The sequence below is a fragment of the Salvia splendens genome, chromosome 11, assembly GCF_004379255.2.
Source record: "Salvia splendens isolate huo1 chromosome 11, SspV2, whole genome shotgun sequence".
NCBI classification, from domain to species: Eukaryota; Viridiplantae; Streptophyta; class Magnoliopsida; order Lamiales; family Lamiaceae; genus Salvia; species Salvia splendens.
In genome coordinates, this window is record NC_056042.1 from 23,808,093 (window position 1) to 23,880,181 (window position 72,089).

Consider the following 72,089-nt stretch of genomic DNA (forward strand, 5'->3'; position numbering starts at 1 on the left):
AAAAATACTCTTTTCCTGGGGGGAAGGTTGCGATTCCTGACGACCTTTATAGGGCGGACTCGCCGCCGGAAGGTTACGCCACCGTCTACGAAGCCAGCTTAGAATGCGGGCTTCGTTTCCCCCTCCCCTTGCCTTTGTAGAGTTGCTAGATTTTTTTCAACTCCCTTTAGGTCAGGTGACTCCGAACTCTTGGAGGCACTTATCGGCTTTTGCTGCCGAACTGCGTAGGCTAGATAAGGATCTGTCTCTGAGGGCAATCCTTAATTTTTTCCAGTTTAAAAGGAAGGGATCTTGGTTTTACTTGGTCCCTTTACAGCCTTTTAGGGCCTTTTGTAAAACCAAATGGCCGAAATGGCAAAATCGCTTCTTTTTTTATAATAGGACTGCGGCTCCTAGTTTTCCCTGGAGAGGGCCGAAGTCCGTTATCGTCATCCTCGGCCTGAACCGTTGGACGAGCTCGATGGCGAGCTCAACAAGATTCCATAGTTAGGAAACAATACACGGAGTCTGAGCTCGTCAAGGGCGACGTCGTGTTCGACATCTCGTCTTCGGACGAAGAGGCCGAGGGTGAGGATTTCTCTTTATCTTTATGCTCTACTGCTTTAACGAAGAAAACTAACCTTGCTTTCTTGCTTTTTGGCAGTGTACATGCTGAACAAGGCTACCCGAAAATCTTCGGAGTCCAAGGAGCCGGAGAGAGAGAAGGCTACCAGCTCGGCGCCTGATGCCGAGAAGAATCCGAAGAGGCAAAAGACTTCTTCGGGTCCAAAGAAGCCGGAGTCGACTTCGGCAAGTAGGAAGGGGAAGACCCAGAAACCCCCGAGAGCGCCAGAGAAAGACATGGTCTTGGCGCCTCCTTCGGAGCATATCTGTGAGCCATTTTTATGGCCCACGGACTTTGCCGAGGTGAATTGTCTTCTTGATTCTTTGGCTTTGCTTCTGTCCTGTATTTTTGTGCCCTCTGTTGACTTTTTCTTTATCCATTTTCAGAGGAACGAATGCTCTCAAGCTCGTCGCCGTCGAACTCTCCAAAGCGTCCAACGACTATGCTGAGATGCAGAGGAAATTGGCGGCTGCTTGTCACCGGGCCGAGCAGGCCGAGGCAAACTTTGAGAAAGCCAGAGCTGCTAGGATTTCGGCCCAGGATGAAGCTCAGTTTGCCAAAAACCAGCTCGTCATCCAGCGAGAGCAGACGAAACGGAGTGATGCTGCCGCCGTGGTTGCCCAAGGGGAGGCTCTCCGTGTTTACACGGAGAAACTCTTTTGAGCAGCCAGTTCTCGGCCTTTGTCGGTAGTCTGGTAAGGCTAATTGCCGATAAGGGCGAGCAGGGGCCGACGTCGTGCTGCCTCTGTACAGCCGAGAGATAGCAGCTCGGCTTCAGAATCTGCCGCTCCTTGAGGAGCTCGCTTCATCCTCGGTCCTGCTTTCTGCAGACCGAGTCCGGAGTTGTCGAGCTGATCGGGACGAGAACCTGGAGGCTATCTTTGCCTCCGTGGGACCCGTTTCACCCGCTTCGACTTACAACGGAGAGGGTGAGGCCGAGCCGCTGGAGCTGGAGGCCGGTGATAAGCAGGCCGATCAGGAGGCGCAGCAGATCGGCTACGGTGGCGCCGAACAGGCTGGGGAGAGCAAGGAGGCAGAGGCTGAAGCTGAAGCAGATAAGGAGAAGGAAGCTGAACCTCACCGAGAAGGCGGAGACGAAGCTAGCGAAGTATGATTTCGTCTCCCTTCTCTTAGTTTAGTTTCTTCCTTTATGTAAAATGGCCTTGAAGCCCTCCTTGTATAGAAAAAATTTTTTCTTATGAATGAAAAAATTCTTCTTTTCTGCGTGTCTTCGTTTAGCCTTTCGTACTCTCTTACTCCTGTTGTGGTTTACTACCTGCTCGGTAAGCTGAAATGCCGAACTGACGTAGCTGCTTTGTACTCAAGGAGATGGAGATACTTCACTGGAAACGGCTGTACTCTTCGGCTTTAGACGAAGCTGAGAAAAGAGCTATAGCCGATCAGACGAAGAATGACGAGCTTCTGGCTCGTTTAGTGAAGCTGGAGGCCGATAATAAGGACTTAGAGTCCGATAAGAATGATCTGGAGGCCGAGCTGAACACGACCATTGCTGAGAGGACTGCGTACGAGGATTACATCCGTGTGCGCGGGGGAATGACCATATCAGATGTTCAGAGTCGAGTTGACGAACTGTGGGAGGAATATAATGTACTCCGGAGGAACAATGCGCTGGAGAGCTCGGCTTGCCAACAAGTCGTGACATCATTGCGGCGCTGGGCTTCTCGGTACAACATTGTTCTTGCCCGGCGTCCCTCAATGAGAGATTCCTCCGGCATTTCCCGCCAACAGATGCTAGTACTCCAGCTCAAACCTCTGATTCACTTGCTCAAAACCCTACTCCAAGTCAGCAACGAACTCAGGGACAACCGGAGACGTCAAGTCAAGGACGGGCTGAAGTTCGCAGAAGAGCTGTGGTTATGAGTGAGCAAGATCGGCAAATGCTTCGTGAAGAGACTCTTCGCCGCCGAGGTGCTAGGGCTTCCCGGGCTCAGAGAAGAGGTGGCAGGTCGATTAGAGCATCTCGTCGACCTGCTTATTCTGCGGCTGCCTGGAACGCCCGAACTCAGCTTCACGAGGATTTTGTGAATAGATGGCTCAACTTTAGCAACCCTGGACAGTAGAATAGTCCTTTGTAATAGCGTAACGCCATCTCGTAGGGTAGCGGAGTTGTGTGCCGAACAAGATTTGAAAAATGAAATTTTGTTTCGCTTCTAACACTGTATTTACAGCTTAGCGAAAAAATTTCATCGTACTTGTCCTCGGTCTTATGAAGTAAACTTCTTTGACCGGACTTGGTCCTTGGTCTGATGAAATAAACATCTTTGACCGGACTCGTCTTTGGTCTGATGAAATAAACATCTTTGACCGGACTCGTCTTGGGTCTGATGAAATAAACATCTTTGACCGGACTCGTCTTTGGTCTGATGAAATAAACATCTTTGACCGGACTCGTCTTTGGTCTGATGAAATAAACATCTTTGACCGGACTCGTCTTGGGTCTGATGAAATAAACATCTTTGACCGGACTCGTCTTTGGTCTGATGAAATAAACATCTTTGACCGGACTCGTCTTTGGTCTGATGAAATAAACATCTTTGACCGGACTCGTCTTTGGTCTGATGACATAGACATCTTTGACCGGACTCGTCTTTGGTCTGATGAAATAAACATCTTTGACCGGACTCGTCTTTGGTCTGATGACATAAACATCTTTGACCGGACTTGGTTTGTGTTCTAATTTGGCGATTTTTGTCGCCGGGATCGAACTTTCCCTGTTAACCGAAGTGGTCTTATGCAGTAAACCTCTTTGACTAGACATGGTCGTCCTCGGTCTTATGAGGTAAACTTCTTTGACCGAACTTGGTCGTCCTAATTCGGCGAGGTTTATCGCGTGGATCGGACTTTCCCTTGTCCTAATTCAGGCAAGTTTTATCGCGAGAATCGGACTTTCGTTGCAGTTCGTTTCAGACGAAGTGCTTGATTTTTAAGCCGAATTGTGGTCTTGTATCCTCTTTAGAAGCTTGGACTTCACAATCGTTGGCTTATTGCAGCTCGTTTCAGACGAACTGCTTGTTTAAGCTGAATTGTGGTCTTGTATCCTCTGTAGAAGCTTTGACTCACAATCGTTGGCTTGTTGCAGCTCGTTTCAGACGAACTGCTTGTTTAAGCTGAATTGTGGTCTTGTATCCTCTTTAGAAGCTTTGACTCACAATCGTTGGCTTATATATGTTCTAAGAAGGGGATCAGCCTTCGAAGAACAAGATACCTCAGTAACATTTGTAAGAGACGACACGCACCGAAACAGACAAAACACACAGACAAACGCACAGAGACAAATAAAGACCAAGCAAACCAAAGAAAGCACATTGACCGGACTGTCTCTTACAAATGGAACTTTTTGAGGTTGGAAACGTACCATGTTCGGGTACTTGTGCTCTTGACACGTGAGTCAATTTGTAAGACCCTTTGCCGAGGACTTCTGACACCCGATATGGACCTTCCCATGTGGGTTCGAGTTTGCCCAGCTTTTCTGCTCGGCTTACTTCGTTGTTTCTCAAGACGAGATCTCCCACTTGAAATTGCAGCTTCTTCACCCTTTGGTTGTAATACCGGGCTACTTGCTCCTTGTACTTGGCTGCTTTTATGCAGGCCAATTCTCTTCTTTCTTCGGCAAGATCTAGTTCGGCTCTCAGTCCGTCACCATTCATTTCTGAGGAGAAATTGAGTTCGGGGACTGGGTATGCCAATCTAAACCGGAATCACGGCTTCAGTGCCGTACACCATTGAGTTCGGCTCCGGTGTGACTTCGGTCATTTCGCCTGCCTCTGACTCCGGCTGCTGTGATTGCTATGCTTGATGGTGCCGAACTGATTGCTCGGCACTTTTAAGCGCAATCTGCGAACACACTTGCTCTTTTTCGATCACCTCGGATGACCGCTATCCCTCCTTTGGTGGGGAAGGTGTTCGGCGAGGAAGCCTCTGATCGCTATGATCGGGCTTCTTTTCGTCTCTCTAGATGAGCTGTCTAAAGACCGTTTTCGACGGTCTGCCTCATCGGCACGAGAAAACTTGTCCGCAATGTCCCACATCTCTTGAGCTGTTTGCGGACTGCATTCCACGAGCTTTCTGTAGAGAGCTCCGGGCAGGATTCCATTTTGGAATGCCGAAATGACAAGTAGATCATTGAGATTATCTACTTGTAGGCATTCCTTATGGAATCTCGTCAGGAAGTCGCTGATCTTTTCGTCGCGACCTTGACGTATAGAAAGCAGCTGAGCCGAAGTAATCCGGGCTTCCGCTTTCTGAAAGAACCTCCTGTGGAAAGCATCCATTAGATCTCGGTAGGATCTAATGCTGCCTTGGGGGAGGCTATCGAACCACCTTCTTGCGTTCCCGATAAGCAGTTCGGGAAACAGCTTGCACATGTGGACCTCGTTGAGACCCTGGTTCGCCATGTTATATTGATAGCGTCCCAAGAAATCATGAGGATCCACGAGTCCGTCATAGGTTATCGACGGAGTTCGGTAGTTCTGTGGTAGGGAAGTTCGGGTAATATCGTCCGAGAACGGAGTCCTCAATGCTCCGTACATGGCGAACCCGACATTTCTTCGGTATGGAGGAGATGGAGTTCTCCTGTGATTCCGGTACCGAGGATTCTTTCTTCTGGAAGACATGACACTACTGCGGTAGTGACTGTCTCGTATGGAGGGAGAGGAGAATCCGCCGTTTTCGCCTCCGGCTGCTTTGGCTTCTCTGCAGGAAGGTTAAGAATTCCTCCTGCTTTTCAGCCAGAAACAGCTTGACAGCCTCGTTCAAATCGGGCTGCTGGGAAGACTCGGTGTGACGGCTTTTGGAGCGGCTTGTTCCTCCGCCATGAGAACTGGTGGTGGATTTATCCCTAGGCTGTTTTCCAGACCTATGGGGTGGATTGGCTTCCTCCTGGTTCTCACGGGCAGGAATACGGGTACTCTGCGATCTGGTATGCATTTTTTGGGTTGAAAAAATGGTCAAAAATTCGCTTTATCACAAATTTGGTTCTCTGCTTCCCACAGACGGCGCCAGTGATGATTCCGCGAATTGTTGATGTTAGTAAATGCAGGAAAATACAGATCACGACACAGAGAATTTTACGTGGTTCGATTTACTGAGGTAAATCTACGTCCACGGGGAGAAATGGGGGCAGGTTTGTATTGCTTGATCTGGAATTACAGCTTACAACACAGACTTGCTATATGGTATTTTTCTCTAGAGAGCTTCTAACCCCTTTCTATCAGATCTAAGTTCTATTTATACATTGAACTAAGATCGTGGCTTACATCATCACTCTAGGTCGTGGAGGTCGTGTAGGTCATGGCCTAAGATCGTGGCCTGAGTTGACGCCACGTGGTAGTGGGTATGTTGGAAGTCGTGGAAATCCTGCATGGGTCCACTAACTCCTTGTTCGGTCGAAAACTGAGACCGAACTGCTTTGGTTGCCGATCTGAGAGTAGAGCTTGATGCCGACCTAAGAGCAGAGCTTGATTGGTTGGCTTTTGCCGAGCTGTAGGCTGAGGCCGAACTCTTACTGAGACCGAACTGCTTTGGTTGCCGATCTGAGAGCTTGGTGCCGACTTGAGAGCAGAGCTTGATTGGTTGGCTTTTACCGAGCTGTAGGCTGAGGCCGAACTCTTTGGTAATGCCGAACTCATACTCTTCCTTGGGCTTTGGGCTGATGGGCCGTCACTGCTGTTGGGCTTGTTTAGTCCGTACCCCATCAAGCAGCGGCAACGGCCCGCAATCAATCGACCTCAACGACGAGCAAACCGAAGAGCCCTCTGCTACACACTCTAGGCGTCCACGCCCTCCGGGACAACAGGCCTCTATCCGAAGCGCTAGAGTGGCTGGAAGTTCCTCCCGCCTATCGTCGACCGCGTCTGGATCCCGCATCCCGCAGCCCGCCCCTATATCGCAGCCCATGGCCCCTGGTCCCCACGAGGTCTTGAGGGAGAACCTAGATGTGCAGTTGATGCAACAACTGCATGATAACTGCCTCCACTATGAGACCGCAACCGACTCGGTCATCAAGGGTATATACTAGAAACTCATAGGTCGGATCCAGCGCCGTCTAGGCTTGTCGGATGAGGATTTGGCAGGGGCGGCCGGCGGAAGCGGGGGAGACGGCGGAGAAGAGGAGGAATCCGACTCCGCCACCGAGTAGACGGTGGCGGTGTTTTTATTTGTATTGTTTTTAAATGTTCGTTGTAAAATTTTTCCGGTTCCATAATACGACGAATATTCGGTCCCAATTACATCATTTTCTAATTATTTACATTATTATAATTTTATTATAATTGATTTAAAATAAACGAAAATAAAATTAAATGAAAAGTGGATACAGAATTTTGGGGCTATTGGAAGTGTCCACCTTATAGCTGCAGACAATTTTTTTTGTGGGCGCGGACAAATAAACTAGGGCTGTGGACAAAAAAGGGGGCGGGGCTATTGAGGCTGTCCGCCTATAGTGGATACTCTAACAAAATAAAAAAAATTACTCCTTTCGTCCCGCCTTCCTTCCTTCCTCTTCTACTCAAATTTTAAATATATTAGGAATAGAAGAACTCTAATGTGTTAGTGTGCCCAGAATCATGGGGTGTGAGCCCTGCCACCCCATCGGCCCGCGTCCCAAATTTTTACATAATCTCACCGCTGCAGCCCGCACCCCTAACAACACTGAACCCTATGGATTTCTGGTAGTGGAGCTTTAGAAGTGTGGAAGTGAGATAAATTCATCCATTGACCATTATACTAAGATTGCAATCAGTCACATATTTTAATTAATAGTCTGCTACAAGGGTTATGTTGTCATCCTTTCCTGAGAAATCTTATGATAATTTGAGTCTCAAAGTTCTTATTCTTGTCTATCAAATTTTGTATCAACCATTGTCCCATTTAAGGAATTACTACTTCTTCCGTCCCCTAATAGATGTCATACTTTCCTTTTTAGTTTATCCTATAAAAGATATGTTACATATGTTGAGTTTGACTAATTGCTTTGTAGTTGGGACACTTGCAATCCTAGAGGTCATATGTATTCTATATCAGTTAGTTGTTAGGAGCAAACTAAAGATTCTCCATGATTGAAAATTATATTTATTCTGAGCTTTGTCCTCACTTCGTTGCTGTAACTTTCTAACTGCTTTTCCTTTCATGTTTCATCTAACTTCAGAATTTTCATACTATAGAAATGTTCCCTCGCTAAGATCGTAATAGTTGGTTCGAGCACTAAGTGATCTGAGGATTCGAGCAGTGCTGGCAAATAACACGAGAGCAGGGCTTGAATTCACCACAGCAGGATATGAGCAAATAACTGCTAACTGGTGGTCTCAGTTCAGTTAATGGTTTCAATAACCTTCAATGTAATTGGAAAGAGTGAGTTCCGTTGGTTTCAACCAACTACTACATAATTCTAGCAATGTGGATTAACGGCTTTTTGTGCAGCGTACAAGAGTGAATTCCATTGGTTGGGGACTGGATGTTCGTATAGCGAGAAAAGAAGAGAAATGGTTTGGGAAGGAAATGGGAAAGCATAGGTTTTATGATTGAAAATTTACTCTTAACTGCAACAAGCTTTGGTTGTCTGTGTGGACTAACAGTTTTCCGGGAAAAACAGCAGGCATGGCGTGGCATGGCCAACACATTTTGAGGCATATGCGGTTGTCGGTTCTTCCATTGGGCTCTCCACACCCTACTGCACTGCTGCTTCAACTTTCCCCAATATGTGAGTGTATAGATTGGATTGCCTTCAAACCAAGTTTTGATTGTCATCTTTCAACGTTTTCCTCAACAGATTCCAGTGAACACCTATTAAACTGCAACTCTATAATTGTTTTTTATATTGTTGGCATAATAAGTGAGATATGAGAGATAGGAAAAAGGTATAATCAAATTTCTCTCAAATAGTAGGCCATAACAAGTCAAAGAAAACCTTTTCCACATCTCAAGATGTAATTTTTTTTTCTCACTAAAGAAATCAAATCAAACATAAAAGCAGATCCCAAAGGCAGCCGTCATGAACTTAAAGATTCAGCTCCCATCGGTGGTTTTGCTGAATTTTCGCCCAGATAAGTTTTCAGACTCGTATAACATATGGTTGATCAGTCCTCTCGCCGCACTGTTGTACAACAAACAACGTAAGCAAGCCTCGATAGAGGATGGCGAGAGCAGCATACACTTGGAGATATTATTCGAGCAAGTAGACATAGTGATAAATGAATGATAATAATTTTGAATGATCCAAAAATAAAGAGAGAATGGGACTCGCTCATCCTTCATCTTTAGAATCTTATCCGGATCTGTCTCATGCATGTTTTTCTTGAACTGCTCTCTCACCATAGTAATTAGAAGTTCAGTGTTGAATTTCTGCATTCCAATAGTTAGAGGAAAATGATTCGTCAGCATTTTTTGTTCATGAAAGAAACGCTATGCTGAAGAAATACAATCTCAACTTGAAAATAGTAGCATCTGTCAGCTTCAAATCAACTATAATGCATTATATAATTTGCTTGAGTTCAGTTTGTAACTGCGATACAGATACCTCTCATTTCTAATATACAATATTTCTATCTACTTCAATCATTTTTTAAAAAATAAATGTGGCAATCAGCTAAACCTGTCCTCTATAAATTACATGGATGCTTTGTTGTTTGTTATGAGCATGTTGTAGATCCTCAATTTTAGAACGCTCATAGCTAAACAAAGCCCTTACAGAAAACAGTAAAAAATTTGTTCCTAATTACCTGCTAAAGAAAGGCATATCTGTTCACTCAGGGAAAATCGAGATTCGAGAGGTTGTGGTGCTATGGTACACTAACCTAATCCAACCTGATTAACAAACATACCACCCAACCCCCAATTCGAAGTCAGACAAGGCAAATGTTCATTAATCTATATCTTAGTCAGACTTTAGCCTTATGTATGAATATAAATTCATAGCTTAATAAAAAGAATTGTATGTGGCAGGAAGTTGATCATCAACTATCAGCTCTGAGCTACAATCCCAAAACTCTCACAATTATAAAACAACATGAATAGTATTTAGAGACCAAAACAAATTCAGCTCATCAAACAATCATGCATATTCTTCAATGGTCATACAAGTATAATTCCATTCTACAAAATACCTTTTGCCCGATATACTTTGCTCGCCTTAGGCATTCGCGATAAAGCTGCATATCAAAATTACAAAATAAGTTACTGTAAAATCACACTAATTATCTGCTTACCATAGCTTCATTTATACAACAAAATAGAACTGGAATTGCTGATTTTAGGTTTCTAATTCATAATTTAAAAAAAAAACACTTTGTTTCAGCATGAAAGTTCATACAAATTACGGCTGAACAATTAAGAGAGAAAAATTCAGAAAAAGAACTGCTCTGACCCTGATGGCATTGTTGGCAAGCTCAGGAGGTAATGCTGTTTGCAGAGACGGCATTTTTTCTGCAAAACGTTTAAATCACAAAACAATTAACAAAAAAAGTCGCTAAACAAACCGGATCGAGAAATGAGTTAACAGACCATAAAAATTAGTCAGTGAATAACGCGACTTTTAAAATCGGGGATGAATTGGAGAATCGAATTACCTTTACGCTGGAGGCAATAGAGAGGGGAGGTCGACAATGGTGGGGAATATGGTGAATTTGGACGGCGGCGAATCAAGGTGGGGGTGGCGTCTCCGTCGGGATGCAATTATATATCTATACATCCATTTCTTTAATTTCTTTTTACTTAATAATCATTTAAATCATTAATTTTTACACCAATATCGTTAATATTGTTGAATTAATTAATTTTAGCTCAATTTCATAGGAATAATTATTAAATTATGAAATTTCAATTTTTCTTAATTTATGCACAAAATGTCAGTTTTTTATGATATTCAAAATACATGTTTCACTAACCGTTTTTTTCTTCTTATTATATTGAAATAATGTTATTTTTAATATCATGAAAAGACATCAATTTATTCTTGAATGAGATAAATAAGAAAAATAATAACTTTGTAATTTAATATTTTAATTTAAAAGTCATTGAACAAACTATAATAAGGACTTAAATTTAGTATGCATATTATGATTATTGATTTTTCTTGTGTAATTATTGATTTCCATTTTTAAAAAAAATATATTTACTTTCTCCTCTTAATCTTTTTTTTATTCATTTTTTTATTTTCTCTACTTAATTCAATAAATAACATATTTTAAATATCATGCCAAAAATATCAATCGCTTGTACCGAAACGGAGGAAATACTGAATATATAGAACAACTTAATAAATACACCCTTCGTCCCTGAAAAATTGACATATTTTATTTTAATCTTTTGAAAAAATAATAATAAACACTTAAAGTTAAGAGAAAGAAAAGTAGGAGAGAATAATATGTAGACAAGATACTTTTCTACATTATTCTCTCTCCACTTTAACTATTTATTACTATTATTTTTTTAAAACGAATGAATAAAATAGAATAGGTCAGTCCTAGTTATATTATTAGTGTAAACACAAGAAAACAATAGAATTTCTATAATCTGTTTAGTGTGAAACTGAATTTATGTGTGTTGCATGATTTGCATCATAAAATGACACTATTGAAAATGGAAGATGAAGACTATATTGTTGCAAATAAATATTTTTCTCAAACGACCGCTTTAGGCCATTTTTCTCTCTGTTTTCTCCATTCAATCAGTTTATAGCTTTTTAAAGGCTATGGATGACAACAGACATGAAATTACTTAATTAATATTCATACTTAAGCGCATAATTGAAGTTTCTATTAGATCTGTTCCGTGGTCTGCACCCGCATTCAATTCTAGGTCATATTTCCATCTGGGATTTTGCTCTTTTGAGTGTCTTCTTTCTTGATCGGTCGGTATTTTAATTTTGTGATATCAGGTTTCTTGAAAGAAAAAGGTGAGATTTTGACAAGAATATGGAATCATCCTCTGGGGCAGCGCCCGAATTTGATTATCTGTTCAAGCTGTTGATGATTGGAGATTCCGGGGTTGGAAAAAGTAGTCTTTTGCTGAGTTTCACATCTGATGCTTTCGAGGAGCTCTCTCCAACAATCGGTACCTCAATCACAATCTCAAAATATGCATGTGGTTTTTTTTATCATATTATTCTATTCCTGCATTATAGTATTGAGTTTAGTTATCCTTTTTGTCTAGGATCTTGATTGATACAATTTAGGAACTGTTGTGCTATTGTTATTGACATAGCTAATGCATGGATTTCTTTTGATGATATGAAGCCAATTGGCAGTTTTTTGGGGTTGGATGATCTGTGATACTCCCTCCATCCCATAGAAATAGGCTAATTGGGGATGACATGAGTTTTAATGCATAATTGGTAAAGTAAGAGAGGAGGAGAAAAAGTAGTTGAAATAATATAGTGGATAATGGGATCCATAAATGATAAAGTAAAAGCAAAGGAGAAAAAGTTGCCATAAATGGATATGGACTATTTGTATGGTACGGACGAAAAAAAGAATTCGGCCTACTTCTATGGGACGGAGGGAGTGTATTTGAGTGAGGATAGCAGAAACAGAGTTGGTCCTTGTGATACTGTGGTTATATGTTTGGAAGCAGAAACAGAACTTCTAGTAGATTAGAGGTTTATGTTTGTTCCCTTCCCCGGATTGAGGCTATTCACCTAACCAATCCCTAGTCTTTTAAGTTGAGTTATCTGGTTTCACACTAATTCCGTACCCGTTGTTTTGTTTGCTTTGTAGTACAAATGAGGTTGTGGTCTGTATCTTCTATGTGACATTCAACTGTCAATATATTCCAACAAGCCTCCCCAAGAAAGTTGGTTTGTGGTCAGTGGAGCTGAACTTGATTTTGTTATATTGCTTGCTGGTTATTGTTGTTAATGGATGCGGTTTTGTTGTACTCAATACTCAACAAGTTCTCTTACAGTCATTCTACTTTTGTACGATAAAACTGAAACCCTCGAGTAAGTACCTACTTGTTTGGCTGTGATGTAACGAGAAACCTAGAAAAAGCATGTAGTCCGAGAATGGTCTGGGTCTTAATCTTGAGAGTCGTGTGTAATGCTCACTATTTTGTTGCTTCCAGTTTTCTTGTTGTTGACACTTGAGACTGTCATTCGATCATGTTTGCGGTCTCAAGGATATGCCACCTCTGGCATTATAACGCTCCATTTCTATCTACAGGAGTGGATTTTAAGGTAAAACACGTAACGCTTGGAGGAAAGAAATTGAAGCTTGCATGACCTGCAGTTTGCTAAGTAAAGACTAATATTATTGTCATGTAGGGAAGATATTAGTTAATTTCCTGAAACAACCTAAATAAATAATGAAAGTTAATTCAAATTTGTGTTTATCGTTATACCTTAAATTACCTTTACATGTTTATGGTTTGCCCTAATCAAATTTTGCTTAAATTCTTTATCAAGCAATTAGATCATAGATGGGGCTTTTGAAGTTGAAAATATATGAAAGTTGAAGAACAAAATTCACTCAATTAAACGTATGTTAAACTAAGCCCATTGTGCTGAAATAGAACAAAATATTGCTTCTATATGAAACCATTACGTCGTACATAATACCAAGTGAAACTGAGATTCTATCTCAATTACCATATTGCACAAATGCTCAAAAACACACACACACGCACGCTAAATCACAATTTTGAAGCCCTTGCACCTCCTAGCTTTGGAAAAGTCATTCTATTTGCATGTGTTATCTGTTTTGTATAGATCTATATTACTTCATAGTACTTATTAATTTACATGGCTTGCCAATCTAATGCCTCATTTTGCTACTGGGCAGGAAAGATTTGGGACTTTGACTAGTTCCTACTATCGAGGTGCTCAGGAGTCATCATGGGTAAGTTCAAATATTTTTGGGTGTATTTTCTTGTTGCTCTTGCACTTTAGTTCTTGAGTGATTTTCTGGAACTGTTGAATGTTATTTCTAGTCTCTTTACTCCTTGACCCACGACATAAGTACCATGTAAACACTGATTTTTAAATCTACATTTAATGGTTTCTTTTGCTTTCATTTAGACCATCCACAATAGCGCCCAGCCGACCGCCCAGCCGAGCGCCGGCGCTGGGCGGTCTATTGCAGTCGCCCAGCGGACGAATGGAGAGAAAAACCGCGCAGCGCTGGGCGGTTTCGTGGCGCTGGGCGATCCGCTCGGCGCTATTGCAGCGCCCGGATCGCCCAGCGCACCGCCTAGCGCGAAATTTAAATTTTTTTTTTCCGAAACACTATATATACGCGCTTTGCTCGTCATTTCATTCGCACCACTTGTTTTAACGAGTACTCTCTCTATCTTAATTTCTGTACAAGATCAACAACGGGAAATGGATCTCAACAACGAGCCTAGTTCCGGGAGTAGCGGGTCACAAACTCCGTCGATCCCCGTGGGAAGTGCATGGGGTCAGATGCCCGGGTACTACAACATGTACCCGTGGCAGTTTATGTTTTCCGGGATGCCAACGGGGGGAGTCCGCCGGGGGGGTTTCCGGCGATACCGGGGTGGGCACCAACGGGATGGGCACCCGGGATGCAGATGATGCCCGGGGGGTACCGCCGACATAGGGGACTCCGGGGGTCGTACCGGCTACACAGTGGACTTCTGGGGGGGTCCCCGGCGACGACGGGGGATGTCTATCGCCCCAGTTTTGATTTTTCGACTGGTTCTTCGCACACATCGACCCAAACGCCTTTGGGGTTTGATAGTTTCTCCTTAGATGACTTGGTGTTTGATACTATCGGAGCTCCGGAAACTCTCTTTCAAGGGGGGGGGCAGAGCGGGGGCGTGGCGCCCCAAATAAGAAGGGCAAGAAGAAGGTCGGCGAGTCGTCGCAGCCGGGTGAGGAGGAGGTACGGAGGAGGTGGACGGGCGAGGAGAACGTCGTGCTCTGCAAGGCGTGGGTGAGTGTTTGCGACGATCCTCTCGTTTCGAACGAGCAGAGGATCGTCAACATGTGGGGCAAGATAGCAGCAGCCTACAAGAGATTTTGCCCGGAGGGGATGCCACGCAACGGGGAGGATTGCCGGAAGGCCTGGAACCGAATCAGGGCTGCGGTCTCCCGATTTTCGGGTTTGTACACCAACGCACTCCGCATGATGAGCAGTGGCCAAACGGAGGAGGACTGCAGGAGAATAGCGGAGAAAGCCTTCCCACTGAAGGGGGTATACAAGGACTTCACCTACTGGAACTGCTATCTTGTGCTGAACGAGTCCGAGAAGTTCCGAGTAGGTGTCGACTCTGGCTGGCCGAAGAAGCAACGACTGAACTACACCGGCGATTTCAGCGGCAGCAGCGGTGGTTCCCACGACCTCCCCGAGACGACGCAGGAGTTCCCCACGCCGGGTTCGGTCGGTGGCCGACCTCGCCTGATTGGGCGCAAGCGCGCTCAGCGGGAGGCGAGGGGGAACGCCGGGGCTTCCCAGGTGGTCCAGTCGGCATCCCCCCTTGGCCAATCCACCGAGGATCTCAAATTCTTCGCTCGCGCCCAAACGCGCGCTCAGTTGATCAAGATGATGGCCGAATGGCGGGTGGCGACGGATCCCGTGGAGAAGAGCGTGCTTCAAACCTTGCTCATGAGCCTGCAGGACGAGTTGGAGGCGGCACTGAGGGAGACCGGCGGCGGCGGCGGCGGTGGTGGTGGCGGCGATGGTGGCGACAGCGACGGAGGCGGCGACGACGGAGACGAGGAGTGAATTGGCACTCCTTTTTATTATTGTATTTTTTTTAAATTAATGTATTTTTTTAAATTATTGTACTTTTTTAAATTTTAATAGTATTATTAAATTTTTCCCGTATATGTCTCGTAAATTAAATTTCGTATATTGTGTGATTGTTAATTATTTCATTTTGTATATATTTGTTAATAGTGAGGTGGATATTATGTGGCTAGGCTATGGATGGGCTATTTGCTTGTTTTGATGATGTGATAGGAGGATTTTTAGTGCTGATGATGTGGCAGTGGCTAGGCTATGGCTGGGCTATTGCTGGGCTATTCCTATTGTGGATGGCCTTAGCATAATAATTTTGTCTTTACTAGTTTCTTGCCCCAAAAAACATTTGTTCTGTGATACAGTATATGACGCGACACGACAAGACACCTTTACGAATCTTTCTGATATATGGGCTAAAGAAATTGATCTCCACTCCACAAATCAAGATTGCATCAAGATGCTAGTTGGCAACAAAGTAGATAAGGTATTCTCCTTGTTAGCCCTAGCTGATTAATTAATAGGAGTCCTATCTTCCGAAAATTGGTTAAATTATAGTATGCTGTAATGTCATTGGAAATTTCCATTACAAGCTTGCTAACGTTCACATCTTTTGCAGGAGAGTGAAAGGGTTGTCAGCAAAAAATTTCCATTGGAACTGTGCAAGGGAATATGGCTGGCTTCATTGAATATAGTGCCAAAACTCGTGTCAATGTGGAACAGTGTTTTGAGGAACTCGTCTTGAAGGTCAGTAGGTTTGCATATCTACGAGTGAATTTCTTTTTTCAAACATATAAGGACGTTAGAATGTCTAGAATAGTTGTGTAGCAAGCTCTTAGCACTATATAGTGTGCTAAAATCGTATTCTGTGGTTAATCGACAGATCTTGGATACGCCAAGTCTTTTGGCGGAGGGCTTAGCTGGTAATAAAAAGAACATTTTCAAGCAGAAGCCTCCCGAGTCTACAGATGCATCGAGCAGTTGCTGCTGAATCTTTTACCCTATGCGTTTTCAGTTTCTTGTTGATGTTTGATCCAAGACGCATCTGCAACTCATATCTTTTGCATAATTTCTTGTGTTGCTCAAGTTATCTAACATTGCATATTTGTTTGATCTCAGTGTCTCTTTAAATTCACCCATGGATTGGTGATTGCAAAAGAAAAAAGTAGTGTATAATGTAGTCTTCGAGTTAGTTTGGTATATTAAATAATGTGTGCGTGTATCGTTTTCTTGTGAACTCGACATCTATCCCAAGGCCGATTTCGCTTGGTCATCGTGAATATGTCAAAGGAATAAGCGAAAAGGAGGTCGTTGAGGACCTTAATCCTAAGCTCACGGAGGAGTATGTGAGGGTCGAGATTTGTTGCCTAGTGCGCGAAGGGCTGATAACATCACACAAGAGCGCTCGAATCCAAGGGATGGGGATGATGGAGGGAGGCCACAATTGGGCGAGGGAGAATAGGAGAAGGTAGTAGGAGAGGAAGATGATGAAGCTGAGGAGATCGCGGGGGATGGCAGATTCTTCGAGCAAGACCTCAAGATGAGACATACATAGAGGGCTTTGACGCAGGACACCACTAGGGTGCCGTGGAGAGAGAAGTCAGAGGTTGAATGCACGAAGATGACAAGTCGAGCAACATGAAACATAAAGATGAATATACTGTTGTTTGAAGGTAAGAATATCTGGGATGTTTTATCTTGGGTAGGAAAGAAGGGTCGAGCATATATTTGAGTATCACAATTACCCTTAAGCCGAGAAGGTTAAGCTTGTGGCAACTGAACTTCGATATAAGTTTGTTAACACCAAATGTTTGATTAAGTTATTGTTTCTTAACTTCTTCATTGTAGTAGAGTAGAAAGATCACAGCCCACCATTCCTTTGTACCTCTATCTTCGTCGCATATCATGTGCCAGATAATTTTATTAATAATTCCTCTGTTTCAAACTATATGTGTCACAATTTCCTTTTTTTTTTATTTTATAACATAAAAGATGAGAGGGCACATTTTAATTTTTCAGAAAAAGTTTAACTTCATATTAATATACTTCAAATATTTCTTAAACTCTGGTGTTATTAATTATTATCGAAGTGTGTTAAGGGTGTTTCCCGCACCGGCGGCGAGTTTCGCTCGGCGGTGGAGATAAATTTCCGGCTACCAATAGGCTCGGCGGACGGTGGCAGAGTTTCTGTGCGCGGGAGTCGCTCCCGTCGGGCGGATAACTCGGCGGCTGATAGAATACTCCGGCGTCCAATTAGGATCGGCGGAGGGAATCTAAAGTTAGGATTGAAAAACACACGTTATCTTTGATGGAGAAAATATTTCCTTAATTGATTGAATAAATGGTAACAATCTCTCATATTTATAATACTCTAATACTACTACCCTAACTTATTGAACAAGAAACAAATATCTAAACAAATATGGAAAAGATACGGTAAATCAAAATATAACTAAATAATTGGGAGATAGGATCGTGAAAGCGCCCCCGATACCTCGTGTTAGGATGTCGCGGAGGAGTTGGTTCATCTACGAGCGGGAGCGGCGATGGGTCTCGCTATGGCTGTCCTACACTTCGATGCTCTCCTCGGTCGGGAGCTGGCTCAGGTCGTGGCGGAGCATATGACCTTCCGATACGACGATCCGTGGCATCCCACTTGTTCTCCAACTTATCAAACGCAGCCAGGATATGATCCAGCTTGGCATGAATCTCTTTGTCGAGTGCGGTCTCTGCTGTTCTAGGAAACGTCCAGCAGCTGTACCTGTCCGGTTGGTCGAGCGGCTGCTGTGGGTGGTCGAATTGCGAGGGCTCTCCTCCCTCGGCCTTCCAGGCTGCTGGAACCCGTTTGGGGGCGGCTGAAAGCTGTTAAACCCGTGTGGCAGCGGTTGTGTATGCTTGTGAACGAAATGGCGATGGTGATTGTGTGTCATGATGACGGATCGAGGCGTGGCTGTGGTGGATGATGATCGTCTGACTTCAATGCGGCACGCGGGAATCCTTCCCGTCGGGCGTTGCAGAAGTAGAGTTGTCCGGCGGACAGGCGGGACTCGACAACCAAAGCAGTTGCTGTGCGCGGAATGGTTTCCGTCGGGCAACGGTGTAGCTTCGGTTCGAGATGGTGGGAGGGTGAGATCACGATGAAAGCACCAATCGTTAAGGGTGTTTCCCTTAACAAGCACCGGCGGCGAGTTTCGCTCGGCGGTGGAGATAAATTTCCGGCGACCAATAGGCTCGGCGGACGGTGGCAGAGTTTCTGCGCTCGGGAGTCGCTCCCGTCGGGCAGATAACTCGGCGGCTGATAGAATACTCCGGCGTCCAATTAGGATCGCCGGAGGGAATCCAAAGTTAGGATTGAAAAACACACGTTATCTTTGGTGGAGAAAATATTTCTTTAATTGATTGAATAAAATGATAACAATCTCTCATATTTATAATACTCTAATACTACTACCCTAACTTATTGAACAACAAACAAATATCTAAACAAATATAGAAAAGATACGGTAAATCAAAATATAACTAAATAATTGAGAGATAGGCTCGTATCAAAGTGTAACATCAACTTTGAAACGGAAAGAAGTATTATTTTCAATATAAATGTTGATTAGTGTGCATTTGGATATACATGGTATATTGGACCTACTAAAATACTAGTACCACCATCTTAGTGGATAATAACTACTCTTTTTTGTCCTATAATAGTATGTATTTTTAGTTGGACGTAAATTTTAACACTAATAAGTAAATTTTAACACTAATAAGAGAGAGATAAAAATAAAAAAGGTAATTAAAATATTATTAATAAAGAATGAGTCTCACTTCATTAGAGTAAAAAGAGTTTCAAATATTAAAAATTGCATATTCTTTTGGGGTGGATGAAGTATCTAATATGGATGGTTGGATCTATATAGTGGACCACCAAGCTTAACACATAGTCAACTTTCTTCATGTCAACTAAGATTAAAATATATAAATGTCAACTCACTTTATTAAAATGTCGACTAATATTAATTGCGACATTATGTTTAAATTATCTATCATTTATTGACATTGAATCTAAAAACCCAACTTTTAAATGATAGTCACTATGTTTATGAAAACATATCTCATTTTTTTATTTCTTGATGTCCGTGATTTGTAGTCTCATATATATATATTTTTTCTTTTAGATAAATGGACTCCACCTTATAAAAAAGACAAAAAGAGTAATAAGTTACTACCTCCATCCTCTAAATGGACAAACTTTGGGGGATACACAGAAATGTAAAAATGGGACAAACTTTCAGGGACGGGAGGTAGTAGTTTTTAAAGATAAAGATGAATATAATAAAAATCCACCCTCCACCGCTGCCCACACCGCTAGATTGAACATACATCAAATTTGACAAATTTGCAATGATATTTGTTCGAATTTCAATTTCTTACAATCAAAAGTCGACAAGAAATCAAGTGAACAAGAGAGAAAATAGATGAACAGAAATTGCAATTTTCATAAAAAATTCAAAACAGAAGATAAGTAGCAAAAAAGCATAACAAGGCAATAAATAGAGAGTTAGATGAGAAGCATCTAGCCTCCACCACATATCTCATCAACAATGAGGAGATCCATTTGGTATGCGGCCATCATCGCCTAATTGGTGGTTTTACCGGAGTGGAGGAGGATTATATCCACCATTCGCCGTCAAACCTCCTCTCATTTCGATTGATGCAGACGCCCACTCTCTCATATATCCTGCTATATCCATCTTTTTCACCTATCCTATTCAATTCCAAGTTCTATACTTGAACAAAACTTGCTCTTAGTTAGGCGATAGCATGTAAATTGTTGAACTCTGCATAAATACACTTCATTTTCTGATCAATAGTAGCCATCTAAATATTTTCCTAATTTTGGATGATCTCATGGCTATTATTCAAAGAAAGTTATGTACATGATCAAGCAGTTTAAAAAGATTCAACCAAGTCCTTCCCTATCATACAAACAAGGTGAATTCAGTGAGCTAAGCGAGGCAGTGCAGTCGAGCCGCGGTGTGCCTGGACAGCACAAGCGCAGTGCACCGATGTTAAGCTGAGACAGCCGCTGATGATCAGAGAATGGCGACCGGAGCACGTGTGGAGAGCAGGAAATGAGTCGCACAGCGCCTGCACTGCTGGAGGCGTTAAGGCGGTGCACTGGCTGATATTCAGATTCGTTAGGCCTTCCTCCTCCTCGTACCTGTTCCTCACAGACGCCCACCCTTCCTTCTTCCCCTTCACCCGACTCTGTGCCAGCGAGTACATGGCTCGATCCGTGATGTTCTGGCAGTAGTACAGACCAAGGGACCTCAGGTGAAGGCAGCTGTTGGCCAGAGCTACTACGCTGTCGTCTGATATATCGTTGAACCAATACATATTAAGCCAACAATAACGACATGGGATGTATTCATATCAAAACCATATCTTTTGTCAAAACATCAAACCATGTACATTTTATGTACCATAATGTACTATCTCATATATTGTAAAATATATGAATTATGTACATTAGGATTGTATTAAGATGACAACCCTTCTTAAAGTGACAACGTACCACTAATCTCGTACTGCCACGTGGCACGTTTTCCAACAATATTAGATATACTATATAGGGATATATAAAATGTACATTACTAGCGTGTATAATGTACATTATTGACGCTTTCCATGTAAGATTGGTTTTGACATTAACACGCCTCATAACGACATTTCGTACAAATGAAATCAACACTAGATTTATCTCAGGATAAGCCTAGTGTTGGCACAAGGCAAGAGCACGAGTAAGAGAAGAGAATACCAGTTATGAGAACACAGCCGCACAAGTCGATAGCTCTGAGTTCGGGGCAGCCATAGGCTAAGCTCATTATGCCTTCATCACCAACGCGGTCGCACCAACCAAGGTTCAAATATTGTAATTCGTTGCAGTTGCATCCAATGGACTACACAAAAACAGCGAAACGAAATTGAAAAAAACCTCCAGTTATCGAGACACGAGCAAACACACCACAGTACCTTTAGAGCCCTATCAGAGGCAGTCCTAACACATCCACAAAGATTTAGGAATTTCAATTTTCTGCAACAGCCAGTTAGGTATCCGAGGGCAGAGTCACTGAAGGCCGAGCAGCCACTTATATTGAGCTTCTCGAGATCGGGACAGCCACGAGCTATGGCATACAAAGACCGGTCTGTAAGAAGGAAGCTCTTGCTGAGGTCCAACTCTTGCAGCTCGTGGCAATGGCTCGTGATTTCCTCAACAGCGTCGTCTTGGAGCTGAGGTGCATCTTGTCGTAGAATCAGAGATCGCAGTTTTGTGAATTTGGGAGCCAGCGATAGGACCAGACTGTTCATGTTTCTCTTGCACCTGAGGAAACATAAACCGCCATTTCAACGAAAAGTTAATACGCTCTCCTGCAACGAAACGGGAGAACGCTCTACAATGCAATACACAAGTTTATACAGAATCACACATGTGATATATGCAATAGGAGAATGGAAAGGAATGATCGAATCACCCGATTTTAGCGTGGCCTAATTCAGTTCATTCTGCAAAACAGAGTCCTCTGTTTCTTGAAACAGAGTGCAAACAGTTCATCTCACTTTGTTTATTCCTAATTTTTTGCAGATTATGAAATTGAACATTTAATTGATGGTCAAAGACATACATAAAGTATAGAGAAATGTGAAATTGAGTTAACATCTAAGTTTAATTTAGAGGATGAAACAGAATAGTAATTTGATGAAAATGTGGATACCAAGATAAAGAGAGACGAGTGATGCCCCAAGAAAGGGAGTCTCTCCAGCCGCGGCAGACGGCAGAAGCTACCACCGCCGTCCGATCATCTAGCAGAGACAGAATCCTCAGCAGAAGCTCCACCGGAATATCATTCCACTCGATAATCTCCATATTAATTCTGCTCTTCCGATTCACCACGCACTACTACTACTAGTATAGTACTACTCTCTTTATATAGAATCCAAAAGATGATAAAGTTGCTTCCTTTCTAATTCTGTCAACCACAAAATCAAAGGATGTAAGAAATTTAATTTAAGGAAGAAAAGGCATTGAAACTGTTTCAGTTCTTCGGTTACCGGTAATTACTGTCCCTCCGTCCTGACACATTTTCATGTTTAATTTGTCCAAATAAAATGAAACATTTCTATTTTTATAAATTTTCTTTCACCAGTTAATACATTCAACTACTTTTTCTTCTCATTCTTAATTAAATATTCTTTTTCTCTCTATTTAGTACTTACTATCATCATTTCTCTCTCTAATAATTAATAAATTCCACATTAACTAAAAAATGTGATATATTAGGCGAGACGGAAGGAAAATAGTAAAGGTCAGATCTTTTAGGCCATCCACAACGCTGTTCCTATACCGTTCCTTAAACTACTATTTGAGGGCCCCACTGTACTTTTTTACTCCATTCCTTAACTAAGGAACGGAACCTGCAATCCTCCATTCCTTAACCGTTCCTTAACCATTCCTTAAATTACTATTCATTCAATTTCATTTTTTTATTTCCAACTAAATTCAATTAAAAAAACACACTTTATTAAAAAACAAACACACTTTATTAAAAAACACACAACATTAAAAAAAATTACAACTTAAACTTAAAAAAATAAAAAGCACACAATTAAAATCCTAAAAAAATAAAAAGCACACAATTAAAATCCTAAAAAAATAAAAGTACACAATTTTAATAATTTCATCCGCCAAAATTTGCCCAAATGTGCTCAATTAGATCCTGTTGGAGTTGGGTGTGGGCACTAGAGTCGCGTGTCCTTGCACGAATAGATAACCGTTCTTATATAGACGGATGAGCTTCACTTCGAGGCGGACTACTTGCGGTTGAGCTTCCGGGGGATTCGTCGTCGAACCAATTTCCCGCCTCGGGTCCTTCGTCTTGGATAATCATGTTGTGCAAGATTATGCACGTATACATGATGTCGACCATGTTTTCCATGAACCACGTACGAGTCGGGGCTTTGATGATGTTGAAGCGCGCTTGGAGAACCCCGAACGCCCTCTCCACATCCTTGCGAGCAGCCTCCTGCTTCTGCGCAAAAAAAGCCTGCTTTGGGTTCGTAGACCCACTGCACGTCTTCACGAAGGTAGGCCACTTCGGGTAGATGCCATCGGCGAGATAGTACCCCATTTTATAAAGCCGGTTGTTGGCGACGAAGTTGATGGCCGGCGCTTTACCATCCAAAACTTCGGTCAAGAGGTCGGACTGGTGGAGCACGTTTACGTCGTTGTTCGACCCGGGGACCCCGAAGTTCGCGTGCCAGATCCAAAGGCGGTAGTCGGCAACGGCCTCAAGTATAACGGTTGGGTGGGTGCCTTTGTGGCCGCTCGTGTAGGACCCCTTCCACACCACCGGGGCAATTCTTCCATTGCCAGTGCATGCAATCGACGCTGCCGAGCATCCCGGGGAATCCGTGCACTGTTTCGTGAAGGTCGAGCAGGAACTGACAATCGGTCGTGCTTGGCCTCCGGATAAATTCGTCGGTGAAGGCTGCCCGGACGCCTTTGCAGAATTTGAGCAAGCACATTCGCCCAGTGCTGTCTCCGATGTGGAGGTATTCGTCGAACATGTCGGCCGTTTGTCCAGTCGCAAGCTGGCGGATTGCTGCAGTACATTTCTGCAGCGTCGTGTGGCTGGGACGGCCGACCGCGTCGTACCCTTCCTGGAAGAACTCTTCCCGGGCTGCCAAAGTATTCGCGATGTGGAGAAATAAAGGTTTCCCCATGCGGAAACGGCGACGGATGTACGTATCTCCCCAAACCGGGTTATCGCAGAAGTAGTCGCGTATTAACCTTGCAGCGGCTTCTTCCCGGTTACGATGGATGTACGTACGGGAGCGTCGTTGGGGCGGCGCGGCTTCTTCGGCCTCCCGTCGTCGATCTTCTTCAAGTGATTGTTTCAATATTTGACGCATTTGTTCAAAAGGATCCATTAGTTTGATTAAATTTGGGAGAAGGAAAGCAGAGTTGATTTGAGATGAAAATTGGGGTGGAAATACAGAGGAATAGATGTGTGTTTGTGATTGAAATGAGTATGAAATAGGAGTATTTATAGAGTAAATAAATAAATAAAAAAAAAAAAAATACAAAACGGATATAAAAAAACGGTCACATTACCGTTGCAATTTTTTTTATTATTAAATTCAAATTTTTTTTAAAAAAATTGAATTATTGCGTCACCGGGACGAAGCCCACTCGCGGGGCAGCGAGTGGGCTTCACGCGTCGAATGGGAGGCCGCCACGTCGCCTCGGGGCGTGGCGGAACGTTTCGTTCCGCGTTCCTCCGGAACGGAACGCGGCACGGTATAGGAACGGCATGGGCACGGAATGGTGACGGAACGCCTGCAACGCGTGCCGCCGCGGAACTGTTCCGCCGGAACGGCACAGCGTTGCGGGTGCCCTTATTGTTTTTCATTTTGGAAAATGTATATGAAACACAAACAATTTGTCGTTGAGTGTGGGAGACTTGTACCTTGCAATTTCAAGATGAGTCAAGGGATATTGAGGCGTTGATTGTTGTACTGTATACAGTCGTTTTCAATGTGAGGAGAAGTCCACGTGTTGCATGAACAGCAGAGGTGTGTTAATGCAAGCCATGTATTTTGTCATATTTCCTATATTTTGATTGGGCCGAATTTATTTTGTTGTTAGTATGTAGTGTAGTAGGTGTAGCCCCTCCCCTCCCCTCTCACTCTCATTGTATTTCTCCTAACCTCCTTTAGTTTGTATGAAACTTCACGGATCAAACCACTCCAATAGTTTATCTACTAGGATAATAATGCACACTCAAATTCTATATTAGCAGTGGTATTATATTTTCTGCTTTAGAGGTCTTAATTTTAACCATACAGAAATGATCACACATAGATCTTGATTAAGACCATGAAAAAAAATATTAAAGAACGTGCAAGCAATCGAAAGACTTCGATAATTCTAGCCTACACTAATGAAGGATTGTATTTATATATTGCTTGCATCTCTCTAGTTCTCCAGTATGGGATGATTTGAAATTACCCCCAATAGAACTAGATTATTAATTTAGGACGATATGAGAAGAGAATAATTTTTATTAACGGTACCAAAAATATTAGAAAATAATTTTTGTAACGGCACCAAAAATTTTGATGTGCTAATTTTAGCATACAATTAACTGCCAATAGACATAAGCACTAGTAACCATGTCCATACAGATTATAATCAGATGTGAAGTACTACAATTCAATTATAATCAGATGCACTATTCAACTTACTACATTATGTAACACATCGGAATACTTGGACCAAGTCATAGACGTTCTAATTATTTTTAGCACACATAGTATAAGCTTGTTTCACATTTTGTTGATAAATATCCTATCAAATTTATTAAAAGGAAATGTTCCACTACCACATAACCAATCATGAATCTTTGTAATCATATTTGGGACAAAGAAAGTAAATTTTATTATAAACTATAAATAATATATTAAAATAACATAACTTACACTATTTATTATACTTGACCTTAATTTCTTATATTAGTCTCCATTGTAATATTGTTGAATTTGTTTACAATTGAGATGAATTTCTCCATCGGTCCAAAATCAACCATCAATCAGTTTTCTTATAATTTAATGGTGAAAAGAATATGCATCTTAGTAGTGGCAAACACCTTGTAATCAGCTATATGCAAGTTGATGCATAAAAACAAATTTGCCAGCCCTATCTTATCATATAGCTATGTTTAGAAATACTTTATTTTGAGAAAGGTGATATATTTAGATTGACTAATAATGGAATGGAAATAATTATTCCAACTACTTTTGGCTTTATGTCACGGTTTCGTGTTTGCACCGAGAATTGCAACATTTGGATTTAACGTTGTCAAGATCAAATGTTTGTGTGGTTGGCTTATTATTTTCATTTTTCCGCAAAACTTTTAAAGACAAATTATACAATGCAAAATAGAAAACTAAAATTATTTTTATAGGATAAATAGAGTTATCATCTTGGTGAAGGGATATTAGACTAGTAGGATATCCGATTTTACTTTAGGTCGGGTAGTGTAATTTTAAACTCAATAGACGTCAATTCCATCCGAAACTTATAGATTGACCGAAATATCTCAATAATTTAATAGAGTAAGGATTAAAAATTTATAGCTAAAAATAAATCAAAACCTAAATTGTTAGAGTTTGTATACTAGAACCACCTTCCGAGTGATTGAATACTGAAAAAACTCTTATTTTATTTTCCGAGTAATAAAACATATTATTTTTGTCATAGTTTTGTTATGTTTTACCTTTAATGAATGTTTATTGCATATTTACATGTATTAAAAACTTAACAAAGTCTAAGTCTTTGTTTTAGTAGACCGGTTGTGGGCGTCGTCCACTTTAAGGTAACACGATCAGTTCTGAACAAAAGAAAAAGAAGAATTTCACAACCCAGATAGGACTAGACTACCTATCGAGAAAGGTTACAATGTCAGTCCGCATATTTCTAAGCCTTACTGAAATAAGATGACATTGGTGTGGTACAGCACTGAACAGATCTAATAGCGAGATGTGTCTTTATGCTATCTACTGAAAGACGAAGTCTTGATAAATGTTTATTTTTTAATCAATGTACATTAGCATTGAGCATACGATATTGATTATGCATTACTTTGACTTATCAAATGGTGCGGGTTTTTCATAACCCAATAATCCTGATATATTGGGTAGTGGTGATTAATATCCAGCGGTGCTAGGATTGCTATTATATTGAATCGTGCGCGAGGAGAGTCTCGTTTGATAATGTCCTCAAGAGGAGCTCGAAACAAGGTTTTATTATTCGGAACCTAGCTAGTTGTAATTTGATTATACTATGAATAATGAATAAGCATTTCTTGCAAAGTCCACTCTTGGAATTAATAAGATGTTAATTAATTAATTCCATAGCAGACACTAATTAATTAATGGACATTTCTATCTTAAGCGCGGGAAATGAACAACAAACAACGGTAATTTCAGATTTGGATGGGCAGTGCAATCTTATTTCTGTAGTGGCTGCTAATAATATTTCAATATAAGCTTATATTAAATTGTGGGTTCAATTTAATTAGTAAAAAGCTAATTGAGGGAGGTTAGATCCAAAACCTTCCATAGATCCCTGACCGAACCCAATATGTAACTTGATATAAATAGGAGAATAAAATAGACAAAAAAATACTTTATTTTTCCTCAAATTTTCGTCCCTCTCCTATCTCACATAGGGAACGAAATTTTCTCCCTTCTCCTACTCCGTGAGGGATTTCTGTTTCTTTATTTAAGTCCTAGTATCATGCCGAGATCAGCTCACATTGATATCAGCATACAGTTTGGGAACCAGTCAGAATATCCGTGGTCTAGTACTCGACATCTTCACGAGGAGAAGTAGCCAGCAATCTTCGATTCTTTGGAGAATCATCAAGGTATAATTCCTACTCCGTAGAAAAGCATGTTTTAGGTTTCAATTAATCTTAAAACATGTTTTAATTCAAGTTAAGAGCATGATACATGCGATAATTGCGCGAATAGAATTTGTCTAAATAATCCGCTAAATAGATCGAAATTATTATGTGATTTGTTTTCATGCGCTTCCGCTGCCAACCCCTTCACAAATAACCTTAAACCGAATTGTCCAGAACTCGATAAAATTGAACCGAAATCACCCAAATCCCATAAAATTCGACCAAAATAAGTTACTTCTTTTGGAATTTACTCTTTTTAGTTTTCAAATTTCATTACTCTTTTCAAATTTGAAAAAGATAGTAGAGTACTTTTTTAGTAAACATAAGTTTTTGATTCATTATTTTAAAGTTATATTCATTGTTTTATTTTATTTATTTTACTTTTATATTTATCATAAAAAATATAGGTTAAAATTGAAAATTTGATAATTCAATGAAAAATATATTTTCATCTTCATATGAGTTACATATTAGTTGAGTTGAAATATTACTCATTGTATGTGTATTTATTCATATAAATATAAAACTAATATTTGAAAGTTGAAATAACACTCCATTCGTAGGAACCATATATGCATGTATCTATTGCTCTGATATATTAACTCAAAACCTAAAAGTTTAAGATTATGGTTAATAATTTATATCTCAAAAATTTAATAACTCATAATGAATATCCCGAGAACCAAATAAGTTGACCAGATTGACCGTTATGAATTGATGTGGAAAAAACAAGTTAATTATAAATTTACGAATTGAGTGTCGCTATTTATACATTTATAGTAGTAATATGTTTTCAAAGTGCAGTACTGATAAGTAGCAACTTAAGTTGTTTTTTTCCTTGCCTATTTGATTTTTTTCAATGTTTTAGTTAATATATTCCCACTGTTCTATAAAAATAAGGACATTTGAGAGGATACAAAAGTTAATGCATAATTGATAAAGTTAGAGAGAAGGGGTGAATGGTAGTTAAAATAATGTTAGTGGATAATAAGACTCACATTATTAGTATTTAATTGTGAGTCTTAGTTATATAAGTGGTAAATAAATTAATGAATATGGATAATAAATTGGTGAAAATTTTCATAAATAGAAATTGCTGGGACAAACAGAAATGTACAATATCCTTATTTTTATGGACGGGTAGAGTATTATTTTGTAATAAAAATTTTATTTATTCGAAATGTGGCTTAGTTTTGGTCTATAACTATTAAAAAAATTTATTTTCTGATAAATTTTCAATATTTTATTTAATACTATTATTTTGTAATAAGAATTTTATTTATTCGAAAATGGCTTAGTTTTTGGTTTATATATAAATTCTAAAGTTATTGTTTTGTGGATAAACTTTCATAATATTGAAGATGACCCCTTCCTTGGGCGACACAGGATTTTATGCAGCTTTATTTTATGTGTTAAGTGGAGATAGTAAAGTAGAAGAGAGGAAATAAAGTAGAGATAAAGTTGTTTCTATTTTGAGTAATTGGTCATCGTGCGTAGGACAAACTAAAAAGGAAAGTGAGTCATCTTCAATGTGACGGAAGGAGTAACTAATTTTAAAGCCACAACGTACTTCCAACCTCATGCTGCCACGTGGCACGTACCATGCAACATCGTAAATATTACTATGCAATACACATTTGTGGAAGCTGTAGATGGAATTCCACATATTGCATGGTAATTATAGGTGGATTGCATTATTGATTGTTGAGTTTTACATTATAGACATAGGTTGTTTAATTTGCATTATACATATAGACGGGTAATATTTATATATATTTTACATTGTAGACCGTTTATGTTTATAATGCATAACTTAACAATTTATAATGCAATCTGCCTATAAGTATAATGCAATGTGCCTAAAACTGTAATGCAATCTGCGGAAATACATTACAGTTTCTACAAATGTAAATTGCATGGTAGTATTTATAATATTGCATATGTTATATGCCACGTGACAACACGAAATTGAAAGTATACTGTGATTCTAATCAAAGTTGCACCCTAGTACTCCCTTTTTTTTATACTCCGTATATCAAAAGCGTTTATGAATCCATATGATGGCAAGAACGTAGAGTAAAATTTTATAAAATCTTTTCTTAGAAAAAAATATCAATATTAATTATATGCAAGAACGTAGGATTGCAATGTCGGGTTTAGGGATGTATTCAGATTCATAAGCTAAATAGTGTTCAAAATCAAAACACTTGTAGTCCATTGGATCTTGTGATCTAACAATTAGATTAATGTCATGTGTCATCTAATAATATACTCCCTACGTCCCAATAAATATGAAACATTTGGTTTTCGGCACGAGATTTTATGCAGTGTTATTTTTTTGAGTTAATGAAAAGAGAGTAAAGTAAGAGAGAGAGAGAGAGAAAAGTAGAGAGGGAGTTGTTTTCATTTTAGGAAACGTTTCATTTTTAGTAGGACAACCCAAAAAGGAAAACGTTTCATTTTTAATGGGACATAGGGAGTAGATTATTAGTGTAATAATGCAACTTAGCTAATAATGTACTCCTTATGTCCCATTTAAGATGACCCCTTTCATTTTTCACACGTATTTTGAAAAAATCACAATAAATAGTTAAAGTAGAGGAAAAGTAAGATGAGAGAAAGAATAATGTAGAAGATAGTCTCTTCCATATTATTCTCAATCTTAATTTACTTTCTCACCACTTTAACTATTTATTATGAATTTTACAAAACACGTGTGAAAAACGAAAGGGGACATCTTAACTGGGACGGAGGGAGTACTATTTTAGTAAAATAATGCAGCATTTTAGTCTAATAATGTAGCTCGGCTAATAATGTAGCATCTTGGGCTAATAATGTAGTTTATTCCAACCATCCAATCCAAGGATCTAAGGGCAGAGATTTGCTTTGATTTTTGACAGAATTTCACTTATTGGTCATAGTGCGCACCGTTGGGTTTATTCATAAAGATTTTTCGACTTTAAATTAAATCAAGTTGTAACAAAAGTGGCATGTTCATAAAAATATAATCATCCAATAGCATAAAAGTGACCAAACACCAATATCCATATCCCTACGCCTCGTCCAAATGCTTTTGAATGTTACATCAATTCTTGTCCACATTCATTCTTCACTTCAACAATCAATACTTATATTACTATTAAGGATTTGAATCACTATAACCATGAGAATAAATGAACAACCATTAATTTTTTTTTAATATGTTGCACTTAAATATTTAAATGTTTAATTAGTCCGAAATAAAACATATAATTTTTATCTTTCAGCCACTATAATGACAAATTGACAACTGAACTATATCCCAAACTCATACAACTCATTTTTCTTAAGGGATGCTTAATTAGAGTGAGAAGAAAAAGTATTTTTCAAATACACAAATTCATATTGTATCACTCATAAATTTATAAATGTTTTTTTCTTGAGTTAGAGAAGAGGAATGAGGACTCGACAAAGTTTATTGATGATGCATGGCCGACCGCCACTTCACTCCTGATAATAAAAAAATTAAATCAATTGGCATTTCTCTCATATAGACCGAGATGGCCTTGGAGGCCACCTCAATCTGCTGGTCTCTCCCGGTCTCATTCCATTTTGAGATTGGGCCAAATTCTCATTGATTGATATATATATGGTCATGTTAGGTTGGAAATTTTTTAGCTTAATTGAGAATTGAGATGCATTTTCAGCCACTCGTCTATAACATTTTTGAAATGTCAACTACAAGTAGATTATGTCAACTCGGGGTATTATCGTCAATAGTATGCACATCAAATGTCAACAACTTATAGTTGACATTATGTGTATAGTTGACATGAACTGTATATGTAGTTAACATGATATGCGTGTAGTTAACATGAATTATATATGTAGTTGACAAAAAAATAAAAATTAAAAAAAAAATTTATAAAAATTTTTATAAAAATATTTATTGAATAAATGTACCATGAAATTACCATTCTGCTTTTCATAATTAATTAATCTAAAAATATTCCATGTGGCAAATTCTGGACCACTCATTTAATAAAAATGAGTGCTTGATAATGCATCTCAATTCTCAATTAGGCTAAAAAATCTCAATTGATCAACAACATATATATATATATACAAAGATGTAATCAAATACAAACTCTATCTATAATTCAAACTCCAAACTTTAATCATATCCACCAACTAAGTCAGATTTGTGGTTAATAGTGTGTTGAATTTTCAAATCTTCTGGTGACATTTGTGTTGTGGAATCCGCCGCTCTCATATTCCAATGATAAATGATTTAAAAGGCATCCGCATTGCGTGGAATTCCGACGGAATTCTTAAAAACACCTTCTCCATGTCATAAGATAACTTCCCACTGCACTGCATCATACGAATCTCACTCACAATGCAGAATTCCCCGCGGATTTCCACAATAAAAAAATTCACAAATTCACAAATTAAACAATTTCCGGAAGTAAACAATTTACGTAATTAAAATTACGACACAAATAGGGGAAAATTTTGATTAAAAAAAATGAAATAAAGCGGAATTCCGCGGGAGTCAATGCAATGGCGGACTTCCCCGCAGAATTCCGCTTAACGCCGCGGAATTGCGACGTCCTCGAGGGAATTCCGTATCCATTGCGGCACGCACAATGGCGGACGACAGCGACGGAATTCCCGCACGCCGTGGGAATTCCGCCCCGACGGGCGCCATTGCGGATGCTCTAATGTAGACATTTCTTTCCTTCATGAAATTTTAAAAAGATTGCGTTAAGTGAGTAAAGTATAATAAAAATAAAGTAGAAAATAAAAAAGAATAAAATATTCCCTCTATCTCATTGAAGATGACCCACTTTTCTTTTTGGTTTGTCCCAACCAAGATGACCCATTACTAAAAAATGAAAACATCTTTCACTCTACTTTATTCTCTATCTTACTTTACTCTCTCCACTTCACACACAAAATAAAGTTACATAAATTCTCGTACCACCCAAGGAGGAGGTCATCTTCCTTGGGACGGAGGGAGTAAGATAGAGTAAAGTAAGTGAAAAAAAATGTGTTAACTTTTACTAAAAAGAGAAATGACTCCATTACTATGGAACGCACTAAAATGACAAAATGACTGTACTATTATGAAACGGGGGAAGTATTATTATATGTCGTGGAGAAATTAAATATAAAAAATAAAGTTTTTACTCTCTTTGTTCTTACAAAGTATGAATATTAGGTTTGACATCACTTCTACTATATAATCCCTCCGTCTTATTTTAGGAGTCCCAGGCACTTTTGTGCACTCGTTTTATAAAAATGATATTAATAGAAGTGGAAAAATGTTAAAGTAAAAGAGAGAATAATGTTGAGAAGAGTCTTCACAACATTATTCTCTCTTATTTAGCATTTCTCCACTTTAACTATTTATATCATTGATCGAGACTCCTAAAGTGGGACAGATAGAGTGATTAGTAAAGTAACTGGGACGGATAAAGTGATTAGTAAAGTAAATGGGAGATAAATGGCAGTTTAAGTAGTGGTAGTGGAGAATGAGTTCTACATCAATAGTAGTGTAGCATAATATATAAATAAGTTGTAATAAAATGACGTGTAAGGGTGTTGTTGTGTTGTTTTACTATTTCAAAATTATTGAGTTTATTGATATTTTTCATAGACAGACTAATAAGAAAATAGTTCATACTTATCAGAAATGGAAGGAGTATCATTGAAGGTCACTAAATTTAAGTAAATTATAAAGTATAAAAACAAAATACAAAATATTAGATACAAATTTTAGCGATTTTGTCAACTATTCAAGACAACAAATTTTAGCGATTTTGGTTGGGACAATAATGTTTATTGGTGTTATTCAAAATTACGTTGTTTTATTAATATATCTTTTTCCTTTTCCTTTTTATAATTTTTACTTATTTTAATGAGACAATAACTCTTTGGACTTTTTGAGTATCACAAAAAATATTGTTTTATATGATGACATATAAATTAAAAAAACTGAAACTTTAATATTTAAAGAAAATAGATTTGATAATAATTAGTAGCTAAAATTTTGAAAACCATATATGTTGAACTGAATCAAAATGAAATCAATTGCTCTAGAAATCAAGCATATTCATTTGTCGTCATCCCAACTTCCGATTGCGGAGCTTGTCTAGCAAATGACAATGCAACTTGAACATATTCTTCGTACTTCGATAATATTAAAGGATCTGGTTATGATTTACCGGATTATAAGATTACGTTTTTCATTTTGTTATTGTAATTTATTGATTGTGTTTTAATTCACATAAATTAAATAATAATGGATTAATTCTAATATTTTTATTAATATTTGCAATATCACTATATTTGGTGTTATTTTATAGAAAAATAAAAAAATGAATTAAAGAAGTTATTAATATTTGCAATATCACTATATTTGGAGTATAATATTAAAGAAGTTTTTTACGTTAAAAATAAATTTAAATGCATAATTGAAGATGTTCTAAAAGTTGACAAGGTGCTAAGTAAGTACATATAACTTTTGAATGATAAAATAATTTAGGATAAGACAGCCAAAAACTTTATGAAGTTATTGCAATATGATAATGGAAAGATATACACACAACATGTGACATTCCCATATGCTGACTCCATAAAGGCAAACTTTCAATTATGCATGCTTCACCAGAAAGAAAAGTTGTTCCTTTTTCCTTCGTCATTTAATAACTCATGTGTGGCAAATAATGATATAGTTGTTCCTTTTTCCTTCATTATTTAATAATTTATGTGTGGCAAATTATGATGTATACAACGAATCTTTTTAGAAATTTCTAAATTATTAAATTTATATAGCCTAGCTCAATATTCATATAACATTGATTTATTATCCAGTTTATGCTACATGTTTTAATGTTCATGTTGGGGCAGTGGCGACGCAGGATTTTAACGATGGGGTCCAAAAATAATTTATAATAAAATTAGAAAAATATAAAATTAAATATTAATGTTTAAATATTAAAGGAAAAAACAAACATATCATAACATTTCTCTTCTATTCTTCATCTTCTGGAATCGCTGCATAATAGTTTCATTAGTAACATTAACAAAGACATCCTTTTCAATGTAAGGAACTAAGCAATCTTGTAACAGTTGGTCTCCCATACTATTACGTAGAGAACTCTTGATGAATTTCATTGCTGAAAATGCTCTTTCCACTGAGGCAGTAGCAACCGGCAAGATCAATGACAACTTGACTAACAAATAAACCAATGGGAAGATTTCATGCTTTCTTGTAGAAACCATCTTCTGAGCAAGACCACCGATTCCAGATAACTGTGAAAAATTTTCATCTATCCGCATATAAAAAATAAAGCTTTGAAGTTGATTTTCAAGCTCATCCAAAGCAACTCCAGAAAATTCTGATGGATAATAACTAGCAAGGCGAAGCAGCTTCCCCAAATCAAATGCAGAAAATGAATCTCTAGGATCGAAACATGCCATACATAAAAGTAAGTCCGTGTTAGTTTCACCAAAACGATGATTTAACTCTTGAGCTTGCATGTCAATCACAGAACAAAATATCTCAACTCGATAATAGTGGAGATTCTTCATTTTTTGAGTTCTACGTACTCTTCCTCGAGGTACAAACTCATTATCCATGTCAAGCACAATTATCTCATATTTGTCACAAAACTTAGAAACATCAGTAAGCAAAACTTCCCAACCTTCTTCCCTCATTATTTGCAAACGTGCTTTTGCTACTTTGACAAGATTCATTGCGGTAACAATGTCTTGATCCTTTTTTTGTAGCACTTGAGAGAGCTCATGTGTGATTCCCAAGATTTGCTTTATAAGATGTAACACAAAAATAAACTCAAAGCGATTAATAATTTCTGACACATCATCCGCTTCTGCCCTATACGAATCATCACCATTCTCCCCCACATATTCAAGAACATCAGCAATAGAAGAAAACAAATGAATCAAGTTGATAAGAGTACCATAATGTGAACTCCAACGAGTATCTCCAGGCCGCTTTAATGACATCTCTTGATTCAATCATGTCCCGGTGGTAATTTCATCACTTGCAATCTTTTCTAGAATATTCTCTCTCTGTTTTTCTCTAAGTATATCTCTGCGCTTACAAGAACCTCCAACATCATTACACAAACGGTTGATAACATTATAAAAAGATCCGATACTTGTATGCTTTTTGGCAACATCGACAATTGTGAGTTGAAGCTGGTGAGCAAAACAATGTACATAATAGGCACTGGGATTTCTCCTGAGTATCAAACTTTTCAATCCATTGAATTCACCTCTCATGTTGCTTGCACCATCATATCCTTGTCATCTCAAACTAGATACACTTAAATCATACATAGATAACAAAGAATCAAGTGCCTTCTCAAGTGAGGTTGCAACCGTGTCTCTGACATGCACTACACCGAGAAAGCGTTCCATAACACATCCATTCTTGTCCACATATCGCACCACAACACCCATTTGCTCTTTGACTGATATATCTCGACACTCATCGATTAATATGGAGAAAAAATCATTTCCCATATCTTGTACAATAAGTTTTGTTGTCTCAACAGCAAATGCATTTATGATGTCCTTCTGAATTCTCGGTGATGTTAGTTTGAGATTGTCAGGAGTATTTTTTAGTACAACACTAGATATCTCATCGCTGCAAGAGGTAATAACTTTCAAAAGCTCAAGAAAATTACCTTGATTTAAGGATTCTTCGGACTCATCATGTCCGCGAGAAGGCTTTCCTTGCATGATAAGATAACGAAGTGAAACAATCGTTGCATTTAATCTGCAACGATAATTAAGCTTCGATTGTGTTGACTGCTTTAGTAGAGAGACTTCAATGTGCTGGGGTTGGTTCATCAAATCCTGACATGCTAATCTACACCTATTATGCTCACTTGTATGATTTCCAACATGATCTCTTAATCTTTCTTTCTTGCCCCAAGCAGTAAATCCCTTAGATACAAAGGCATCTTGTCCATTTCCATGGAGTCTTGAGAAAAGATAGCAATAGAAGTAATAAGCCGCTTCCTTGGTAACACTATACTTCAGCCAGCTCTTAAATTCATCAAACCAAAGTGAGACAAATTTACGTTTTCGATTTCCATTGCTTGTAGAAAGGAAATTATGCTTGCGTGGTTGACATGGACCTCTTAGTAAATAAGCTCTACGAATGTCTTCTATTGAGTTTGGTGGATAACTCATTATGTCAGGTCGTTCCCCGGGATCACTTGGAAGCTTCTCTAAATCGACTTTATCTTTGTCTTCACTCGGTAACTCTTGAGGTTGGAGAAGTGCGGATCCATCCTCTAGATCAACTTTATTTCTGTCTTCATTAGGTAACTCTTGTGGTTGGAGAAGTGGAGGTTCATTCTCTGACGGAGATAAAACCGAGGTAACAGGAGAAACTTTCTTGAAAAAACGATGCATCACCCTACATATAATAAAATAGACAATTAGTAAATATAAAAAAATGACATAACCAAATAAAAGGCTGCCAAATTTACAAATCAAATCAAAAATAAGGAAAGACATATTATAAACTTTATTAAACAGAATTATACAGTGGGACTCCAAAACTATTAATATAAGCATAACATATGTTGAATGAAAACATGCCACAAAATTAAATTGGGGACAACTACTAACTCAATGAAACACTGCATAATTAAATAAAATGCTCAATATGACAATCACAAACAAACAAAATAAATGTTATTCTATATCTAGAACTAGAAGATATATATATAATATAAAGCTCAAAGCCTCAAAACACCCAATTTTCAGATAGAAAAACAAATTTTCTCTCACTTGATTTTTGAATGCAAAACATCAGAATATGAAATTACCCGTAGTGCCGTTAACTCTGGTCTCTGGAGATGGAGAAGCAATTTTAAATTATGTAATGGTAATTGGAGAATGTGTAGCGGCTGGAGTGAAAAATTGGCCGAGAAGATTGGATTTGGGATATTAGTTATCTAGGTTTAACTCTTATTTAATATAAAATAATATTTAATTTAATTTTAATATGAAATTACTAAAATACCCCTGAAATTTTTAAAAAATATTGGGGGTCACAGGGCCCCCCAAGGCTCTTCTTATGTCCGCCTCTGTGTTGGGGAAAACTGAAACTACAATAGATAAACAATATCGGGCGTAATACAACCCAGGAAGGAAGAACCAAAAACTGAAAATTACATGAAATCGAAACTGTAAACTAGAAATAAAACTTAGCCGAGTCGAGGAGGCCTCTTTCCGCAAGACAAGATACGCCCCGGTAGTGCTCTTGATTTGGCGTGTCGTCCCCAAAGATAAAACGGTTATGTCTCTGGTGAAGCAGCACCGCAATCAACAGAGCTCCGGCGAACTGGATGGAGGAGAGGGCAGAGCTTCGGAAAGAAAGACTATGCAGAGAGTATGATGCTTGTGTTCTAATTGTTCTGTTCGTTCTAATGCAAGAAATGACTAGCCTATTTATAGGCTTGGTCCACTGTGGGGGTCAACTCAGCCTTGATGGCTGTCATCATGGCTCATCATGGCGGGCCTGTAACCGCCGGCCGTTACGAGTTTGAAAGCTGGAGTGTCGACGTTGAATCTAGACGCTGTACACGCCCTAGTTCAACCGTCACATGTGGACTTCGTGACTTGATCAAGACACTGATCAAGCCATCGCTCAAGGCGCAGCAGGCCGAGTTGATCAGGCTGCTGCCCAAAACTGAGGTGGTCCAAAACATTAAGTCTGGATCCAGGGACAGGCCCAAGAACCAAGCCCAAAGACCACCCAAAGATCAATTGCCAATTGCCAAGTCCAAGTCCAAGTCCAAGTCCAAGTCCAAGACCAAGACCAAGACCAAGGGCAAGGGCTCGGGCACGGGCACGGGCACGGCTCGGCTTGGCGCACGTGTGGGCTCTTTCACCCATCTTAGTCCACGATAATTATTAAGTGTAATTAGTCACTTAATAAATACACATTTAAAGATGTGTCTCATCTCCTATGTGGGATAATTAACACTAGTTAATTACTCCCTACACTTTCAACTCATAGCTTTATCAAAAGCTACAATGTGACCAACTTTAATTCACTATTTCTCACTCATCGGGAATCGGATTTGAGAAAGTGAATATACTACGGTCATCTACGCGGAACGTAGATCGACGCTATATTATTTAATTTTCTAAAATTAAATGTCTCGTCACATTTATTATTGGTCAAACTTCATTGACCGCACATCTTAAAATCAAGATTCCAACAATCCCCCACATGAGTGGAAATAGTCAAATGCATATGCATGCAGACACAAGCTCAACCCTCAAAAGGTATATAAGCATAAGGAAAAGTACTTGTTGGCTTTGAACCCTCCATGGTCGACACCATCAGATACACAGACGGCTTAGTAGTGCGATGCTTTGAACTAATCCCCCACGGCGTGCACCGAGACAATGGTGTTAACGCTTAAACACCTCAACCTCATCCGTTCTCACGTTTTGTGTCCATTGCGGTCTTGGACACCACTTTGGGTTCATAAGTGCGTTTTATGAAGCGACCACACTTCGCACTTACATAGGTGATTCTTAGTCAAGTACCTTGTCATACTCGGTCTCTTTGAGAACTCCATCTCTTTGAGATCCTTAAGAACCATTAAAAGTCATAGACTTAGCCTTACCACTTAGGCAGGTTTTTCAACACTCTATTGCTCTTTAGGGAATAGATATAGTGAGTGTTTCTCATGAACTCTCATAGCTTAGTTGTCCCTTTGAACCAAGTTATTGTGATCTCCAGTCATCATGGTTGGGTTACCACCATGACAATCCTTTAGTATGTGGATTTCAAACTCATTCCCTCTAGCAACATATTCATTTGATCACAGTTTAACCCTTTGGTTAGCGGATCCGCTAGATTATCTATTGACTTCACATAGTCAATTGTAATCACCCATGTTGTGATCAAATGTCTCATGGTGTTATGTCGTCGACGTATATGTCGAGACTTACCGTTATAGAAGCCATTGTTTGCCCTTCCAATAGCCGCTTGGATATCGCAGTGGATTAGCACTGGCGGCACTGGCTTAGACCAACATGGAATATCTTCAAGGAAGTTCTTAAGCCACTCGGCTTCCTCACCAGCCTTATCTAAGGCAATGAATTCTGATTCCATGGTTGATCGGGCTATACATGTCTGTTTTGTGGATTTCCACGATACAACACCACCCCCAATAGTAAAGACGTATCTACTTATTGAAAGTGAGTCCTTATTGTCGGATATCCAATTTGCATCACAGTACCCTTCAAGTACCGGGGGGTATCTCGAGAAGTGTAGCCCATGATTTTGAGTATGTTTTAAATATCTCAAAACTCTCACAAGAGCTCCCCAATGCTCTTTGCTTGGATTGCTCGTGTAACGACTCAACTTGTTCATAACACAAGCAATGTCAGGTCGAGTGTAATTAGTCAAGTACATAATGCATCTGATGACCCGTGCATACTCTTCTTGTGCAATGGGCTCGCCTTTGTTCTTGCTCAAGTGAACGTCGAGTTCAATTGGAGTCTTAACCGGCGCGCCATCATAGGCTTTGAATTTATTCAATATCTTCTCAACATAATGTGATTGTGTTAAGATGAATTCATCAGACATTCTTAGAATCTTCATTCCAAGAATTACATCGGCTAGACCCATGTCTTTCATGTCAAAGTTTCTCTTTAACATGGCCTTTGTATTGTTAATTACTTGAGTGTTGCTACCCAAGATTAACATATCATCAACGTATAGACACACTATAACGTGGCCGTTATTAGTGCTCTTGATGTAGACACATTTGTCGCTCTCGTTGAATTTAAACTCATTTGATAACATCACATTATCAAACTTCAATTGCCATTGCAATGGCGCTTGTTTTAATCCATATAGAGACTTTACGAGCTTGCATACCTTTTTCTCTTGTCCAGGTACTACAAACCCTTCGGGTTTCTCCATATAGATTTTATCTTCTAGTTCACCATTTAGAAACGCGGTCTTTACATCCATTTGATGAATCTCAAGATTGTGCAATGCAGCAATAGCGAGAAGCACTCGGATAGATGTAATCCTTGTTACAGGTGAATAGGTATCGAAGAAGTCATGTCATTCCTTTTGTTTAAAACCCTTTACTACTAGTCGGGCTTTATACTTATCCACTGTTCCATCGGCCTTAAATTTCCTTTAAGTACCCATTTACAACCTAGAGGTTTTACACCTTCAGGTAGATCTATCAACACCCAAGTGTGGTTTAGCAAAATTGAATCAATTTCGCTTTGAACAGCTTTTCTCCAATGTAGCCCGTCTGGGCCATCGAAGGCTACTTTTATAGATGTTGGTTCTTCATCTAACATAAAAGCAATGTAGTCAGGACCAAATGTTTTTGGTGTTCTGACCCTACTACCACGTCTTAGTACTGTATCCTTTGGATCGGGCCTTGCACGCTTGCGCGATTCAGGTTCCTCATCCGCTGATTTAGAACTAGTGGTTTCATCCTCAATTCTTGTCTCAGAATTGGATGCTACGTTTTCCTTCCTTTTGCAAGGAAGCGTATTTTCAAGAAATATCGCGTTTCTTGACTCAATTGTTATTCCCACGGTCACAGTCGGTATTTCAGACTTGTGGACAAAAAATCGATATGCACTACTGTTAAGTGCATATCCAATGAATATACAATCAATTGTATTAGGTCCAATTGTAACTTCCTTGGGCGGAGGAACCATCACCTTTGTCAAACACCCCCACACTTTGAGGTATTTGTAGGATGACTTCCTTCCCTTCCACAACTCATAAGGAGTAACAGCTTTTCCTTTGAGAGAGATTTTATTCAAGATATAGTTGCTGTCAAAACAGCTTCCCCCCACATGTTATGTGGTAATCCTAAAGTCAGAAGCAATGCATTCATCATCTCTTTTAGAGTTCGATTTTTGCGTTCTGGAACACCATTAGATTGTGGTGAATATGGTGCAGTCGTTTGATAGATTATACCACTTGCATTGCATAACTCCTCAAACGGGGCTACATATTCCCCTCCTCTATCGCTTCGAATCGTTTTGATTTTACAACCAAGTTGATTCTCAACTTCGTTTTTATAATTTTTGAACGCCTCTATTGCTTCATCTTTACTTCTTAAAAGATAAATGTAGCAATACCTTGTGCAATCATCTATGAAAGTGATAAAGTACTTTTTACCACCTCTAGTTTGCACCATCTTTAAATCACATACGTCCGTGTGAATTAATTCAAGGGGTTTTGTACTTCGTTCAACCGAGTGAAACGGCAACTTAGTTATTTTTGCTTCGAGACAAATTTCACATTTATCTTGGGTATCCACTTCATTAGCCTTTAGTAAATCTAAATTCACTAATCTTTTAATGGCTTTTGAATTTACATGTCCCAATCTACAATGCCAGAGGTTTGAATACTCAATCAAGTAAAAGGAAGTAGACGCATTGTTATTAATAGCCAAGGCTTGGGACCATAGCGCGTAGCCACACTAAGCTTGAAAAGCCCATCGGTTACATAACCTTTTCCGAGGGATTTTCCAAACTTATACAAAACAAACCTATCGGATTCAAATACAAGTTTAAAACCCTTATTAACTAGTATAGATCCAGAGACTAGGTTCTTTCGGATGTCGGGCACATGCAGCACATCCTTCAGCGTGACAGAGACTCCAGACGTCATTTTGAGGATCACATCTCCAGTTCCTTTGACTTCGGATGATGCTTGATTCTCCATGTTGATCTTCCTCCCATCAACAGGATTGTAAGTTGAAAACTTACTCCTATCGGCACAAACATGAGCAGTTGCTCCAGTGTCGATGTACCAGCCTCCCTTGTTTTCAATCAAGTTGGCCTCTTCAGGGACCACAGCGATGAGGTCATTTCGTCCCAGTCTTTGAACTCTTTTTCAACGACGTGGGCTGCCGGCTTCTTCTTCTTGCTGCGGCAGTCTTTGGCAAAGTGGTCAGTTTTGCCACACTTGAGCAAAACATGAGCAGTTGCTCCAGTGTCGATGTACCAGCCTCCCTTGTTTTCAATCAAGTTGGCCTCTTCAGTGACCACAGCGATGAGGTCATTTTCGTCCCAGTCTTTGAACTCTTTTTCAACGACGTGGGCTGCCGGCTTCTTCTTCTTGCTGCGGCAGTCTTTGGCAAAGTGGCCAGTTTTGCCACACTTGAAGCATTCGCCTTCAAATTTCTTTGCGGGCTGCTTTCCTTTCCCTTTATCCTTTTGACTTGGAAGAGGGTGTTTGTTGGAGGGACCGCCCCGCTCCAACAAGTTGGCCTTGGCTTCAAAGGGGCCATGGCCTCTAGCCTTTTGGTCATTTTTGCACACGTCAGATTCAATGCGCAATTTCACGATCATTTCTTCAAGGGTCATCTCCTTTCGCTTGTGCTTAAGGTAGCTCTTGAAGTCCTTCCAACTAGGTGGAAGCTTCTCAATTATCGTGCCAGAAGTAAAAGCTTCCGGCAAGTTCATCCCCTCGACGGCGAATTCGTGGATGATAATTTGAAACTCTTGTACTTGGTCTATCACTGGTCTTGAATTGACCATTTTGTAGTCCAAGTACTTAGCTATTATAAATTTCTTAGTATCGGCATCATTGCTACGGTACTTCTTCTCTAGGTTCTCCCACATTTGTTTAGATGTGGTTACATTAGAGTATACATTGTAGAGGATATCATCTAGTGCACTTAAAATAAAGTTTTTACATAGATAATCCTCTTTGTGCCATGCGTCATAGTCGGAGAAGACCTCCAGTCTGGTCTCTTGATCGCTTGGCCTGGGTGGCTCGCCTTCCTTGAGAAAGTGCACGACCCCCAATGTTGTCAAGCAGAACAACATTTTCTGTTGCTACCTCTTGAAGTCAGATCCTCCAAACTTGGAGAGCTTCTCAGCGGGCGGCATCATTCTCGGTATCAAAGGCACCGAGCTTGGTCCATGATATGAACCATTCAAGTTGCCTCCACTTGAGCCAGCAACGTGGTTGGGCGTAGAGGCCCCACCATTCATGTTGGGCATAGAGCCCTCCATGGTCGTACCAACCCCAAAGGAACCAGCACCCGCGTGAGACCCGAAGCCTCCACCATTCGTGTGAGAGCCGAAGGCCCCAACACTCGATCCATTAAAGGATCCGAAGGAACCACTAAAAGTGGAACTAACCGATCCACTCGAGGTGTTAACAAACTCCCAAGGGGTTGTTGATGAAGATGGATAGCGCCCAGGATTGGGCATCATCGTCGGAGTCGACGATGTGTTGACCGGTGCAGTGGTCGACACGGTGGATGGAGTTGTTGCAACAGTGGTGGTGGCAGCGACAGTGTTTGATTCAGTCGACATCTCCAGCAAAGGTATTAAGTTTCGATAGTGATTAATTTCAGTTAAGGTCCGAATCCTTCAATGGCAAGTATATCTCGTCTTGCGATTGTTGGGGAAAACTGGAATTACAAGAGATAAACAATATCGGGCGTAATACAACCCAAGAAGGAAGAACTAAAAACTGAAAATTACAATGAAATCGAAACTGTAAACTGGAAATAAAACTTAGCCGAGTCGAGAAGGCCTCTTTCCGCAAGACGAGATACGCCCCGTTAGTGCTCTCGGTTTGGCGTGTCATCCCCAAAGATAAAACGATTACGTCTCTGGTGAAGCAGCACCGCAATCAACAGAGCTCCGGCGAACTGGATGGAGGAGAGGGCAGAGCTTCAGGAAGAAAGACTAAGCAGAGAGTATGATGCTTGTGTTCTAATTGTTCTGTTCGTTCTAATGCAAGGAATGACTAGCCTATTTATAGGCTTGGTCCACTGCGGGGGTCAACTCAGCCTTCATGACTGTCATCAAGGCTCATCATGGCGGGCCTGTAACCGCCGGCCGTTACGAGTTTGAAAGCTGGAGTGGTCGACGTTGAATCTAGACGCTGTACACGCCCTAGTTCAACCGTCACATGTGGACTTCGTGATTTGATCAAGACATCGCTCAAGGCGCAGCAGGCCGAGTTGGTCAGGCTGCTGCCCAAAACTGAGGTGGTCCAAGTCCCAAGAACCAAGACCAAGACCAAGACCAAGTCCAAGTCCAAGTCCAAGTCCAAGGGCAAGGGCAAGGGCAAGGGCATGGGCACGGCTCGGCTTGGCGCGCGTGTGCGCGCGTGTGGGCTCTTTCACCCATCTTAGTCCACGATAATTACTAAGTGTAATTAGTCACTTAATAAATACACATTTAAAGATGTGTCTCATCTCCTATGTGAGATAATTAACACTAGTTAATTACTCCTACACTTTCAACTCATAGCTTTATCAAAAGCTACAATGTGGCCAACTTTAATCCACTATTTCTCACTCACCGGGAATCGGATTTGAGAAAGTGAATATACTACGATCATCTATGCGGAACATAGATCGATGCTATATCATTTAATTTTCCAAAATTAAATGTCTCGTCATATTTATTATTGGTCAAACTTCATTGATCGGACATCTTAAAATCAAGATTCCAATAATTCATACTAAGTGGTAAGCAATCCCAAACCATGGTTAGTTAAACTTAAATGATGTATTTGTGGGATTCAACTTTCTTATAATTGGTCGGATATCTATATATACTATAAATAAAAGAGTAGGCATTTCTTTTTTTTCCATTTAAAATAAGGTCATCACTTTTGAAACTTAGGTTTAGGACCACTAACATATGTAGATGCTAGTTGAAGGGAAAAAGTGTGGCTGAAAAGGCAACACCTGTTATTTTTGTCCAAAAAAAAACTGTTTAATAATGAAAACATCAATGATACATCCTTTGCACTTTTCAATTTAATGTCACGCTTAAGATATATACAATTGGTTGATCTAAATCCAACCTCCATGAACTCCTAACCTAGCCCTTTACATAACTCACTATATAAGATAATAGAATGAGACAAGAAAGCATTATCATTCCTCCTAACTAGGGGCAGACACAGGATTCCATGGAACCCTAGCCATTTAGGTATGACTATATGTTATGTATTCATGGAAGACTTATAAGTATATAAGTAGCCTAGTTGGTTTACAAGTTGCAATGCTAACACGGAGATCCATGTTTGAATCTCGCTGGATTGCCTTCGCTATATTGCCTTCGCTATATTTCTCTACCCACTATTTATCGTTTTTCTATACTTAATTTATTTATGCTTATTTCTAATTTTCTCTTAGTTATATTAATTTATTTATCTAGTAATTAAATCTTTTTTTTAGTTTTCTCTTAGTTAGATAAATATATATATAGGTGTGTGATATATATATCTAGTATTTAAATCAAATTTCTAATTCTCATAGCTAATTAATTTATTGCGTTGTGATTAATTTATTGCGTTGTGGTTAATTTATTTATGTTTTTCCTTTTCACACTAGAAATTTGTGTAATTTTTGTTTACATTCCTATTTGTATAAATGTTGTGATTGTGAGATCAAAATTCAAAAGTAATGGTTTTTATGATCTAAGAATAAAAAATTTCTTTAACCCCATAAAAATACATGTATATCATATAATATTAGTAAGTTTAATTTTAAAATTAACCTTTTGTTTGAAAAATATATATTTTTCAATTATTTCGACACTGACACTATCATTATATGTATTTTTAATTTATATTGTTCATTTATCGCTCATTATTCGCTGAACCAAGCTGAATAACCACTTCGTCCGAATGTGCAATGGGCAATTTAGAATCGGTGTCACTACAAAAAATTCGCTGATTAACAGCAGATTTTAGCAGCGGATGAAAGTCCGTTACTAATAGTGACGGAATAGTAACGGAATGTCTGTTGGAGAATATAGCAACGGAATTTGCAGCGGATATTCATTATATTTTGGCGGTATAATAGCGCCAAAATAGCTAGTGGCGGAGTTAGCAACAGATTGTTACTACGATTTAGCAACCGAAACTTCCGCTACTATTAACTATTTCTTTATTAAAAAATTCAAAATTAGAAAAATTTGCGTCTTAGGAACGGATTCTTTGTCGTTACTAAAATAGCAGCGGAGAATGGCCGTTGCAAAAACCTGTATCGGACCGAACTGCTCCTAAATCATGACTAGGATTTAATTAGGTTTTAAATTTATTCAAATTTCACCACGCCTCACGTTTACACTTAGAGTGTCCACTATGGGACCACCGCGCCTATAGCCCCGGCAGGGGCGGTCCCGGGGCGCAGTGGCAGACGCAGGTGGAGGAGGTGAGGGGCTTAAGCCCCTCCCAAACCATTTTTTTAAATAAATTTCTACTGCAAATTTTTTTAAATATTTTCGAACCTATAGTCAGCCCTCGCCAAGTTTATAGCTTTGATGTCTAAATTATTAGAGGTTTAATGGAAAGGAGGGGCTGAAAATTAAAATCACAGATAAAAACTTTTACATCTATGGAGCTGAGTGTAGAAATCATGGATTAAATATGCCCGGTCAATGGATTTTGACCAAATAATAAATATGACGAGACATTTAATTTTGTGAAATTAAATGATATAGCGTCGATCTACATTTTACGTAGATAAATGTAGTATATTCACTTTCTCAAATCTGATTTCCGGTGAGTGAGAAATAGTGGATTAAAGTTGGGCATAATTAGCTTTTAATTAAAGCTTGGAGTTTGAGCTTAGGGAGTAATTAACTAGTGTTAATTATCCCACATAGGAGAAGTAACACATATTTTAATGTGTTTAAATTAAGTGACTTTATGTTACTTAATAATTATAGTGGACCAAGATGGGTGAAAGAGCCCACACGCGCGCGCCGCCGCCGCCCGCCTGCCCGAGCCCGTGCCCGTGGTCGTGGTCGCGGTCGCGGGCCGTGGGCACGGGCCCGATCCCGATCTCGATCTTGGACTTGGCAATTGGTCTTTGGGTGGTCTTTGGGCTTGGTGCTTGGCCCAAACTATCTTTTTAGACAACCACCGAGTCAGCAATCCAAGTGGCTTGACACATCGTCAAGCGAGGCACAGTCACGGCTGCCACATAAGAAATCCACATGCTCCACACGCGAAAGGCACATTTCTGCCACACGCCTGTAACCGACGACGGTTACGAATTTGTCATGATGAGCCTTCAATGGCTTGGTTGACCCTGCATGGTGGCTTGGCCTATAAATAGGCTAGCCATACCACTGCATTAGCTACACACAAACAAGCATTCTCTGCATTCATAAGCTCTCTCTCTCTCTGCATTGTCTTTCTGTCGAAGCTCTGCCCTCTCCTCCATCCAGTTCGCCGGAGCTCTGCTGATAGCGGTGCTGCTTCACCAGAGACGTAGCCGTTTTACCTTTGGGGACGACACGCCAAACCGAGAGCACTACCGGGGCGTATCTCGTCTTACGGGAAGAGGCCTCCTCGACTCGGCTAAACTTTGTTCACGGTTTATTGTTTCTTTTCGTTGTAATTTCAGCTTCAGTTTCTCCATCTGTATTCCTTCCTTTTGGGTTGTATTACGCCCTGTTTATATCTTGTAATCCCTAGAAACCAATAATGAGTTGAGAAAAGGAAGAAGACGATGAAGGAGTAATAGCAATTAAACTTAAGTGAATAAAATAATAAAAGTAATAATCTATACTAGTTCCTATTCCCTATTTAAACATATAAATAACTTATAAATAGTCTATACTAAGTGAACAGACTACTGCCTGTTCCCTATTCCCTATTCACTAACATATAAATAACTTAAATGAATAAAATAATAAAAGTATAAAAAGTCTGCCTACTGCCCTATTCCCTAATTTAAAAGGCAGATGTTTAGGTTTACCAAAAGAGTACCAAAAAGAGAATTCCTCCCACAGCTGCTGAACCAAAAAAATCGAAACTCTTCCAACAAATTCCAAAAGAGAATTAATTGTCTTCTTCACAACTTTAATTGCTAGAGTAAGGTCAGTTTTTCCTTTTCTTTTGTCATAGTTTACACAATCACAATGTGTTAGATACTTTAGAATAATAACTTTTAGTTACATAGCATCAAGTCATTCATATTGCTACTTTATATCCCGAGGACTTCTCTACGAGCGAATGTTTACATCTTCCACGGCAAGTTAGTAATTTTATTGCTAATGTGCGGTGTGATCCTCAATTGTTGTTCTTAGTGATTTGGGAAGTTTTGCTATGAAAATGGTCAAAACTAAGAAGCATTTAGTTTTTCCATTGGTCTATCGGATTATTGAGTTGGCCTTGGTTTTACTTGTTGCTAGCTTCTGTTGAGAGAGCATTTTCTGCAATGAAGACTATCAAGACTGATTTACGAAATCGAATGGGAGACGAGTGGATGAATGACAGTCTAGTTGTGTACATTGAGAAGGATATTTTTTCAACAATTGATAACGAGCCGATCCTGCAGCGTTTTCAATCGATGAAAGCACGTAGAATTCAATTGTCGCCGCTTTAGCAAACTGTATTATTCTTTTTATCAAACTTGTTTTGGATTAATTTTATGTATTAGATATTTATTTATTTTTATAATTTTGTTATTGTTTTTTATAATATATGTATATATATATATAGCGTTATTCTCCTATTCATCCATTAGATCCTTTATTCTTCTTAATATGGGCCTTAGATCTCATTTATCAACGGTCCAGATGATCTGCATTATTACACTATAATGGTGCATTATTAGTCGGTGTGCATTATTCAACTGAAAATCTGCATTATTACACTATAATGGTGCATTATTAGTCGGTGTGCATTATTCAACTGAAAATCTGCATTATTAAATGACACGTGGCACCAATCTAACCGTCGGATGACAAAATCGTGGGCCTGAGATTAAAAAGAACAAAGAACAAAAGATACAAAAAAGAAATGAATGCATCCCTATATATATATATACAATCCTAGGGTAGTGATCAAGATATAACTAATCTTAAGTGTATAACTAGAGAACAAATCTCAGCCACACATCTTAATGGAACAAATATTATTTATTTTAATTATATAAAATAGGCCAAGGGTATTTTGGAAATTACAATATGAAATTTAAATCTGCGTAGGTTTCCTTTCTTTCTCCTTCAAATCTGCGATCAAATATCCATTGATTTCCTTCCAAATCTGCGTAGGTGCAGCTGCTGGCGTAGCCGCAATGCTCGCCTTGCTTCCGCGATCGCGGGGGTGGAATTCGTGCGTGGAGAGCATGACGGTGGGGTGGCGATCGCGGCGTGGCCTATGCATTCCGACCAGCCGAGCAACGCCGCGCTGGTTGCAGATGTTTTGAAGACGGAGATTGTGGTGAGGGAGTGGAAGGATAGGGCGGGAGTAGTGAAGGCGTCGTTGATTGAGAGTGTCGTGAGGAGATTCATGGCGTCGGAAGAAGGGTGTCGGATAAAGGAGACGGCGGAGAAGCTGGGCGCCGCCGTGAGGGAGGCGACGGAGGCGGGCGGCGTTTCGAGGATTGAGTTGGATTCGTTCATTGCTCATGTCATTAGATAGGATGCATGCCCCATTACATGTCTAAGTAAAATCAGAACAAGAGTGATGTGTTTTGTAAACAAGAGTGAAGTAAAATCATAATAAGAGTGATGTATTCTGTGAACAAGAGTGAAGTGTTTTGTGAACAAGAGTGAAGTAAAATCATAATAAGAGTGATGCGTTTTGTAAACAAGAGTGAAGTAAAATCATGGTAAGAGTGATGTGTTTTGTAAACAAGAGTGAAGTAAAATCATGCTAAGAGTGATGCGTTTTGTAAACAAGAGTGATGTGTTTTGTAAACAAGAGTGAAGTAAAATCATAATAAGAGTAATGTGTTCTGTGAACAAGAGTGAAGTGTTTTGTGAACAAGAGTGAAGTAAAATCATAATAAGAGTGATGCGTTTTGTAAATAAGAGTGAAGTAAAATCATGGTAAGAGTGATGCGTTTTGTGAACAAGAGTGAAGCGTTTTCTGAGCAAGAGTGAAGTAAAATCAGAATAAGAGTGATGTGTTTTGTGAACAAGAGTGAAGTAAAATCAGAATAAAAGTGATGTGTTTTGTGAACAAGAGTGAAGTGTTTTGTGAACAAGAGTGAAGTGTTTTGTGAACAAGAGTGAAGTAAAATCAGAATAAGAGTGATGTGTTTTGTGAACAAGAGTGAAGTGTTTTCTGAACAAGAGTGAAGTGTTTTGTGAATAAGAGTGAAGTAAAATCAGAATAAGAGTGATGTGTTTTGTGAACAAGAGTGAAGTAAAATCAGAATAAGAGTGATGTGTTTTGTGAACAAGAGTGAAGTAAAATCAGAATAAGAGTGATGTGTTTTGTGAACAAGAGTGAAGCGTTTTCTAAACAAGAGTGAAGTAAAATCAGATTGATCAAACACCTTCTAGCATCAGCATTTACAAATTCTCTCTGATCAAATAAATAATTAAGAATGAAAATTAGCCGAATTAGAAGAGGATGAACTTCAATTACTATTATTACAAGAATTCCGTAGCTCAATTCGCCGTATTTATAGCTGAAACCGATCGCCGCCTTTGCTCGGGCAAATTCTAGCTTTGATGAACAGAGCTCCGAATTCTTCAATAATTCTTGAATTCACATACATCATTCAGCAACCTAAGAGTAATTAAACTCAATTTCGAGCCGGAATTCCCATACCGGATGATGATCCGGCGAGCAGCGACTTGTCGATCACCGTCTTCAGCTTCACATTCAACTTCTGCGCGCGCTTCGCGATCTCCGCCAGATGCTGCGGCTCCAGCTCCACCACCGACGCCACTGTCGCCACCTCCGTCTCCGACAGCCGGTTCGCGATCAGCTCGAACTCCGCCGCGATCTCCTTGATCAGATCCACTCGCTTCATGTCCGTGAAGTTAACCTTCAAATGAAGTAAAAATTTACATAATCTAATTTTTTGTGCAATGACAATAATACCCCTGACTTGTTATTATGGAGTAAATTTGTGATTGAGGGAGCTAATATCTCATTAAATTCGAAAATTAATATTAGCCCTTGATTTTTTTGATCTTGTGGCTATTATTTGTTCTCTAGTTATATGGTTAAGAGGTGTTTGCCATAGATCACTACTCTACAATCCTATATATAATATATTATATATAATATGTGTGTGTCCCCCGCCAAGTTTTTTTAGTGAAACCCCTGCCAAGATTTATTCCTGCGTTCGCCACTGCCGGGGCGGTCTATAGTGGAGGTGACGTCCGCTCCCGGGGCGGACGAGGAAAGTGGGGGCGGCGGACGGGCATGCGGCGAGTTTGGGGCGAGGACGTGCCTACTCCGGGGCGGACGCGGCGAATAGGCGGGGCTGCTATAGTGGAGCGGTGCCCGGCGCGGCGGCAGGCGAATTTTTTTTAATTCAATTTAATTCACCTATAAATACACCTCATTCCATTCATTATTTTTACACCATTCCAACTCTTCATCACTCAAAATTTCTCTCACTAGAATTTGTGGTCAGAAATGGACAATTTGTGGAAAGACACGTGGAATGCTCTGATTCAACAGGTGCAACACCAAGCCGCCCAGGAGGATGCGGTGCGCTTGGCGGAGGAGGCGGAGGCTGCGTTCCCTCGTGCGATTACTCCTCGGCGGACCATCCAACGAGACCACGTCGGTGCGCACCAGCGTTTTATGGCTGATTACTTTAGAGCGCTGGGCACGGAAGAGGGTGCAAGTACAAGTCACGGTGTCGCCTCCGCGCCGATCCAGATGGGCGTACCACGGAGCAATGAATATTTGATCCAACGCTTCGCTGATATGCGCAGGACCACATCACATACCACACTCCAGGCCGATTTGATTGAAGAAGTGTGGGCACGTAGGGGAGGTGGCGCCGTAGTGTGAACACCTTTGTGATTTGCACTAGATAAAATTTTCGTTGTATAATTTTTCCTGTACTTTAATACGACGAAAATTTAGTGTTTAATTTTAATTTCTTCACGTATAGTCGTTGTCTTCTAATTACGTATAGTCCGATAAATTTATTCATAATTGCTTGAAACATTAAAATAAAAATTGATTATAAAATTTTGTTATTGGTGTCCACTATAGTGGCGAAAATAAAAATTTGGGGCTGTAGACAAAAAAACTAGGGCTATGGACAAAAAAACTGGGGCGGGGCTATTTGGGTGTCCGCCTTATAGTGGACACCCTTAATTTAACACAACTCCAACCACCCCTCTCCACGCCTCACGCCGCCGCTCTGCAGTCCACCGACACCGCCGCCGCCGCCGCCGCCGCTCTCCTCTAAACTCTGCCGGCGCTTATCTCCGCTAACGTCGCCGCCGCCGCTGCCGCTGCTCTGCTCTGAACGCTGTTGCTCCGCACTCAACCGCCACCGCCGCTGCTCTGCTTTGAACTTCGCCGGTTCTTTCTCCTTCCTTCTATCTATGTATATTTTGTTGTTAATTTGTTTTTGATTGGGATTTTTTTAGGCTTGAATTCAACTTTTAATCAACACAATTTCTTCACATTTTGAAGTAATATTGTCAACACAATTCCACTTCTTCACTATTTTAGGCGTGAGCTTTCCCGAATATATTAGTAGTCATAGTTTGATGCATAGCCTCTTGTTTTCCTTTTCACTGCCAATATTTATTATGCATACATAATTATTTATGTATAGGATTAGGGAATGAAAAGTGGTGTGCTATCAATAATTGAATAACATATTTTATATGATTTTGTTTCTTGCTGGTTCTGCATTTCAATAAGCAAGACAATTTATATATGTATAGGGATTAGGGAATGAAAAATGGGATGTAAATTTTAATAGAAGATGTGCTTGAAAGTAACTTTTAATCAACATAACTTCACATTTTTAGGCAGAATTTATGATTTTTTGTTGAAGTGAACTGGCTCCCCTCCGCTGCATTCTAGTTACTTAGCATCATATTATACATGAATAGGAAATTTAGGTAATGAAATTGGGTTGTTAGTATTCTAATAGAGGAGTTTATTTGATTTTGGACGCCCTATGTCTTCACTGGTTCTGCATTTCTCCTTCATGTGAGCAAAGACAATTTAATATATGTTATGGGATTAGGGGAATCTTTTATTAAGTACATGTTGTCGAATTTGTTTTATTATAAAATTGAGGCCATTGATGCAATATTATTTTTTGTCTACACTGATTTATCAAACCAGCATGAGGAATTTGATTCTTGAATGATTGAATTTCTCCAATTTTTGTTCTATTGTATTTGTTATTGATTGCTTCCTTATAGCTTCGAATTAACATAAAGCAACTGATTACAGCAAGAAAGAAGCAATGATTACACAAGTGGAGATGTTAAATGGTAAATGGTCATAGCAATGCAGCAATATGAATGTGGGTAAGCACCAATGATTAACATGTTAAGATGTTTAAATGGTAAATGGGTCATGCAAATGAAGCAATTGAAGATAATTACTGCAAGTTTCTTATGTTGAAGTTGGAGGAAGAGTAGTTCCACTATTCCCACGGCGTGGAATGAACTATTTTCGCACCTTACCAGGTACGTATGATAGTTTTGATCCAAAGAACTTTGAGCCTGCTGATCCGAGTGTACATTACTGGAGTGAAAAAGATCCTAGCAACATCCCGCCAAACCCCATCTCGTCAATTACCGCCAAAACACGAGGATGTATGAGAACATCCCAAATGATTCTTTCGTATATTCTGCAGCGTACATCTTCTGATGGCACTCCTGCCCATTTATTGTTAGAGACGTGTTGTCTCTGCAGATATAATACGGAGGGGTCCTCAGGACCATATAAGAGTCTTCGGCGAGCACTTGAAGATGATGTCATAGTTCACCTACACAACATTCACAATTCAAATGAAACAATTTCAATACTTGGATACTATTTAAGTCAATATCACAAAATGGAACACCAATATCAAATAATGCACAATACAAAAATACACAAATTCACCTACACAACATTACACAAATTCCCCTCCACAACATTACACAAAATTATAACTCAATTCACCTACACATAATTAACAATTCAAACTAAACAAAATACATCAAACTAAACAATTTCAATAATTTGTCATTATTGAACCCAATATCAAAAAATGTAGCACCTAAACCAAATTATGCAACATCACTTTAAAACCCATATAAACCAAATCAAATTGCCCAAATTTTAAGCTAAAACAACACTACGGTTTAGGTGCTAAAATTGCCCAAATTTTAATAAAACATAAACCCTAACTAAACATCAACATCTCAACTATTAATCCACAATAATGCTATTCAAACAAGCCAATATGCTAAATAATAATTCAACACCATATTTCAACTCAACTCACAACCCATTACAAACCCTAATTAACTATCCAACAATTACTCTAATAATGTAAAAAATAAGCATACTAACCGAAAAGTATACGAAAATGGGGAAGAATAGCACCGATTGATGGAGGGAGAGCGAAATCACATCGCGACGAGCAGGCGCTGTTTTGGATAAAATCGCGAGGTGTGTGGTGTGTGAGTTTCGCGATTTGGGGGAGGATAGCTGATATATTGTTTTGTCAAAACCCGCCATCCGGGTTGGCGTTTTTAAATAGAAACACGCCACCGACGTTGGCGTTTCAATGTGAAACACGCCAATATCCTAGGCGTTTCTTCTTTGGTAAACACGCCCTCCGCATTGGCGTGATTAAGCAAAACACGCGCTCCGCATTGGGGGGTTTCAATAATATCGTATTTTTTTAAATTCCTAAATTAAAAGCTAAAATGCCATCCGGGTTGGCGTTTTTACTTAATGAAACGCCAGCTCAGTTGGCGTTTTCCCATTTCTGGAACAGTTAGCTAAGTGGGTACATTTTTGTAATTGTAGTCGTATACTCCCCCCCGGATCCGATTTTCTCATCCAAGTTGTGGTGCGATTGTAGCTTCCTCAATTTGGCAAACAGATGGTATGAATGGAAAACCTATGTTTTGAGAGACGGCAATCGGTGCAGAAGCCGTGAAATTGTTGGACAATAGTACAAAACGGATGTAGATAAAATTGATAGATTTTGGGGATGACAACGAGAAGAAATTTGACGAGAGATTATCAAGTTTTCTGCTTTGATTTAAAATCAGGTTTTTATATTTATTAATGAAATATTATCATTTAAATCATCATGATTTTGGATTCATCCTAATATAAAATAACTAGTTAAATCATATTTTTTTTGTACATTTTGTAATTATCTCATACAAAAAAATTTGATAAAATTTATTGATTTTTATATATTTTATCTTTACCAATTACATAAATCTCATCTGAATTGACTACTATGGAATAATTCTAAATTTATTTTAAAAATTTCAAAAAAAAATCATGATTTAAATAACAAATTTCATCAAAATTTTAGTTCTATGGAACAATTGATAAACGTGCAAAAGTTATGATTTAATGAACTGCATCATTAATCCCTAACGTTTGGGGTTCTTGTAACACAGATCCCTAACAAAAACAAATATCGCCAAACAATCCTAGACAAAGACATAATCACGAATACGGTTTTTCAGACAAAACAATCTCAGATCTTATAAGAGAATTTTTGTCACTCCACTTTATTGCTACTATCGTGAACTCTGCATTCCTCTCGACTTCATGTTGCTTGTCATGAAAAACACATAGTTATTGAATGTTAAAATTATTTCTTTTTCTCAACATTTATATGTCCATATTGGAAAAATAAAAATCTTCTTAATAAGTAATATACTTGCTCCGTCCAAGATTAAATGTCTCATATTTAACCGGCACGAGTTTTAAGAAATTGTTTGATTTTATGTAGTAAAGTGGGTAGAAAAGTTAGTGCAATGTGGTGCCTATTTTTATATATTGGTTTTAGGGTAAATTGCTTCAAAAGTCATAAACTTTGACAATAGTTTAGTTTTTCCCATTAACTTTAAAAGTTGCATGAAAAGTCATGAACTTTATCGAGTGTTGCAAATTTCCCAACCGACCCAACCCGACCCGTTACATTTCCGGCAAAAACTGATCCTACGTGGCATGCCGAAGGTATGACTTATCCTACGTGGCACTCCAGAGGTATGACTTATCCTATATGTGTAATAAAAAAATAAAGAGGAAACATCTTTTTAGGTCAACGAACTTTGCTAAAGTATCATTTTAGGTCCGTGAACTTTGAAAATATCATTTTAGGTCCATCCCCCTAGCTCAAGTGGTTGAGGAGGGAGGCAAGGATACCGCGCCATCCTGGAGGTCACGTGTTCGACCCCTGGGAGGCGCATCTTGGGGATTGATTTCCCCTGGGGCTTATGGATTCACTGGCCTGAACCCAGGCATCGGGGGAGTGATCAGGACGCAGGTATCGGGGAAGGCTGGTGGCCTGGACCCGTGCCAGGGCAAGGAAAAAGCTGGACCCGTGCTAGGAGGAAGGTAGGTGGACCCGTTAGTTCCCACCCTTAGCACCGAAGCACAGCTCGGTGGTAAGACGCTTCACCTCCGACCGTTAGGTCGGGGGTCCGAGTCACTTCAGGGGGTAGATGGGGAACCATTGTCGATCCTCCTTTTTAAAAAAAAGAAAAAAAAAACTACAAGTTAATATCATTTGAGGTATTTTGAACTTTTTCGGACGAAAATGCCCTTAAGGCCTTCAAAGGGCAACTTGGACAATTCTTTCTCCACTCATCTTGACGATAAATTTTTATATTTAAATTCAATTTGGATGATAATTGATCTCCATTCTAAAATTCATATAAATAATACTCCAAATGACAATCCAAATTAATATAACTATCTAATTCCAAAATAAATAACTAAATATAATTCACAAATCACCTATAGTAAGTTCTTAAAATGCAGTTTAGATTGAAAAAATAAAATAAAGTATCAAGTCCCAATTCACTATCCCTAAATAATTAGTCATCTAATAATTTGAAAATTAACACATACTCTCTCCGTCCAGCAATTGGAGTCCCATTTCTCCATGGCACAGGTTTTAAGAAAGTTGTTGGAGTGTGTAATAAATGGTGTGTGATAGTGGAATTTGGGACCCACCTCAAGTGTGTTAAATTTTTGTCTTCCTTGCACAATTCAATTCAATTCAATTTCTGCCAAAAATCGAAATTTGCTGCCAATCAAATATGCTTCCAACAATTCAAGGCAATTCAATTGCATTTTTGTTTCAATTGCATTAATAACAATGACATTTCAATTCACTACTCGAGTTTCAATTTGCTGCCACAAACACAATTTAAAACTGAATTTAAAATTTACACTCAACATAATCAAAATCCCTTTAAATTTCAACTCATCAAATTGAACCCAGAACTTTCGAAAATGACTCATCAATTTTATCTGTAAATTGAACCCATAACTTCTTCGATTTCAACTCCAAAACCAACAAACCAAACAAAAAAATCCAAAAGTGGAACCAAAAAATTCGAATCTGTAAATCCCGGCGAGAGTTGAGAGAGAGAAGCGGAGGTCCTCGTAGGCGGCAGACACGTCGCCGCTGATGTCGTCGGTGGCGGCGGTGAAACGGATCGACAGCGGCGTGTCCTCGATCTGGACGTCGGCATCGGAGTGGAAAGGGAGCTCTAACACATTGGGGTGGGTGTAATTGAGAGAGTGGCGAGAAAAATTGGGGTTGGGGTGAGTGTAATTGAGAGAGGGGCGACGGCGATTGGGAGAGGAGGGCGGCGATTGGGAAGGAGGAGGGCGGTGACCGAGAGTGAGGGTGAGAGAATGAGGGTGAGAGAGTGAAATTAAATTTAGGTGGGGGGTGTTTTTTTATGGCAATTGTGTAAATTAGTGAGAAGGGGGAGAGTAATTAAATTGTCCAAATATGGTAAGTAGAACCGGGACTCTTATTCCCGGACGTCCCAAAACGGAAAAATGGGACTCCTATTGCTGGACGGAGGGAGTATTTTTTAAGGCAAATTTTAATTATATTTAAATTCAATTTGGATGGTAATTGAATAAAATAGTAGTAAAAAAATTGTTGGACTCTTGGTCTTGACGCAAGATGAGTGGCGAAAGAATTGTCCAAATTGCCCTTTGAAGGCCTTAAGGGTATTTTCGTCCGGAAAAAGTTCAAAATAACTTAAATGATATTAACTTGTAGTTGACGGACCTAAAATAGTAAAAAAAATTGTTGGACTCTTGGTCTTTGACGCAAGATGAGTGGCGAAAGAATTGTCCAAATTGCCCTTTGAAGGCCTTAAGGGTATTTTAGTCCGGAAAAAGTTCAAAATATCTTAAATGATATTAACTTGTAGTTAACGGACCTAAAATGATACTTTTAAAATTTACAGACCTAAAATGATATTTTGGTAAAGTTCATCAACCTTAAAAATGTTTCCTCGAAAATAAAAAACCCCCCAAATCCCAAATCCCTATCTATCGTCTCCTCCCTCTCTAAAAAAATAAAAATCAAAGCACCCCAAATCCCTCTCTTCTTCTTCCTCCAGCAACGGTTCCTCTTTCCGTCATCTTTGATTTGGCGACTGGCCGTCCCCGATGTCCAGCGTCGTTGGTCTCCATCACGCTTCCTCCGCTGCCAGTTCTCCTCCTCATCTCTGCCTCATTTCTCTCTCCACATCCGCGCGCAGCGCTGGCGTCTTCGCCTCTGCCAAATTCACGGCGGCTTCAGCGCCATCGCCGGCATCTCATCACTACCCTCTGTTCGCCCAAATCCAAAATTAAATCCCTAAACATCACCCCTCTTCTCTCGGCTTTGTTCCTATTTCGTGGCGCTGCCAGAGGTGAGCTCCGTCGCGCTACCACTCTCTTGCTTGCATGCCTCACGGCATCGGTCCATCGCTGGTGTCCAGTCATCACCCTCGGTTCGCCTCCTCCCATACTCTCGGTCCTCTACAACTCGCCACCGAATAGCCCTCAAGATGGGGCTGCTGCCACCGTCGCCCTCTCCGTCTATCTCTTCCGGTGCGGAGGATGCATGTGTAGAAATTTGGTCGGCGGGTGGATGCGGATGAGGAGAAGGCGAATGATTGGAGAGGACAGTGTAAGTGAAGAGGAGGAGCGAGAAGACAGATCTAATTGGGGAAATGGACGCCATGGATGAGATCTGATTATTAGATTGGAGCTTCAAAGTGAGTGGGATCGTAATTGACTATATGAGAGAGTGAGTGATTGAGATAGAGCAATTCAGCGTCCTAATCATCCGTCACGTCAGCTAAAATTTACACGTCACCACATGGATGGCCGAAATACCCGACTCTGGAAATCAGCAATTGAAGGTAAAGCTCATGGCTTTTGAAGCAATTTACCCTTGGTTTTATAATAAAATGAAAGTGGAATTAGTTAGTGGAATGTAGGATCCACTTACCAAATATAATAAAAGTAAAATAAGACATTTATTGGTGGACGGACAAAAAAGAAAAAAATGGGACATTTAATGGCAGACACGAGTAATACAATTCCATGATGGGAAATTGATAACGCCTATTTCATGCATCGGTTTAGGGGCGAAATGTATGCTACTTGATCAGTTTATCGCACAAAACAAGTGTTAATTTTGCAGGAATGCCGCTTGACCAAGGGCAACAAGGCCAAGCTAATCAAGCTGGTGCAGATGGTGAAAAAGGCAAAAAATCGAGTGGAATGATCAGGAGGTGATCAAGCAGTTAGGCGGGGACCACGACATTCTAGAAGAGAAGCACGTGTAGCTGATGCGTTGGATATGATCATCAATCAGTTATCAAGAACGAAGGAGAATCCTCATTCGATTGCTGAGGGACCACCGCATTTTAGAAGAAGGGGCACGTGTCAATTAATGAGATGCGCGATCCTAGCGTGAGAGAATATTCTCTGCCTAAATCGTTATCTAGCTGGAATTCGTTGCGGGAGCTTATAAATAGAGGATGTGCCACCGGAGTTAGGGAGCTTCAGCTTCTTCTTTTGGATCTTCCTTTTTATCTTCTTCCTTTCGCTTCTAATTTAGCTTTTCTTTTTAGTTTAGTTCCCAGTTCCAAGTTTTTCCCAGCTCCAAAGATAGCTTAGTTAGATAATAGCAATGGCTAGTTAGAAGAGAGCGACCGAAAGGGAGCGCGACAGAGAATTCAATATCCGTTCGGCGTTGTCTCAAGTTTCCGACCGAGAGCTTCTCGGCTTTACTCACTTTCTTACTTTCTGAAGTTGTTAGCTTAGTTAAATTCCGTGTTTTTCCGTAGTTAAAGAATCGATCTTTTGTATTCCGCATGTTCACAATACTGTTTTGAGCATTGAGTATAAAAATCGGAGTTATTTTGTTTTCATCATCTTATCTACTGTTCCAGTATAACTTTAACTTTAATATCTTTGATCCTGTGTTTAGTTATGTTGAATGAAAAAGTAAATTGTAGTTCCAAAGCATGTTTAGGTAGTTAAGTCATTTTCCAGCATGATAAGTTACTTGATCCAGTAGTTAGTTTACATTCTGCCTAGCGTAATCCAATAGTTTTTAAACTCCCAACTTAAAGCGTGGCAGCAGCCGACCCCTGTTCACTATTCACACACTCAACGCACCGGTTTCTCTGTGGGATCGACTCCGTACTTGCCGCTTTACTGTTAAAGTAGTGCATGTTTGGGAGTTATAAATATATTTCGGTGGAGCGAGAGAGAACGCCTTGATCAAGTGGAAACGACATTTGCTAACTAATCCACTCGGTTCAGTTATCTTCCATATAGCTTGATCCAATCCGCGTTTCTTAAATCGCGTCCGACGAAAATGGCATCGTTCCCAAGGTAAAATGGTGTTATTTTATGGATGTGTTTAGTGCATAGGTGTAAATATTTTTATTTCCTTCTTTTCTAATTTGTTTTTCCTTCCTTTTATGAGAAGGTACCACCGCAGAGGACACTAGAATCATCCTCTCATCTACAGAGATACAAACGCTCATTGGAGAGCCCAGGAAGCCGTTGTCGTAACCACCCGTTACAGAGCCGCGTTAGAAGCAGCAGCCGCTGAGCAATTGACCAGCGAGGAAGAAGGAGAACAGAACACACCATCAAAGTCACCACCACTTGAGCAAGAAAAAACAGAGATGACCCTCGTCGACAACGATTCAGGAATTGGCTCCCTGCACGCTCATGACGAGAAGGAGCCCACCCATGCTATCGCTATCACTCCAGGGATGCGAACAATCGTGATCAAATCAGGGGTGCTAGCCGTTTTGTCCAATTTCTATGGTCTCTCGAAAGAGTGTCCTTACGTTTTTCTTGAGGAATTTTGTAGATACTGTGATATTCAACCCGTGTCGGCTAGATCCACTTCGGAGGATTATAGGCTCAAGGCTATTCCCTTCGTCTTGAAGGGCGACGCAGGAGTCTGGCTGTCGAGGTTGCCAGAAGGATCGATCAGGACATTGGCCGAGTTCCGCATGATATTCTTAGACCGCTTCTTCCCAGAGTCGAAGACGAGTGCCCTGAAACGGGAGATTACAGAGGCCAGACAAGAGTATGATGAGCCCCTGGGCCAATACTGGGATAGATTTCAGGGGTTGCTTCAAGCGTGCCCCAACCACAAGATGGGAGATCGTGAGGTCTATTCAACCTTCTATGGCGGACTTACGGTGGACAGCAAGAACGATCTCAACCTAGCAGCCCAAGGGAATTTCTCAAAAACCCCATTCAGTCAAGCAAAGAGTATTCTGGAGAGGCTAATCGAGGCAAAGAGGTCATATGAGACCTCCCGTGGCCAGTACAGAAGAGGTGCCGTGCACGCAGCGGAAGCAAGAAATGACGAGAAGCTGGAGGCTCGATTCGAGCAGATGGAGAAGAAGCTGCTGGAGGCAGTAGAAAAGTCCAGAGCGCCTCCACCGCCTGCATCCAAGGAGAAGCCTTATGTGCCACCACCACCGGAAGAGCACCACTACTATTATTGCGAATTCCCTCCTGAAGCAGAACCGCAACCTCAGGTGAATGCCGTCGGCCATTGGAACCCAAGCGGCAACTGGATCCAGGGGAAGCAGAGGGATGCTCCGTGGAGAGATAATCCCAATTTCAAGTGGAGTGACCAGAACCCAAGCCAACCGACTCAATCGTCCACGCAGCAGATACAACCCTCCGAGAGATCAAACAACAGAGGGAACAAAATGCAGGGTGGTCAGGCAAACTGGTCAGGAGGACCACAAGGGAATTGGTCCAGTGGAGGACAACCTAATTGGTTAAGCAGACAGCAGGAAGAAAATTGGGGCTACAGACATCAGGGCCCCCAGTCAAGTAACCAGGGGAGACAACCGAACAACTAGGTGGTGAGTTATGTCCCGCCACATTAAAGAGGCAACCAACAACACAACCTGCCACAATACCAGCCAGACCGCTATGGGCCATCCGACTACGCTCAGCCAAACTACGGTGGGGGGCCGTCGAATCAAAGATATAACCGGCACCCCAACGAAGGTCAAGGAGAAATGATGGTTCCTCACCATCTTAATGATGCGATGCGAGAAATTCAGGAGGCTTATAAGGAGCAGAGGGCGGCGCTGGACATGCTTACGAAACAACTGTCTTAAGTTGCAATGTCGCTGGGAGAGCTGAGAGGCAACGAAGGAAAAATTCCTGCCACAGTGCAGCAGACTGGGTGTGAGAACATTAGCGAAGTCTCCCTGAGGTCAGGGAAGGTGTACCAGAGCCCCAGCCCACCTGCAGTGTCCCTAGCATCTATACCTGGACCAAGCCACCAAGAAGAAGGAGAGTCCAGTGGAGCGGATCAAACGAAGGGGAAAAAGAAAGGCAAAGCGAAGGTGGGCCGTGAGACCACAAGAGAAAGTCAAGGTGAAGAAACCGAGAAGGTCAAACCATATCCATACCGCGGAATGGTGACCAGGAAGAGAGACGCCACAATTGACGTGGCCAGTATGTTCAAAGATGTGGAAGTCAAGGTGCCACTCTTGACGGCACTGAAAATGCCCCCAATCAGCAAGTTTATAAAGGACTACCTGGCGGGGAAGGTCAATGAGGAGGGGAGAATGATTACAGAGGAGAACGTCTCTGCCGTGATCCAGAGGAGCGACCTCCCATCAAAAAAGATCGACCCAGGAATGTTCACGCTCCCAATTTCGATTGGGGATATTCAAGTGGAGCACGCCATGTGTGATTTAGGAGTGTCTATCAATGTTCTGCCATACTCCATTTATAAGAAGCTGGGAGAGGCCAAGCTAGTCGATACTGATATAATGATACAGTTGGCCGACAGATCTTGTATTCACCCGGAGGGAATTCTGGAAGATGTAATCGTGAAGGTGAATGATTTTCTATACCCAGCAGACTTTTTCGTCATCAAGATGACAGAGCCAGCAGCAAAGGAGTCGAGTGGAGTTCTACTGGGAAGGCTGTTCCTATCCACGGCCAGCACTATAATTGACGTCCGTAATGGGACAATCAGCTTGGATTTCAATGGAGAGGAGTTCACGTTCAATATTGATGACGCTATGAAGAGACCAGCAGACATCGAGAACGTGTACTCAGTAGATGTGGCTGAGTTGCTAGTACAGGAATATCTGGAGGAGGAATTCCTACAGAGGCAGTTCACTGACTCCGCTGCAGATGAAGAGGTCGAGAAAGAAGTCGCTGAATGGTACGAAGCCATGAACGTCGGTGAAATGGATGATCAAGCCATCGCGAAAGTGATGATGGATTTTTGCGATCGCCCGCGACCAGCTGGGTCAAGCGGGAAGGCTCAAGTGTCTAGCCTCGAAAAGTTGCCTGATCAAGGCAAGTCACTGAGAAGAGAAACAGAAGAAAATCCATTGCCTACTGAAGTGCCGAAACCCGCAAAGGAGTTAAAGCCTCTTCCAGCACATTTAAAGTATGCCTATCTGGGAGAAGACGAAACAAAGCCAGTCATCATCAACAGTCAGTTGACCCAGGGGCAGGAAGACAGATTGCTGGAAGTACTAAAGCGCAACCAGAAAGCCATAGGATGGAAGTTGACAGATCTGGTGGGCATCAACCTTGACTTGTGCATGCACCACATCAGATTGGAGGAAGGAGTTAAAACGCATCGTGACCAGCAACGCAAACTTAACCTCCACATGAGAGAAGAAGTGCTCAAGGAGATAGTCTAGCTGGTCTCCATAGGAATCATATACTCCATCCCTGATAGTAACTGGGTCAGCCCAGTGCATATAGTGCCGAAGAAAGGAGGAATCCAGGTCGTAAAAAATGAGAAAAATGAGTTGATCCCAACACGGCCAGTCACTGGGTGGAGGATGTGCATCGACTATAGGAAGCTGAATGCGGCCACGAAGAAGGATCACTTTCCCCTGCCATTCATTGACCAGATGCTTGAGAAATTGGCGGGGAAGCAATATTTTAGTTTCCTTGATGGGTACAACGGCTATTTCCATATTGCAGTGAATCCAGAGGACCAAGAGAAGACCACTTTCACCTGCCCTTTCTTTACCTATGCCTACAGAAGGATGTCGTTTGGCCTCTGCAATGCCCCGGGCACTTTCCAAAGATGCATGATGAACATCTTCTCTGATTTGTTGGAAGACTGCATAGAGATCTTCATGGACGATTTCACCATCTATGGGGACACATTTGATCAGGGGCTATATAGCCTAAACAGAGTACTGGAAAGGTGCCGGCAGAAGGACTTGGTTTTAAATTTCGAGAAGTGTCATTTCATTGTTACCGAATGAATAGTCCTAGGCCACATGGTGTCAAGCAGAGGGATAGAAGTGGATCAAGCAAAGATGGCAGTTATAGAGAAACTCCCATACCCGACGAATCAAAAGGAGATCAGAGCCTTCTTGGGTCATGCGGGCTTTTATAGAAGATTTATCAAAGATTTTGCGAAGATAGCCTAGCCCTTGACAAGACTGCTCCAGAATAAGGTGGTGTTCGAGTTCTCTGATGATTGTAAAGCCGCGTTCCAGCTATTAAATGACAGACTGATTAGCTCTCCGATCATACGCGCCCCCGACTGGAATTACCCCTTCGAGGTGATGTGCGATGCAAGCAACTATGCAGTAGGGGCGGTCTTAGGTCAAAAGATCGAAGGAAAGAGTTATGTTATCTTCTTCGCTTCAAAGACTCTAAATCAAGCGCAGAAGAATTACGATACGACCGAGAAGGAGTCTAAACCGCGTCTGATCAGATGGGTCCTCCTATTATAAGAGTTCGACTGGGAGGTGGTTGACAATAAGGGAAGCGAGAATAAAGTGGCGGATCATTTGAGCCGGATTTTGCAAGAAGATAATGGGGAAGCCATCTCTGACGCTTTCCCTGAGGAGCATTTATATCTGATCAAGTCAACATCCAGTTTTCCGTGGATCAACCGAGCTGAAGGGATTGATCAAGCTGACCGAGGAAGAGAGACCCAACACAGGCAACAGGAGCCATGGTTTGTGGACATGGCCAACTTTTGGTGATGGGCGAGCTGCCCAAAAATGATGAAGTTACAAGGGCGCAGAAGCAGAAGCTCAAGAGCAACTCCTGATACTTCTATTGGGATGATCCTTACTTGTGGAAGATGGGACGGATCAAGTCATTCGACGCTGTATACCAGATTGGGAACAAGAGGACATATTGGTCCACTGCCACACACTAGCTTGTGGCGGTCACTTTGGTCCAAAGAAGACAGCGCGGAAAGTGCTTGATAGCGGATTTTACTGGCCCTCCATCCATAAAGACGCATACGAGTTCTGCAAGAGATGTCCAAGATGCCAGCTGGCGGGTGGAATCTCTACAAGAGACAAGATGCCACAGATCCCCATAATAGTATGCGAGATATTCGATGTATGGGGAATGGATTTCGTGGGACCCTTCCCATCTTCTGAAGGCAATCTCTACATTCTGATGGCAGTGGACTATGTGTCCAAATGGATAGAAGCGAAGGCGACGAGGACGTGTGAGTCCAGGGAGGTGGCCAAGTTCTTAAAAGCAAACTTCTTTACCCGGTACGGGGTACCGCAAGCCATCATCTCTGATCAAGGGACTCATTTCGTCAACAGAACCATTGAAGCTTTGATGAGGAAGTATGGCGTCCACCACCGCCTGTCCACACCTTACCACCCGCAGTCAAATGGCCAGGCTGAAGTGTCAAACAGAGAGATCAAGGCGATTTTAGAAAATACGGTCAATCCCACGAGGAAAGATTGGAGCCGTCGTCTAGAGGACGCGCTTTGGGCTTACAGGACCGCTTTCAAAACGCCGATCGAAATGTCCCCCTACCGGCTGGTATTTGGGAAGATGTGTCATCTGCATGTGGGAGTCGAGCATCAAGCTTTCTGGGCGATCAAACAAATGAACCTGAATGCCGAGTCTGGTGCTGAAGAGAGGAGATTGCAGCTGCAAGAGCTTGAGGAGCTCCGCCTTGATGCTTACGATTCTTCCATGTGGTATAAGGAAAAGACAAAGATGTGGCACGACAAGAACCTTCGCAAGAAGGAGCTCAAGGTGGGCCAGAAAGTGCTACTTTTCCAGTCAAGACTCAAGCTGATGCCTGGGAAGTTGCGGTCAAGGTGGATCGACCTCTATACCATCATCGCCATCAGAGCAAATGGAGCAATCAAACTCCAAGGAAGCGATCCTGATTTGCATTCCTTTTTGGTGAATGGGCATAGGGTGAATCCATATAGAGATGGAATGGAGGCATATGTGGTGGACGACATTCCACTGCTCATGCCTAACTCTCGCCAGTGAAGCAGGTAAAAGGGGTGACTGGGTACTCTTGGGTAGTCTGCTTGATCAAGCAATAAATTTCTAAACCTACAAAACTGATCAAGTGACGTCCTAAGGGCACTCAGTCAAGTCCTTGGTAGTTAGTGTAAATATTTTTCGTGTTATTAGTTTTTAACTCTTAGGAAATTAAAAGTTGGAAAAAGGAAGAAACTGATCAAGTGGTTAATATTAGAGTATTCATCTGGAATTAATTGTCCACTTGATCAGTTGAAATTTGAATTTAATTGGTAGGTTACAGTGGTTGAATTGATCAGGACAGGGTGATGACAGTACGCGTGCAGTCATTGAAAAGGTATCGGAGAGCGCTAACTGCTGCATTGGAAAGTCGTACTGGAGAAAGGAAGCGTATCGGGGAAGCTATGCCAGCTGTTGCTCTGAAAAAGCGCGCCTGTACTCGAAGCGTCGCAGGGATCTCAACAGTCGGGATCTCAGTATAAAAGGCAGCTTTCTGAACCGTATTTAACTTTTGCCTAACCGCCTACAATACACTGAATTTGCTCTCACCCATACCTCTCAAAGCTTCAAAACCCTTTCCCAAGTTATCATCCCCTCCACATAAACCACCTACAGCCATCACCAGAAAAAAAAATGAAAATCACGCAAATCAGCACTTCCTCCTCATCCTCAAGGGCCGACACCAGCAGTGGTGACCGAAGACCCTCGTCCCCAACCCACACGGTACCAGAAACCCCCGGCCCATCCACACCAACCACCGCAGTCCCTCCGTCACAACCTAGCGCCGCCGCTCCACTTCCTACAGTGGACCCGGCCGCCATGAGGCGCCTAGAGAATATCCTCCGTAGCATACCCACCGAAACAGATCCGCCGGCAGCTTACGCCACCCTAAAAGCCCAGCTCGGAATTTTCCGGTCTAAGGACCCCGCTCCGACTCCCGTATCCCAAAACCCTCCATCTTCTCCTCCCAAAACACAATCTCCCCCTAATGCCCCTAAACCTACTCCCATTTTCCCGCTGGTACAATACAGCGGAGACGACACCGACGAAGAAGAGGAAGGAGCGCAACCTATCGCCGCTCTGGTCGAGGGAGCGAAGTCCGTGCCGCCACCACCAGTAGAGGGCACACCTGCCCAAACCATCCCGTCGCCAGCGAGTGGCGGGGGTTCTACTTCTGCCCACGGGCCACAGCCGATAGAGGTTGTGGACATTTACGATGATGATATGGAAGATTTTCAGCCGCTTCCTAGCGACTTTCTACTTCAGCAGAGGGAGGCTGACTGGAATATTCTCCACACTGTGGAGGACGAACCAGAGAGGGTAGAGGAACAGCGGCTGCACCGCCGGACGCGCCGAATGACAATGGACCAGCTGTTGGAGGAGGCAGAGGCCTTGAGGTCTAATCGACTGAGGGTGGAGGATGAGACGATAGAACAGAGACTCCACGTAGTGCGGCGAATGGTGGATGAGAAGGAGCCAGTGAACCATGGGGCCGGTGAGGCCGTTGATGAATGTTAGGCTGTTGAGGACATCCGTGTGAGAGCTGAAAGAAAGAGAAAGAAGAAGGGGAAGGAGATAGCTCACCCTCCTCCTAAGAAGATACGCCCTGCCAATGTGGGGATTGTGATCACCGACGCCTACCAACCTGTCTCTCCTCAAGAAGGAGATGAGGGCAATGATACCGGGCACCGGGAGCTCTGATGGACACGGACGTCCCGGAGGCAACAAGGAAGGCCTGCAACACCCTCTACCGCCGACTACTCCAAACCGACTGTGGCATTGACCGCAGACCTCCTCCAGCAGATGCTGGAATTCGATAACCCTAAGTGGCAGGAGGAGGTCCACCAGAGAGTGACTACCTAGAAGCCGCTGAAGGTCGGGAAGAGACTCCACCAACCATCCCTGGAGACGATCCAGGTTGAGGAGAAGTTTGCCGAGTACATTACCGGCATTAGATTTTCCGGCAGTACAAACTTGAGGTTCTGGCTAAGGAGTTTTGGCCAAGGAGTTTTTCACGTCTTTCCGGTTTAGCGGCAGTCAGACTTGAGGCCAGGAGCGTCTCCTTCAAGGGTGTTTGGCCGCGGGTTCTGGCCGTGCCGGAGTTTCTGGCCAAGGAGTTTTTCACGTCTTTTCGGTTTACCGGCAGTACAGACTTGAGGCCAGGAGCGTCAACTTCAAGGGTGTTTGGCCACGGGCAAAAGATGAGCTTAAACGAGTTCTCCATTAGGATGGAACTCTATACAGATGCCCAGGTAGCCAACGAGGAATGGTTCGGGAGTGATATCGGCCTTCCTCAAAGGAAGCCTGACTTCGATCAGCAGGCCGTCTGGCTAGCCTTATGCAATGGACGTGCCCCAGCTTTCAAAGCCTCTGAATCCAGAGGAAATCATATTGCTGATCCAGCCCTCCGCTTAGCCTAGGTCTACCTCGGCTGCAACCTCCTTAGTCAAGCCAACACGATGGCGATCATAACCCTGGCCGAGCTCTACTTCATGTGGAACATGCGAGAACAGAGGAAGGTCCATCTTGGCTTCTGGCTGGCCTACTCTAATAATCAAATTGCTACCGGCCCAGCCAGCCATTTAAACGTCTGCCACCTCCTTGGAGCCTATCTGAGGAGAAACTGGACTGTGGAGTGTGCCGGACGTACCCTTCTTTGCCCCAGCCCCGAACTATTTGACCTGGATTTCTTTTTTAGAATCCAGGTACTGGAGAAGAAGCAAGGAGGAAAGTTCCGCTTCTATGCCTCGGGCCGGCGGGAGAACAAAAAGATCAGCTAGAGAAGAGGAGGAGGTCTGCTGAACGCCCTGCGAGCCCTGGCGAGCAACAGAGGCAAAGGCTGGATTTGGTGCCCACTGCGGGGACTGAGCAAGAGGAGGCTGCTCAAGCTGAAGATGGATGGAAGCTCCGCGTGGAGCAAATATTGACGCAGCTGGTGGAGAATTCCCACGCTCAACTGGTCATGCTAACCAGGTTGCTGAAGGCAGTCCGCAATCAAGCCACTGCCAGGCAACCACCACCTCCCTCTACACGCTCTCCTCCAGTCCAGCGTACCTCTTCCAGGCATCCTTCTACTTCCCCCAGTCAACCTTCTCGAAAGAATTAGTATACCCCCCTGACTCAGCTCATTTCAAAACAATTTCTATTTTTATTTTGATGTTGGTCTGCAATAACTGATATTTTGTTCCATTTTCACACTTAGACCTTTGTCGGGTCTAAGTGTGAGAAGTTTATGCATGTTTTGCTCGTTTTTTACTGCCTATGTGTTTTTGTTCATGTTTTTCTGTTTATTGGCATGCTTTAAGTTTTTGGCACTATCTCCCACTTAGCCCAGTGTCTGGTCTAAGTGTGAGAAGTTTTCCTTGGTTTGTCTGTCTGTGCCGTTGCCTAACCCTTTTTTCACTGCATCACGCCACTCGAGGGCGAGTTCATATGCAGTGGGAGGGGAGGGTTAGCCTAATTGAATCATTCATGCCAACTTATAAAAAATGCAAAAATATCAGATAGAAATAATTAGGGCAGTTAGCATGCAATTGGATAAATGAAAATATGAATGCTTTGGGAAGAGTAAGAAAAAAGACTCAGTATGTTTACATGTAGAAACTTGATTGCTAAACTTGATCAGTTTGAACGACGCAAGTATGATGAAAATGCTCAATTTTATAACCTTCTGTGAAGCCTCTCTATATGTGAGTTATAAGACAAAGTAGAACACTTTCTACTATTTTTTACAAAGAAAAAAATACGAGATGCTACTTTTTAATATTTAGATGAATATTGCACAAGTAGTAAGGACTAAAGGCATTAGGACTTAACCATTTGAGCCTTTTTTTCCTTCGTTTCATGAACCCGCCTCATCAAATAAGGCACCCCCTAGTTAACCACGTTGAGCCCACATACGCTTTTACCCGTCTTTTGAAACCGAAACCCACATTTTTATATTTTTGTATCACGTGAGGAAAAGGGGTCCAAAGAGGTGAATTATTTCAAAAGAAAAAGGGATAGCAATAGAATAGCCGAAATAAAAGGGTCTATCAGGTTGATCAAGAAAAAAAATTGTTGAAAGAAGTTGAGAAAAGTTTGAGAAAAGAGAGCAGGATAAAGTGTAACCTGACCCTGTAAGTCGAAAGTTAGGGAATAAGCCAAAAATTAAAGGCTAAAGGTCATAACTTGACTAAGTGAGATATCCAGTGGCAAAGTAATTACTCAGCCTGATCCAGCAAGTTTGTTCAGATATTTGGTCTCTTGACTCATGTGTTTTTCTTTTCACAGTTTATATTATTAACTTAGAACCCCTAGGACCCTACCCTAACACATTACTCCCTTTAAGCCCCATTACAACCAAAACAAATACCTTAAGGAACTATCTTGTGCAGTCCGATTCGAGGTATTAAACTTGAGGCAATTACCGAGTGAACAGTCCTAACATCTCTGGTGAGAAATGAGTGACTGAGTGAATCCAACAGTTGGTTTAAATTGAGCAATCTTGACAAACTGACACCGATCAAGTGAATGCGAAAGGGAAGAAACATAAGCTGCTGGCAAATGGATTGACCTCGACCTCGGGTATGATTGTTGGAAGTTTATTTGGTTTTATGCATCTATGTGAATATGTGTCTTTGTTTTGAGACTTGTTTTTCTTTTCGTCTTCTTTTACTTTCTTGGAATGAGTAAATCATGCCTGAAATTTGCCTTATCTT

The 72,089-nt window shown here is 40.9% G+C and overlaps 5 protein-coding genes and 1 pseudogene across 5 annotated transcripts; 2 read left to right on the forward strand and 4 right to left on the reverse strand.

The window, feature by feature from the left end:
• Window positions 1-8,471: 8,471 nt before the first annotated feature.
• LOC121754302 lies at window positions 8,472-10,287 on the reverse strand. Its single transcript, XM_042149679.1, has 5 exons — window positions 10,186-10,287; window positions 9,984-10,042; window positions 9,724-9,768; window positions 8,865-8,962; window positions 8,472-8,714 (listed from the first exon to the last, which is right to left on the reverse strand). Exons 2-5 carry the CDS (start codon window positions 10,035-10,037, stop codon window positions 8,627-8,629), a joined length of 285 nt encoding a protein of 94 aa, XP_042005613.1. The 5' UTR covers window positions 10,038-10,042; window positions 10,186-10,287; the 3' UTR covers window positions 8,472-8,626.
• An 865-nt stretch (window positions 10,288-11,152) lies between these two features.
• Window positions 11,153-16,522, forward strand: LOC121754255 (annotated as a pseudogene).
• A 3,615-nt stretch (window positions 16,523-20,137) lies between these two features.
• LOC121756437 (F-box protein SKP2A-like) lies at window positions 20,138-22,441 on the reverse strand. Its single transcript, XM_042151988.1, has 5 exons — window positions 22,420-22,441; window positions 22,083-22,337; window positions 21,343-21,691; window positions 21,128-21,269; window positions 20,138-20,681 (listed from the first exon to the last, which is right to left on the reverse strand). The coding sequence occupies exons 2-5, from the start codon at window positions 22,232-22,234 to the stop codon at window positions 20,308-20,310; spliced, it is 1,017 nt and encodes a 338-aa protein (XP_042007922.1). The 5' UTR covers window positions 22,235-22,337; window positions 22,420-22,441; the 3' UTR covers window positions 20,138-20,307.
• A 12,397-nt stretch (window positions 22,442-34,838) lies between these two features.
• LOC121754632 (zinc finger MYM-type protein 1-like) lies at window positions 34,839-35,849 on the reverse strand. Its single transcript, XM_042149957.1, has one exon. It carries the CDS (start codon window positions 35,847-35,849, stop codon window positions 34,839-34,841), a length of 1,011 nt encoding a protein of 336 aa, XP_042005891.1.
• A 303-nt stretch (window positions 35,850-36,152) lies between these two features.
• LOC121754633 (zinc finger MYM-type protein 1-like) lies at window positions 36,153-37,271 on the reverse strand. Its single transcript, XM_042149958.1, has one exon. It carries the CDS (start codon window positions 37,269-37,271, stop codon window positions 36,153-36,155), a length of 1,119 nt encoding a protein of 372 aa, XP_042005892.1.
• A 25,992-nt stretch (window positions 37,272-63,263) lies between these two features.
• LOC121754634 lies at window positions 63,264-64,811 on the forward strand. Its single transcript, XM_042149959.1, has one exon. The coding sequence runs from the start codon at window positions 63,264-63,266 to the stop codon at window positions 64,809-64,811; it is 1,548 nt and encodes a 515-aa protein (XP_042005893.1).
• The last annotated feature ends 7,278 nt before the right edge of the window (window positions 64,812-72,089 follow it).

Bases quoted from the DNA above. Each gene is read 5' to 3' on its own strand.
- LOC121754632 (XM_042149957.1), bottom strand. From the start codon at position 35,849: ATGTCATTAAAGCGGCCTGGAGATACTCGTTGGAGTTCACATTATGGT.
- LOC121756437 (XM_042151988.1), bottom strand. From the start codon at position 22,234: ATGGAGATTATCGAGTGGAATGATATTCCGGTGGAGCTTCTGCTGAGG. The intron at 21,692-22,082 runs GTATCCACATTT...ATGTTTCCTCAG, and splicing joins ACTCGTCTCTCTTTATCTTG to GTGCAAGAGAAACATGAACA. The intron at 20,682-21,127 runs GTATTCTCTTCT...ACGATATATCAG, and splicing joins CGGCTGTGTTCTCATAACTG to ACGACAGCGTAGTAGCTCTG.
- LOC121754633 (XM_042149958.1), bottom strand. From the start codon at position 37,271: ATGCATCGTTTTTTCAAGAAAGTTTCTCCTGTTACCTCGGTTTTATCT.
- LOC121754302 (XM_042149679.1), bottom strand. From the start codon at position 10,037: ATGCCGTCTCTGCAAACAGCATTACCTCCTGAGCTTGCCAACAATGCC. The intron at 9,769-9,983 runs GTCAGAGCAGTT...TTTGATATGCAG, and splicing joins TTGCCAACAATGCCATCAGG to CTTTATCGCGAATGCCTAAG. The intron at 8,963-9,723 runs GTATTTTGTAGA...ATTGGAATGCAG, and splicing joins CAAAGTATATCGGGCAAAAG to AAATTCAACACTGAACTTCT.
- LOC121754634 (XM_042149959.1), top strand. From the start codon at position 63,264: ATGTCGCTGGGAGAGCTGAGAGGCAACGAAGGAAAAATTCCTGCCACA.